General features: G+C 36.0%; 7 protein-coding genes and 5 pseudogenes across 10 annotated transcripts in view; 5 read left to right on the top strand and 7 right to left on the bottom strand.

Moving 5' to 3' along the window:
* Window positions 1-4,280, bottom strand: part of LOC114939431 (lipase 3-like) — a 19,413-nt pseudogene extending 15,133 nt beyond the window's left edge. Inside the window, exon 1 of the transcript XR_014924245.1 lies at window positions 4,152-4,280. The product of XR_014924245.1 is annotated as a lipase 3-like (transcript). The remainder of the gene's footprint in view (window positions 1-4,151) is intronic.
* Window positions 4,281-4,766: 486 nt separating this feature from the next.
* LOC114938109 (proto-oncogene tyrosine-protein kinase ROS-like) lies at window positions 4,767-16,696 on the top strand. 2 transcript variants are annotated; one of them, XM_085480627.1, is made up of 9 exons: window positions 4,767-4,932; window positions 7,354-7,462; window positions 10,064-10,172; window positions 12,331-12,981; window positions 13,223-14,646; window positions 15,260-15,373; window positions 15,544-15,761; window positions 15,942-16,412; window positions 16,631-16,696. In XM_085480627.1, the coding sequence occupies exons 1-8, from the start codon at window positions 4,828-4,830 to the stop codon at window positions 16,074-16,076; spliced, it is 2,865 nt and encodes a 954-aa protein (XP_085336753.1). In that variant the 5' UTR covers window positions 4,767-4,827; the 3' UTR covers window positions 16,077-16,412; window positions 16,631-16,696. The 2 variants fall into 2 exon arrangements, with proteins under 2 accessions (XP_085336753.1, XP_085336754.1); XM_085480628.1 differs by lacking the exons at window positions 15,544-15,761; window positions 16,631-16,696 and having other exon boundaries at window positions 15,942-16,031.
* A 1,771-nt stretch (window positions 16,697-18,467) lies between these two features.
* LOC146724024 (uncharacterized) lies at window positions 18,468-19,417 on the bottom strand. Its single transcript, XM_085480629.1, has one exon. It carries the CDS (start codon window positions 19,236-19,238, stop codon window positions 18,474-18,476), a length of 765 nt encoding a protein of 254 aa, XP_085336755.1. The 5' UTR covers window positions 19,239-19,417; the 3' UTR covers window positions 18,468-18,473.
* A 1,222-nt stretch (window positions 19,418-20,639) lies between these two features.
* LOC146724023 (uncharacterized) lies at window positions 20,640-23,539 on the top strand (annotated as a pseudogene). The gene is made up of 3 exons (XR_014924244.1): window positions 20,640-21,053; window positions 21,146-21,454; window positions 21,763-23,539. The product of XR_014924244.1 is annotated as an uncharacterized LOC146724023 (transcript).
* Window positions 23,540-42,069: 18,530 nt separating this feature from the next.
* On the bottom strand, window positions 42,070-44,450 carry LOC146724022 (uncharacterized). Its single transcript, XM_085480642.1, has 3 exons — window positions 43,309-44,450; window positions 42,957-43,205; window positions 42,070-42,089 (listed from the first exon to the last, which is right to left on the bottom strand). Exons 1-3 carry the CDS (start codon window positions 44,378-44,380, stop codon window positions 42,070-42,072), a joined length of 1,341 nt encoding a protein of 446 aa, XP_085336768.1. The 5' UTR covers window positions 44,381-44,450.
* A 1,143-nt stretch (window positions 44,451-45,593) lies between these two features.
* Window positions 45,594-50,868, top strand: LOC146724021 (uncharacterized; annotated as a pseudogene).
* A 1,702-nt stretch (window positions 50,869-52,570) lies between these two features.
* LOC146724020 (uncharacterized) lies at window positions 52,571-53,797 on the top strand (annotated as a pseudogene).
* Window positions 53,798-57,591: 3,794 nt separating this feature from the next.
* LOC146724019 (uncharacterized) lies at window positions 57,592-59,172 on the bottom strand. Its single transcript, XM_085480651.1, has one exon. The coding sequence runs from the start codon at window positions 58,992-58,994 to the stop codon at window positions 57,918-57,920; it is 1,077 nt and encodes a 358-aa protein (XP_085336777.1). The 5' UTR covers window positions 58,995-59,172; the 3' UTR covers window positions 57,592-57,917.
* A 1,366-nt stretch (window positions 59,173-60,538) lies between these two features.
* Window positions 60,539-62,081, top strand: LOC146724018 (uncharacterized). Its single transcript, XM_085480650.1, has one exon. The coding sequence runs from the start codon at window positions 60,717-60,719 to the stop codon at window positions 61,791-61,793; it is 1,077 nt and encodes a 358-aa protein (XP_085336776.1). The 5' UTR covers window positions 60,539-60,716; the 3' UTR covers window positions 61,794-62,081.
* Window positions 62,082-64,118: 2,037 nt separating this feature from the next.
* On the bottom strand, window positions 64,119-64,934 carry LOC146724017 (uncharacterized). The gene has a single exon (XM_085480649.1). The coding sequence runs from the start codon at window positions 64,899-64,901 to the stop codon at window positions 64,119-64,121; it is 783 nt and encodes a 260-aa protein (XP_085336775.1). The 5' UTR covers window positions 64,902-64,934.
* A 982-nt stretch (window positions 64,935-65,916) lies between these two features.
* LOC146724016 (uncharacterized) lies at window positions 65,917-66,704 on the bottom strand (annotated as a pseudogene).
* A 32-nt stretch (window positions 66,705-66,736) lies between these two features.
* On the bottom strand, window positions 66,737-67,828 carry LOC146724015 (uncharacterized). Its single transcript, XM_085480648.1, has one exon. It carries the CDS (start codon window positions 67,826-67,828, stop codon window positions 66,737-66,739), a length of 1,092 nt encoding a protein of 363 aa, XP_085336774.1.
* Window positions 67,829-72,089: the final 4,261 nt, after the last annotated feature.

The following is a 72,089-nucleotide window of genomic DNA, read 5'->3' as shown; positions in this document are numbered from 1 at the left end:
AGTAAGTATAAGACTTTGGCTTGAAATCTACTCGCCCCCTTGCCACGTAAAAATATAAAATTATAAAGCAAATCATAAAATAAAATAAAGAAAACACATAAAAAACAAAATAACAATTACCATACAAAATCAACTAAACTCTAACAGTGCTTAAGCTCGTATGTAAACAAACACAATGATAAATTATTAAATATTATTAGGCTCTGTGTAACGAGCACAAAAAATTTTTATTAGTTTTTAGAAAAATTTTTTTTAAATTTGACAAAACCAAACGTTTCGACCTGTACTAGGTCTTCTTCAGTGCGCAGTAATCGTTATGATACATAAATAAATATAAAAATAAAAATTCTAATACTAAGTCGCTATATAATGTCAAGTAAATTAAAAACTGATGTCAAAATTAAAAAGCGAAATACATTGACATTAAATTTAAATCATCAAGCATAGCTCGACACGAACAGTCCACACTGAGTGCAAAATCATATAACTAATCCGGTTAATCTATATTATTTTAAAATTATTATTAATAACTCAGAGTGGCGCTTCGAAATTGCTCTAAACCAACCGCTCTTCGTTGGTCGGCGAAAGGCTGTTAGTCCGGCAATGAACTTGTCCATCCTTTCCAAGTTTTTTAAGATGTTATGAACTGAATTTATAAAATTTTTTAAAATATAAAGTTAAAAATTGACTTATGTATGTGTAAAAAATTAAGAATTAAAAATTAAAAAATTAGCTAATTGTTGCTTACAGTTGTGTCCGAATAAAGAAATATGACCATGACTCCAATTTTTGCTGAATGTATTACTTGACTGATGTCGCGTCGTTTAAAAAGTTGAATATATAGGTGTCAAGTAAAAAAAAACATAAATATTATAATAAGTCTAACGATTTCCTATTTCTTCTAGAATGTCAAAATAAGCGTTGTTGAGCAATTCAGTGTCTGTATTATTATTTATACCAAGTTTTTGATCTTTTATGTGTATCATCTCCGAGATAAGTCTTTTGTGGTAGTTAAATTCAATATCAAGTATTTTGACGTTATCCCAATCAAAAGCATGCTTTTTATCGATAATATGTTCCGAAACCACTGAATGCTTAGAAGAATCAAATTTGATGTTACTTATATGCTCCTTTAATCTAGTACGTAATTTTCTTTTGGTTTGCCCAACGTATGAGGCTTCACAATCTTTACAATTAATTTTGTAGACGACATTATTATTGTTACTATGCGCATTTTTGTCCTTATGGACTCTGATGAATTTGTTAAGATTATTGAGACAACGGTACCCTACTCTAAAATCTGATTTCTTAATTGTCGATGCCATTGTTTCCGAGATGTTATTAATATAAGGAATGACAAAAAATTTTTTGTCATTTCCCTCTATAATTTCCTTTTTTCCATTGTTGTTAAACTTAAAATTATTTACTACTTTTATTCTCTTATTGATTTGTTTAAAAATTAAATTAATAGAGTAACCGTGTCAAATTAAAAAAAATTTTTTCTAAGAATTAATAAAAATTTTTTGTGCTCGTTACACAGGGCCTAATAATATTTAATAATTTATCATAAAAAACAAAATTTAAATAATAAAAAACATGAAAAATAAAGAAAAATCTTTAAAAAACTAACATATGTAGATTATTAGTTCAAATTTAAAAGTATTAATAGTATAAAAAAATAATATTGCAATTCTAAATAAATAAAAACATAAAAGCTTTAACATACTAAAAACGAAAGTATATTAAGAATAAATAAGCTATAAGAGCCAAACGTGGATGACGTTAATTACACCGAGAATTAATTTTTCGCTGTAACTAAATAATATGCGTCAACACAAATATTTTCTTAGCATACTACTAAGATTTATTTCAGGAAATGTATCTCAATCCGAAATTACTACCCGGGAAAAAGAATTAGCTACCATTGCTAAATTTTAGCTGTCCATATATAACAACCTGAATTTTAGTTATCGTGCCTAAATTGTAGCTGTGGTAATAAATATTTTTTAGCCATAGTTTAACGGAGAATGTTATATCTAAAAAATATTAATCGCCATAGCTAAAATTTAAGCATGATAACTAAATTTCATGTGTAATATATGGACAGCTAAAATTTAGTTATGGTAGCTAATTATTTTCTGTGTAAATTCACTTATTTCTTCCTAACCCTTCTGTAAAAAAAAAGACGAGAATAATGTTGGTCCGCAAGTCGTTGAATCAAAAATTAAACTCGAGTCTTTCGTATTTAAATTCGAATAATTTTTATTTACTCATCCTCATAAATCCGCAACTACATACCGAGTGCGCGCAGCGCGTAAGAAACAACTCAGTGAGAAATTCGTCGAATCAATGTCAAATTCGTCGAATCAATGACGATTCGATCAATCATTTCTCACTGGGAAGCGTCAGCTAACAATTTATAATCTATACAAATGATCAGTGCCGGATCGAGATATTTTCTCATCCGAGGCACTATTAGCAATTGACGCTTCCTTTCTCAACATACGCACAAACGCATGTCAAAATAACATACGCTTGGTAGGTACTTGAACTGCTACATGTTAATATTATTTTTGCATTTTTATAAAAAAACTTTTTTTAAAAAAATTGTTCAATTTATTGTTCATTTCTATGCCCTCTCATGTCTTTCATCCGAGACGAGTGCTTCGCGCGATCTAGATTCGACTCTGGAAGAAACATTGAAGGGATATTGATTTTATTAATATATTTAAATCATTGTGAGAAGATTCTATGGTATTTAATAGCGGTTGGTCACCAGTCATGAATGAAAGCCAATCGAGTGCAAACATCTATAAGAGGAGAAAACTTACTATGTTAAAAACAATAAAAATATTATGTGTTTTACTAAAAGTATTTATGCTAATGAGGACGGCTCTCACGTCCTCTTCGAAAGATCAAGAATATTGTATAACTCAGGTCAGTTTGCCAAAAATTTATTTTTTTATACACTCTGATTTACACTTAAAGAGTGCTTTACACGATGCTGTTTTTATTTTCATGTACATATATGTGTTAACGTATACTTTAAATGATAAATTGTATATCAATTGGAACATATAAAAACAATAGCTGCTGTGTATATTATTGGCCTTGCAACTGTTTGATTGAGAACGCAATTTATTGTACCGAACTCCTATTTCAATATTTAGTAGTTTTCTACGCATGCAATTTATCCTAAAAAGTTCTAATTTTCCATATTGATTACTTTAAATAATAAATAATTTACTTAAAAATTTTATACAAAAATTAATAAATATAAATATTTGAAAAAAGTTTTAGACATCACAAGAGAATAATGTGAGAATAAATGTATAAAAAATATGATATACATACATGTATGTTTATCAGGTAACAGAAGATATATGGAATGAATAACAAAATCATTAATATTAAAAATTATTATTTGTAACAAAATAATTAAATCAACATATGTTACGTTTGAGTTTAATTATTCATCCCAATTAAATTTAAATGTGTAACAATATAACATTAATCTTTTAATATATGACGTAAAATTAAACTTTACTTTTTTATATCATTAATTTTACATAAATAGTGACATGCAATATTAATATCACAAACAATTTATTGTCTGCAATATGTATAATATATAATTTAATCGCGGCGTTTAATAATAATAATATATAAAGCTCTCGTCAAGCGAATTAACTAAGCGACTAACAGCAGCATCAAAAAACGCTCCGTGTAAAGATGGTAGCGAATAAATAACCAGGCAAGTAACAAATAATTCGGCATCCTGCGCACATGCGAGAAAAATTTTTGCTCAAACGCTTGCGACTTTATTTTTCTTTATCAGCAAATGTGTAAATGATTTAACGGTAACGACTTCGTCAATCAAAAATTCGTATTGAATAAAAAACGAAAAGCTGGCGATAAAAAAAGCAAGCGACAAGCGTCAAATACAGCATCGTGTAGAGCATTCTTTACACGCCGCGATTTCACAATGTTAGACGATAGCGAATAAAAACCGAACATCTAGAAAAAATTTTTATTAGCGAATTCGCTGACGAATTCAAAAGCTTACTCAAAGCGAATAAAAGCAGCATCGTGTAAAACACCCTTAAGTATAGATCTGAGTGTATAAAAAAATTAATTTTCGGGAAACTGACCTGAGCTATACAATCCTCCTGATCCTTCGAAGAGGACGTAAATGCCGTCCTTATTAACATAAATACTTTTACTAAAACACATAATATTTTTAACGTTTTTAACATAGTAAGTTTTCTCCTCTTGTACATGTTTGTACTCGATTGGCTTTTGACTGGTGACCAACAGCTATTAAATACCATAGAATCTTCTCAATGATATAAATATATTAATCAAATCAATATCCCTTCAATGTTTCTCGCAGAGTCGGATCTAGAGCAAGCTAAGCACTCGTCTCGGATGAAAGACATGAGAGGGCATAAAAATGAACAATAAATTAAACAATTTTTTTAAAAAAAGTTTTTTTATAAAAATGCGAAAATGATATTAACATGTAGCAGTTCAAGTACCTACCAAGCGTATGTTATTTTGACATACGTTTGTGCGTATGTAGAGAAAGGGGGCGTAAATTGCTAATAGTGCCTCGGATGAGAAAATATCTCGATCCGGCACTGATCATTTGTATAGCTTATAAATTGTTGGCTGACGCTTCCCAATGAGAAATGATTGGTCGAATCGTCATCGATTCGACGAATTTTAAATTATTGAGAAGATTCTATGGTATTTAATAGCGGTTGGTCACCAGTCAAGAATGAAAGCCAATCGAGTGCAAACATCTATAAGAGGAGAAAACTTACTATGTTAAAAACGTTAAAAATATTATGTGTTTTACTAAAAGTATTTATGCTAATGAGGACGGCTCTCACGTCCTCTTCGAAAGATCAGGAAGATTGTATAACTCAGGTCAGTTTCCCGAAAATTCATTTTTTTATACACTCTGATCTATACTTAAAGTGTGCTTTACACGATGCTGCTTTTATTCGCTTTGAGCAATTTTCTTAATTTGTCAGCGAATTCGCTGATAAAAACTTTTTTCTATTGTAGATGCTTGTTTTTTATTTGCTAGCGTCTAAAATTGTGAAATCGCGGCGTGTAAAAAGTGCATTACATGATGCTGCTTTTATTTGCTTTGAGCCAGCTTTTTAATTCGCCAGCGTATTCGCTGATAAAAACTTTTTCTAGACCCACATTTTTTATTCGCTAGCGTCTAAAATTTTAAATTTGCGGCGTCTAATGTTCGCTGCGTCTGGCTGCGCTAAAGTTGAACATGTCCAACTTTAACGCTCTCGTCAAGCGAATAACTGGGCGACTTTAGCAGCAGCGACAAAATACGCTCCATGTAAAAATGGTAGCAAATGAATAACCAGGCGAGTAGCGAATAATTCGGTATCCTGTGCATGTGCGAAACAAACTTTTGTCAAAACGCTTGCAACTTTATAAGAGCATTCTTTAAGGGTGTTTTACACAATGCTGCTTTTGACGCTTGTCGCTGACTTTTTTTATCGCAAGCTTTTCGCTCTCGCAAAACGAATTTCTGGCTGACAAAATCGCTAGCGTTAAATCATTTACACGTTGCTGATAAAAAAAAAGTTGCAAGCGTTTTGGCAAAAATTTGTTTCGCACATGCGCATGATACTGAATTATTGGTTATTCGCTTAGTTATTCATTCGCTACCATCTTTACATGGAACGTTTTTTGATGCTGCTGCTAAAGTCGCTCAGTTATTCTCTTAACGAGAGCCTTAAAGTTGGACATGTTCAACTTTAGCGCAGCAAGACAGAACAAATATTAGATCCCGCGAATAAATTAAATGTTATATACACTTCAGACAATAGATTGTTTGTGATATTAATATTTTATACTCTGTCACTATTTATGAAAAATTAATGATATAATAAAAGTAAAGTTTAATTTTACGTCATATATTTAAAGATTGATGTTATTTTGTTACTAAATAAAGTAAATTTAATTGTGATGAATATTTAAACTTAAACGTAACATATGTTGATATAATTGTCTTGTTTATGAAAAAATATTTTTAATATTAATGATTTTGTTATTCATTCCATCCCACAGCACAAAACTCAACAGAAATGTTGCAGAAACGTTTCAACGTTTCAAGTAACACTGAAACATCATTATAACATCTAAGAAACATAACATAGAAAACGTAACATTTGAAACGTTTATACAATCTTTCATAAACATATTTGTGTAAAAATAGCGGACATTTTCACATGTTTAAGACGTATATAAAATATTTTTGAATAAATTCTGCGAAAGTCTCTGAAATGTTTTGTGCTGTATGAGATTCATCTTCTGTTAACATGACAAACATACGTATTTATATCATATTTTTTATGCACAGATACATTTTCACATTATTCTTTTGTGATTTCTAAAACTTTCTTTAAATATTTATATTTATTGATTTTTGTATAAAATTTTTAGTAAGTTATTTGTTATTTAAAGTAATCAATATAGAAAATTAGAATTTTTTAGTAAAATTATATTGCATGCGTACAAAACTACTAATTGTAAATGTTGAAATAGAAAATCGGTAAAATAAAATTCCATACAATAAATTGCGTTCTCAATCAAACAGTTTCGAAGCTAATAATATACACAACAGCTATTATTCTTTATATGTTCCAATTAATATACAATTTATCATTTAAAGTATATATATATACGTAAACATATGTACATAAACTCATATAAAAACCCAATTATTAGACAAAACTATTTTAACATTTAAAAAGAACCAGGCTTGTAAGACAAACTGTTATAAATTCTTTATAATTTTTATTAATCTAATCTTGCGTTCCTTAAGCAACTTTCTCTTTAATGCAAGAAAAATCTTTGATACTTAAAAAGATATTTTGATCAGAAACACAATAAAAACAGTTTCTATAAACGGTGTTTAACACAGTATTTTATATATTATACAGTATTTTATATATTGCACAGTAGTGTATATCTATTGTACATATGTATCTAGTTGGATATTTTATAATAATTTAATTTACCTTTATACATGTCATTTCTATAATTATAAAAAAATCGAAAACCGTCATCTCGAAAGAAAAGCAAAGGTTATTTCTACTTGTAATAAAGTTGAACATTGATTTGAAAGTTGGGACATTTATCACATATATATTAATTTAACTATTTGGAATTTTGCATTTATTACTACAATGACTTTTATTTATTAAATTATTTGCCAAATAAGTTTTAATCTAATCTCACATTATGTACTGTTTATCATGTGATTCAATGGAATAGTAGATTTTTATAAGTTATATGATGCATATTTATTACTAGGATAACCCATCCTTCAGATTCATCGATGTCCATGAGTACGTGTCATCAAATATCGGATCTGTTCAGTATTATTTTGAAAACGACACTGTGAGAAAAAGAAATGAAGTCGGTAAGAGTTCATTTGTAAAGTATAAGTATTTTTAAAAGCTCCTATTTGTAAATATTTCAAAATCTAATAAGTTTTAAAAAATATGCATATAAATGTATATAAAATGTTGTGTATGTACATTTATTTCAAATCATCAAAATTTATTATGAAATAATATAATCTAAGCATGCGTTAAAATATAAGTACTAATTATTAACTTTTATCGCTTATATTTGTTTAATATTTTTCTCTGAATAACGATTCATGAAAACAATGAGGTTTATACTTACAAAAAATGTTATAATGAGACATATATAAATACATCTAAATGAATTAAAACTTGTAATTTTTGAAGGAAAAATTATATTTTACATTCGGCATATGATTACGATTTTTACAGCGTTGATCATAATATGCGGTACATATTTAATTTTATTCCTTTTTTGACAGACTACGTATATGTCAATATATATATATATATATATATATATACATAAATATATATATATATATATATACAGGGTGTCCCATAATTTGCGAACCACTGCAAATGGGCAGATAGAGCGTGTTAAACTGAATAGAAAAGTCCTGTATCATTTTGCGATATTCGCATTAATTATTGAGTTATTTACCCAAATATCTAAACGAATGAGCGGGTCGAAAGCGGTACGTTGGACTCGGTGTGCATGTCGGATGACTTATTTGTTATATGCCGCTTAGTATCAAAATTATCATCTTACTTTTCGGCGTTACTACATTGGTCGCCGCTCGCTGCATGACGCCGCCTCTCGATCAAATAATGCTTTCTACCTGCTTATTCGTTTAGATATTTTAATAAATAACTCAATAATTATTGCGAATATCGCAAAATGATACAGGACTTTTCTATTCAGTTTAACACACTCTATCTGCCCATTTGCAGTGGTTCGCAAATTATGGGACACCCTGTATATATATATATATATATGTATATATATATATATATATATATATATATATATATATATATAGGACATTCTTTCTCAAAACGGCCACCCTCCTGCACATTTTATTTCTTGAGATAAATAGCTTTTAAAGTGCTTAAAATTTTCGTTAAACCTACTTTTAAATGCCGTGTGGCAAATGCGGAACTGCCAGATTCAAAATAACGAACAAAGCAAAAAAAGGATAATTGAGCTTCCGCAAAAATTGATTATTTTGGGTTTCGCGAATTTGGAATTGATTTGTTTACCAAATGATACTTTATGATAAGAAATTAATTATAATTGATTTTTAAGTTGAACCGACAATTGGTTTCAGAGATATGAGCGATCAAAGTAGTCAGAATTATGAATTTTGACTAATTTGATCGTCTATGATTACGAGCTGATTACGAGTTGAATACAAGCTATTTTTCTCCAGTAGTTATCCTAACTACTGTTTGCACTACATTAAAATCTCTTTACATCGATTTTCGATGGATCAGAATAATTTCAGTGGAACGGTTGCACAAAGCTGCGGGCGTAATGTGTTATCCTTCACGACGGCCGCGACAAAATAATATACGCGTTTACATGTCTCATAACCCACAAGCATTCAAAAGTACAAGGGACAACGAAAATTTCAGCACTTAAACATTTATTTATCTCAAGAAATAAAATGTGCAAGGAGGATGGCCTTTTTCACAAAGAACGCCCCATGGGAAGTGTTTTGATCATAGGTGATCAAATTAGTCAAAATTCATAATTTTGACTACTCCCATACAGCACCGATAGATTGCAAAAACATTACAACAATCTTTCACCGCAATATTGCAATATTGCAAATTCACTGCAAAATGTTGCTACATCATTGCTGTTGAATTGCAGCAATGTTAAAATGTCCGCTTTTTGGAAGATTGCAACAAAATATTACAACAATATTGCAATGTTATAAATTTGCAATAATGCATTGTTATTGCAACCATAAACTAATTTTGCATATACAGGTATATAAATGTAAATAAATCATTAATGAAAATACGTTGTAGTTAATTTATATATTGTATATTACAATATATAAATTATAGAATTTGGATTACATGCAATATTTCCGAAATATTAATGTCATGTTGCTACAAGTGTGCTGGAATTTTGTGCACCTATATTTCTGCAATGTCTTTATAATGTTGCATTGCAACTTGCAACATTGCAACGTTGCTGCAATACAATTGCAATAATCTGTGCTGTATGGGCTTTGATCGCTTATATCTCTGAAACCAATTTTTGGCTCAACTTAAAAATTAATTATGATTGATTTTTCATCATAAAGTATCATTTGGTAAACAAATCAATTCCAAATTCGAGATACTCAAAATAGTCAATTTTTGCGGAATCTCAATTTTCCGCTTTTTGTTTTGCCCGCCATTTTGAGTCTTGCAGTTTCGAATTTGCCACATGGCATTTAACAATAGAAAGTTTAATGAAAATTTTAAGCACTTCAAAACTTATTTATCTCACGAAATAAATTGTGCAAAGGGGTGACCGTTTTGAGAAAGGATGCCCCATATAAATATATATATATATATGCATGATTTTAAAAACTAGAACGATTTACATACATACTGGACCTTTGCATATAATAGAGTATGAATTTTGCTTCAAGGAGAAATTACACCATCTTCAGAAAACATTCCAAGCGAGCCAACATTTCCTAGAGCATTTGTGGAATTTAACGACAGACTAAATCAGAAAGACATTTTTGTGACATTCAGGTAAATAATAACTCTCAAGGTAAATAATGAATACTTGCTTTCTTAAATCAAGTACTTCTTATTGTTTTAAGTTTTATTGTATATAAAATACAATGTGTATATACAGTGTATATACAGGTGTTTCTCAAGTAGTGTTCAAAATTTAAGAAATGGATTCCTCATGTTTATAGAGAAGATAAAAAGTTTTCATATGAACATAGATCCGAAAAAGATTAGTTTTTTAGTTACTTAGATTTATATATGTAATAAAAAATTTATATCCTATTTCTCGTCTTGCAATTATAGAAAATGTTCAAAATGTCCACCTCCTGTAAACATAGGCCAGCTAACTTAAAAAATATCAAAGTGATAAATATAAGGCCAACTTATCGAGCTGAATATTCGAGATGTTCAGTCAACTACCATTTATTACATGTATAAATTATAAAACTACAGTCATTATATTAAAACTAACGCAAATTACAATCATTCTATAAACGTTTCGACCGCACGCGGTCTTCTTCAGTATAATTATTGAAATATAAATTCTTACAATTCACATGATATCGAAATTTAATTATAGTTATTCAGAATCGAGAGTTTTTGAGCAATTAACGCGTGTTTCAATCCGTCCTGTCCAACAATGTTCGCCTCGATATGATCTCTGATTTTGTTCAGATCTCGGATGGTTTCCTCGGTGAAAAATAAAAATTGTATGGTAGGGTATAGATGTCTCAACAAACTGGATAATATTATTAAAGCGCAGAAAGATAAAACTAAACATCCACGCAATTCGAATGTGGTTTATAAGATCAGTGCAATAATTGTAATGCATCTTATGTAGGCCAAATAAAGAGGCAATTGCAGACGCGAATAAAAGAACATAAAAATAATATTAGGTTGGACTCAACGAAACATTCAGTAATTTCTGAACACATAATAAATGAACATCATACTTTTAATTGGGACAATGTTAAGATCATGGACAACGAAAATAATTATTATAAAAGACTCATTTCTGAGATGCTACATATCAAGGAACAAAAAAATGGACTAAATTTAAACAAAGATACTGAGTTACTTAGCGAGTCGTATTTTGATATTTTGGATATATTAGCGAACAATAAATAATAATAGGACAAATAGGACATTAACGAGTAAAACATAGATATTAGATCATATATAAACACGCACGCTCTCCGATCAAGTAGAGTTTAAAATGAGCTGTCTTTCTGTATTGTTGGTTTGTTATGTGTCATCCTTAATAACTGTTAATAAGTAGCAAAATTGTCAAGAAGGACGATGATAGGTAAGCATACTACCAATTGTAGGGGATATATATTATAATTTGGACATACGTTGATCGGTAATTTTTTATTAATCGCAGCGCCTACGGAACGGGTTAATTTCTCGCATACTAACGATGAAACCATCCGAGATCTGAACAAAATCAGAGATCATATCGAGGCGAACATTGTTGGACAGGACGGATTGAAACACGCGTTAATTGCTCAAAAACTCTCGATTCTGAATAACTATAATTAAATTTCGATATCATGTGAATTGTAAGAATTTATATTTCAATAATTATACTGAAGAAGACCGCGTGCGGTCGAAACGTTTATAGAATGATTGTAATTTGCGTTAGTTTTAATATAATGACTGTAGTTTTATAATTTATACATGTAATAAATGGTAGTTGACTGAACATCTCGAATATTCAGCTCGATAAGTTGGCCTTATATTTATCACTTTGTTTTCAATATACGAGCGACAATTGGTATTAATTTATGTTTAAAAAATATCGTCAATACCTTTAAGCGAAGATTCCTAAAACGAAAAATGAGACAAAAATTATTTGTTACAAGAATTTTAAAACTCAAAAACTAATCATTTCCGGACCTTAAACGGACCTGAACTAATCATTTCCGAACTTATGGGTGTATAACATTTCTTTCTTCTCTATAAGCATGAGAAATCCATTCCTGAAAAGCGAATTATCTCGAAAATATATATTATCAGTTTGATTTTAGATAGCGTTTTTAAGATCATTTTAAGGTCAACCCGATTTTTTAAAATGAAACTTATCTATATGTCACGTGTAATAGATAATTATATGTAAATAGATTTCAGAAGTTGTTAAAAATAAAAAGATAAAATATTTTTATATTCTTTATAGATGGAACGAACCTAAATTTACAAATGGAGTGATACAAAAATATACAGTTCAATATTGGTTTTTTGAGAATCAAATAATTTATAGAATAGTTGTTATAATCTCAAATTTCACGATATTGCAACATAAAGCATACAATTTAAAACCTGATACAGTGTATTATTTTAAAGTACAAGCGCATAACAAATTTGGTGCTGGCTCTTATACTAAGTTCATCAACGTGTCGACCACGCATGAGAATCCAGTACCTTTATTACTCATCTATAATATAACAAGATTGCATGTACTGGATATAGATTTAAAGATCGGCTTTAAACGTGATATATATAAAAGGTGTACTGAAATCGTTTACTCAGCATTGGAACACAAGATTTATGGGATTACTGGCGCAGAAATAATAACATTGGAATTTAATCCAAATGCAATCGAAACAAATCAAAATTATACAATAATAGCAGAAATCGAGGACAATGCATATTCTCTGTGCATCGATTGGATTCGTGAAAATCTTTATTGGTTAGAAAATACTATTGACGGTACTTACATTATAAAACTGGACTTAATATTAGTACAACAAAAAGGCATCAAAACATACGAAAAAATCGCACTGGCTGAAGAGAATGCTTCATTTTTAACAGTATTACCATATAAGAGGTACATTAAATTTAATAATTTAACAAATTGAACAATATATTGTGTTTTTTTTAATTAAAGATTTGTGTTGTTCTATAACTTGTTAATTTAATATGCAAATTTTGTATTAAAGATCCATAAGTAATGCAATCATAAATTTACATAGAAACGTATAAGATATAAATAAACATATATTCGTTTGTGATAGATATGTAATTATAATAATGTTTTAATAAAAGTAAGCAATATAAATATTTTTCAGACATTTATATTGGACAGTAGATTCTTCAATAGTGCAAACGGATTTGAATGGTAGAAACAAATTATATATGGCAGACAATAAATGCTTCTGCCTCAAGACATTTCTAGGATTGCTACAAATTTATAACACTTTTATGACGATTGATACAACGAATATTGACGAGCCGCTAATATATTGGATAATAAACAATGAATATTTAATCGTCACGGATATTAATAGTTGTAATTGCAATATGATTTTAAGATTTCCAAATCAATTTACTTATCGTATTAATGATATAGTAATTGATAGTATTAATATTTACTTGATTACTTATGAAGAAATATATATTTTAAGAAAGGAAAATGCTCTTCTCGAAAGCAAAGAAAACATATTTCAATGTTTTCAAAAATTCCATTACGACTTTTTTGACTTGTTAGCTATTGCAAAAAATTTACAATTATATCCCCCGAAGATATGTCTAATACCTACGAAAGGTAATCGTGTTGAAGAAATGTTAATAACTGCAGACAGCATTAACGTGAACCTTCCGGAGCCGATTCTCAATGATGAATTTAAAAAGTACAACTTAGTTTTTATATATGACATTTCTGTGAGTTATTTCAAATGTTTAGACAATGATCTTAACAAATTCGAAGAATTTCATGTCCAAACGTACGAACAGCAGTACGAATTCCAAAATTTGACGCAATTGACAGAATACACGTTAAAACTGGCATTGAGCAATTTTTACATCTACAAGATATCGATGGATTTGCAATTCGGCCCAGATGTAAAACTGATAACTACGGGCAAGCTCTATGCACCGGATGATGTAGTAGTTCAAGTTGTAATGCCAAATCTGACGGTAATTGAATGGATGCCACCGAAAAAATTAAATTGCGTGGCAGTGAATTATGAGGTAAAATTGGTAGAATATCCAAATAACACTCAAGAAAATCAAAATTCGGTTCGCTCCATAAAAGTCTTCAATGAGCTAAAACGTAAGACAAATGGCAAGTTTTTCGCGGTAATTCCGTCACTGATACCAAAGCAAAAATACGAGATATACGTGAGTGTGTATCCAATCATTCGGACAGATGTCGTCACTGACAGTGTAATAAAAACAGTCTACATGTCCGAACCAAATAATTTAAGTTTGAATGGGATCGATACAAACAATATGAATATCTCGTGGATTCCAAGCGTTAAGCTGACGATTCCTACTGAATTCCTTATACTAGAATACAAAAATGCTGCGTCACGAAAGCAGATATGGGAAATTGCGAATAATGTTACGGGGAATAATGATAAAATAACATATTACATAGAAAATTTATTGCCGCAAACTAAGTACAAAGTTCGTTTGAACTTAAAATATACTCAGTATAATGCAAATTTCATATGGCCGTCTGATGGAATAGAATTTATTTTTGAAACGCTCGGTAAGCAAATGAAGACGTTATGAAAACATAGATTTACTTTAAGAATGTCTTAAAAGTTTTTTCGCATTAGAAATTGAATAATGAAGTTTTAAGTAAAATGTCTTAATAATAATTGATTATTATGTGCATGAAGAACCGCCAGATAGAATTAAAAAAAAATTAATAAACACCCGACCAACCTGGCAAAAATTTATTAATTCACTTCACAACGTTTAGACCATGATTTAAATCCTTAACAAGTGATTTGCGAAATGTAGTTTAAATTTTAAGAAGTAAGCAAGTGAGTACATTGTGTAAAACTGACATCATGTTTTTGACATTACTTAGCTTAATTTCTTAAATTTTAACTACATTTCACAAATCACTTGCTAAGGACCTAAATCATGATCAAAACGTTGTGAAGTAAATTAATAACTTTGCCAAATTGGTCGAGAGAAGAGTGTTAGTATTTTATTTTTGAGAAATATGTGTCGACCAACTGGCAATTTATTAATCTTATTACGTTTCAATCTTTCCTTGATGTCCATTTCAAGTAATGTAGTTCTTAGATATTATGATAAAATATCTTAAATAAAAAATCCGAAACGAAGAATTGTACTTTTATGTAACAAAGGTGATGCAAGAAAGATTCCTAGCGCAACTGGGACAGCTATGCAATATTATCTGCCATTAATATTATGTCTTATTGTAATCATTGTAATATACAATGTTTACTACTTTTATTGTAGTAAGTATATTTTATATAAATTTTGGATTTTTATTATAAATTGTTTAGATTTGGTATATAGATATACAAACATATAAAATTTGAAAAAGTCAGCATTATTTCTTAAAAAGAATTAAGATATTGCAATGCGGAGCATTATGTCGTGTATTAAAAGTTTTTTTATATGACAGCATACAGGCAACGCAAAAGAAGTAACGAAATAGTTTCGCCTCTAATAATGATCAATACGGAATTAGTACCTTTAAATGAAATATCTTTCGGGTGCACTCAACTAAATTTGCTGAACCCTCCTAGATTGCAATATAATTCAGACGAATTTGCGTTGACCATAATCGAAAAAAATCAAATTATCCAAACAAAGTTTTTAGGTAGCGGCGCATTTGGTAGTGTAGGTATCAATTTCTTATTACTTAAGTATATTTTTTAATCGTCCAAATTGATGGTCAAACATATTTTTAAATAAAAGTAATTGTTAAAATTAAAATTTCTCTGAAAAAAAGTCAAATAGGATAAACATTTTTAGCATACATTTTATCGATTTGTCTGTTAATTATGTAATATTTCACAGGTATATCAAGGAATCATAAAAAATGTTGAAGGGTTGGACACAACACCAGTTGCAATAAAAATGCTGAAAAGACAAGCTTCTTCGAAAGAAAAAAAGGAATTCTTGAAAGAGGCTAAACTTATGAGCCACTTTTGACATAAAAATGTGATAAGAATATTAGGCATTTGTTTGAACACGAATTCACCGTTACTTATATTGGAATTAATAGAACCTGGTGACTTATTGAATTATTTAAGAAATAATGGAACATTGCAATCGTCAGATTCGTGCGCGTTGCGTCTGAAAGACTTGCTCGCCATGTGCGAAGATGTTGCTCGAGGCTGTTGTTACTTAGAAAGGCAGCAATTTGTGCATAGGGATCTCGCGTGTCGAAATTGCTTATTATCCGTAAAAAATCATGAAAACCGTATTGTGAAAATCGGCGACTTTGGACTAGCTAGAGATATTTACAAGGATCACTATTACCGTATGGTAAATACAATTACTTGAGAAAGCTAAAATTTTTTTTCTATTTTTTCATAATAATACAATTTTAAGCTGATTATAACGGTAAAAATAAATTATTTTTATTTGTATACCTATGAAGAAGGGAAAATGAGAGTTGATTGTATGCGCATAACGCTTGTTTCTAAATTTCTGAAGGAAGTTCGATAAAAATAACTTAATTGTGTTATATAATTGTGTTTTAGAAAGGAGACCACCCGCTTCCTGTTCGCTGGATGGCACCGGAATCTTTAGTGTTTGGAATATTTACTTCACAAAGCGATGTTTGGGCTTTCGGAGTACTAATGTGGGAAATTATGTCATTGGGTGAACTTCCTTATCCTGGCAAAAATTATTCCGAAGTTATAGAATATGTGCGTGAGGGAGGCAAACTGCCAAAACCTCTCAACTGTCCACCGAAGTTGTATCAGTTGATGCTACATTGTTGGAAATCTGTAATCGGTAGACCAAACTTTACAAATTGTCTCAAAAATATCAAAATCTTAAGAGATAACATAGAAGATTCGATACTTATAATAAGTTCGTTGGATATTTTTGGACATGGAGAGACGAATCAATCGTAATTCTTTTTATGGGTATATATTTTTGTATAGAGTAATGAATTTTTGCGATTCTAGATAATATCTATTAAGAAATATTGCTTTTATTTACTTTTGCATACATTTTATAACATAGTGAATGTTACATTTAATCCTTTTTTTATTAATATTACAATTCAAGTTATGATCTTATTTACAATATGTAGAAATTTTACTATGTTTAATAAATTTTTTTAACTCACAGTTATATACAATACTGCAATCAAGTGGCATTTAAAATATAATTTGTAATTATTATAAATAATTTACGAAAAAAATGTTTTTTGCAAATTACATGTCAGAGATGTATACTAATAATATAAGTTTTTTTTTTCAATTATGACTTAATTATCTATACATTGTTTTCTTTTACGATTGATGCACTTATTCATTATTTATTCTTTTTTGTATATTAATAATTTATCACATGCGCATTTTACATAAAGAATTCAGCAATTCAACTAAATTTTTTAGATGTGATTATAGTTTTTCGTATTACACTCTTTTGCTGGTAAAATGAAGAAAGTATTTATATTTACAATTTTTACATGAAGCAAATAAAGAAAATACGGATAGTAGTAGTATAGTGGGCACTATGGCCCGTCATAACAAACCCCCACCACCGACCCGTCTGGCGCCGAGTCTTATCTTATCTTTCCCCCACCACCGGCGTCTGGTTTTTCCGAGTGTGGGTGTAGGGGGAGAGGGTGTTGGGGAAAAAAAAATGGCGACTGGCCCCGAAAGGTGGGGATGAGAATTTTTTTTATTTTTTTTTATTTTTCTGATTTCCTCTGAATTTGAACCTGGGGCCTTCGTGTTTTCGAGCAGGGTCCTAGTATGTTGAGCTAAACGAGATCTTACTAGTCTAAGGATTAGATGAGGTATTTAAGCTAAAGTTGCGTAGGGTACGGTATGGGGGTACGGGTATACGTATGGCAAGGATAGCTCGTCGAATCAAATGGTCGATATTGGATGGGGTGGGGTAAAAACAGTTAGGGTATACGTATGGCAAGGATAGCTCGTCGAATCAAATGGTCGATATTAGACGGGGTGGGGTAAAAACATTTTGACCAAGAAAAGCGTTATGCGGTCGACCGGGGATCGGTGGCAGGTAATAACTGACAATGCCGTAGGGTAATAAAAAAAGAACACGCAAATATTTGTACTGGCGAGCATTCCGACTCGTGTCACGATAAAAAAAATAATGCATCATCGTAGATTAGAAAGAATGCTTATTGTTGAAAAGATGTCGGATAAAATTTTATTTTAAAATAACTCGTTTCTTAATGAAGGTAAACAGAAACATGGATGTTGAGGAAATTTCTGGAAAGAGGAAGTGAAAGAAAATTGAACAATGGTTTTAAAAGTACAAATATGATTTATATTTAAAATATTTTTACAGAATAAAATTATTCACAAACATTTCAAGAAAATATTCGTCGAATAATTATTAAAATTTACGTTTTGATATAATTGTATGTACAATTTGTTCGAAATAAAGTGAAATTATTTCTAAAAATGTTATCTCAAAGTATACATCGAGAAATGTTAAATCTTTCAGTTGGGTACGTACATTACGTTCTATTTCCTTACTGTTACCTCTGATCGTGAGTTTCACGATACTGTTATTAATGCTACCGTTGACAGGAAGATTTAACTGTATTTCGTTAATTAAATATCGAGCACATTCGTTGACATTAGTTGAAATAAAATTTAGACGATTTAAATTAGCGTTCACACAATCAACTATATTTTCTACACCTTGAAAAGTCGTTCTCTGCATGACTATCGCAATGTTGTAAGTTTTACGTTTCTTCGCCTTCGGTCCGTTTTCGTTCGTATCCTCCACAGTCTCGGAAGAAAGATCTTCTTGCTCGTTTTCACGATATGTTATTAGTATGGCTCTAGCACCATATGCGGTAGTGAAATTTACAATTATCTTGTTAAAGATAATCGAACTCAAATTAATTTTATCACCGTTTAAGTAGCTCGACATCGTTTTCATGTTTTCTTGAAATTTTTGCCACGATTCCATGTCGAAGCAAATTCCTACAGCTCCGTGAGATGTTAATTTAACAACAGGCAGAAAATCCAGTTCGACGTTGTCTTCTGTCATAAGACCCACTTGAATTTTCTTCGTGTAGGATGAATTCAATCCGTATGTTGTTGACAGCAACATACGTGGTTGTTGCTCGATTTTCTTAAGATTGTTCATGGTAGTTGCTACCGCGTAGAAAATCAAAGATATAATAATCAAAGACACGCAAAAATCGAAAAATCGAGAACTTTTTACTAACAAACTTTTTTACTAACGAACTTGAAAGTCCGGACGATGAAAGACGAGTGAGCGAAGATTTTCAAGAAAATTTATAAGAAGGAAGATAAAATAGAAAAGTGGTAGGGAGAAAATGTATGCGTAGATAAATAAAAATTATGAGGAAGGGATTTTTTAAACAATATAAATAATATAATTTTTAATGTGGAAGGGGAATTTTTTAAACAATAAAGCGATAGGGAGAAAATGCATGCGTAGTATAATAAAAATTATGTGGGAGGGGAATTTTTTAAACAATATAAACGATATAATTATTAATGTGGAAGGGGAATTTTTTAAGCAATATAAATGATATAATTTTAAATCTGACTTCAGAGAAAATATAAAATTCCTATCGCTATCGAGAAAAGATACCTGAAAATTCCTCATCTTGATTTCTATAAACTTTTTGTAACTAAGTAAATAACGTCCTAGATTAAATATTTTTTGTATCTAAGTAAATATTACCATATATATATATATATATATATATATATATATATATATAGATATATAGATATATATATATAAAACATGGGTAAAAATACACGGCTATGAGAAAAAAAGATAAAAAAAAAGATAAAAAAGATAAAATAAAATCGAGAAAAGATACCTGAAAATTCCTCATCTTGATTTCTATAAACTTTTTGTAATTAAGTAAATATCGCCCTAGATTAAATATTTTCTGTATCTAAGTAAAGATTACCATATATATATATATATATATATATATATATATATATATAAAACATGGGTAAGAATACACGTCTATGAGAAAAAAGATAAAAAAGATAAAATAAATCGAAAAAGTTACCTGAAAATCCCCCATTTTGATTTCCATAAACGTATAAATACGGCTCTCGGAGTTAAGTTAGCTAGCTACATTTTTGAATTTCGTCTCTCGCGTACTCACGTATTCGACGCAAGTGTACTATTAAATTTCAAATAATGAGTTTGAAAAAAGTAATTGAAATTTGTCTATCACTAGCGCAGAGTTTATGCGGAAAAAATTTTTCCAAGTATATATATGAATTAACATGCGCGAGTGAAGACAAATGCTTCAATATTTTTGGAAAATTCGCGGGGGAATGTCCCAACGCTGTGCTAGCGGTATTATTCCGACTAGGACATTTTAGTGTTTTTCGCGAATTAGTGATTATCGCGGGTGAGGTGATCGAGTCGCGATACTATTTTGGTGGTGAGAAAGAAAACGACGCAGCAGGTCACATAGAATATCTCCTCCTACATTTTCATCGAGTTCTCCGGGGAGAAGATAATAATGGTAAGTTTTTATTTTTTTTTACACTTAATTATAAATAAAAATTAATTAAAACTACCCCAATTATTTAAATCGCTAAAACTTTAGCTTTCGTACGTCCTGTCGCACGCGTTACAGGAAACCGGTTGCGCGTACTAGAGAATCGCCCCGTATCACTTAGATTAAGGTTAAATAGAAGACGACGAGCAGATTCTTCGCCGGACCTTCGCGTAAGTTTTTAACATCATAAATTATATCGCGCTGCTAGAAAACATTATATTAAACAGGAAATTTTTTAATAAAAATAATATACGTTCCAGGCCGTGCACGCATCGTGTTAACGCCGGAGCTGGAACACCCGGTTATTGATTTAGCCGAAAGTGATAACGACGTGGAAGAGGTGCGGGTTCGCGAAGTAAGTCCGTTCGATGAGGCGGCCATATTTACTCCGCTTGAAAGTAAGTAAGAAAAATACTACAGTGCTATATATCAACACAAAAGATTTTTTAATTATGTGAAATACTAATAATATATGACCGATGAATATTAGATGACGCGGCGAATGAAAACGTGGTCGTAGAGGAGCGAGAACTGGGGGAGGAAATCGACGAGGAAATAAACACGATTTCGGAAGATGAAGAGGAGCTGGAGGAGGAAGTGGAGGAGGAGGAGGAGGAGGAGGAGGATGAAGAGTTGGAAGAAGAAGAAATAGAGCAAACGGAAGATGAAGAAGAAGAGCCGGAAGATCGAGAAGAACAAACGGGAGATGAAGAAGAAGTGGAAGATGAAAATAACAACGCCACGTTTTCTGTAGAAGAAGAAGAAGAAGAAGAAAATAGCGGGGGGATGGGCGAGGAAGGTAATAATTTCATATTTTATACTTAATCTTCTCCTACGTTTAAATTTTTTGTTTATTTTAATTAAAATAAAATTTTATTAGGAATTTCTTTCTCTCCTAACATCGCGCCCGAAATTTCATATTCACCGGAGTATTAACCCTCGCAGCGTGATACAAATACCCCGGTAAAAGAATATTAAAACGTAAGTGAACTTAACATAATTATTATTAATAACAACATTTTCACATTATTAATAAAAATTCAAACGTAAGAGAGTAATATTTTATTAAATATTTTATTTTGTTAATATAATTTTTATTTCTCACAGTACAGAGTGGTGGGGGAAGGAACGTCAGAATACAACAAGAAGATTCCCAAACCCGCTCCGCTGAGGAAACTTCCGACGAAGAGCGACATTTAGAGGCTGCTGGTGGACAAGAGGAAGAAGAAGAAGAAGAAGCGGAGGAAGAAATAGCGAATCAAGAGCCTGATGGTAATTTTAGATATTTAATAATGTTGGCGGAAAACGTGCGTCGCTTTAGAACTTTTGGTGTAGAAGGACGGGAAATTAGTTTCCGTATTCGTCCAATACCCGAAGGAGCAAACGTGTATGAGTGGTTAGAAAATGCGTTTCGCGAACTTCACGAGTACGCGTTGCATTCGTGCGAACCGAGGGATTACGTCGGCATATCTTTCGATTCCGCAAGTTTAACCCGCGGCCCCCGCAGGTATATCGTTCCGACCTTTGCGAGATTTGACTTACGAAAATATTTGGGAACTCGTAAGCTCGTTAGCGCAAAGCTGCGGAGGACACGATATAGCGCAAGAATTTAACATTCGGATTTTTAAAGTCACCCCTCCCATTGGTCGCGGCCGTAACAGGTTTACGCACGATGTTATTGCTAAACGCTCGATTTTAACAATTTCCAATTCCGATAATTTATGTCTTCCTCGCGCGCTTGTATCGGCTCTAATTTTTAACGAGCGTGGAAATTTACGCACGGGAGAGTTACACGCGAAATGGAATGCGGTGAGAAGACAAAACTCGGTGTTACAGCGCGAGTTTGCGTTGCAACTTACGAGGAATGCCGGTGTCACGATTCCGGAGGAAGGGTGTGGAATTGATGAAATCGAGCGTTTTCAGCAATATCTCGCGAGCGAAAATGTCGCGATAATAATATATAACGACGATACTTTTGGTCGAGGGGGTAATCCGCTATTCGATGGAAACGCATTTCTAACCACTTTGCAGCGGGAAATAAAAACTCGTCTAAATCTATTATACAGTTTAAATAATAACATTTCGATGTAATTTTAAATTTAAATGCAGCAGCAGGCGGCGGGGATATTGTATCCCGTGTAATTTAAGTTACCGCTCCGATGTGAGAGAGCATCGATGCTCTAATAAATGTCCGCGATGTAACGGAGAGCCGCCGTGCGAGCAATCATTCGCGGATCGTACTAGGTGCGATAATTGTAGACGTGAATTTTTCAATCATGCCTGCTTGGAGCGTCATCGCGCGGTAAAATCATACGATGGTAAATCACGTCGGAGTGTTTGTGAAACTATACGATTTTGCGAAGATTGCGGACGTTTGATTCAAAGAAATAATCAACACGAATGCGACACGGCTTATTGCGCTACGTGTCGTTCTCTTCAACCTTTGAATCATCTTTGTTACATGCTTCCCCTTCGTCGGCATGGCGATAATCGTCCCGATCCGAGCACTTCCGAACACGCGGATGGAAATAGCGAACAACAACAGCGGAGAAACGACGACGACGACGACGATGACGCCGAAGGTTCGATTAATCAGACTCGCGAACGCGTAGAAAGCCGGGTCGCATTCGTGTTTTATGACTTTGAGACGAGGCAAGACGAAACGCTCCAAGGTAGCACAAATGTAAAAATTCACGTACCTACGCTCTGCGTCACTCAACAAATTTGCGAGGAGTGTGCAGAAATAGATGAAATGTCGGTGCAAATGTCGCTGGTGTGGTATTCGCGAATTTATATTTTGTCGCAACCCTGTGCAGGAATTTGTAGATTTCGTAACGCGGGGCCGACAAAATATTTTAAAACAAATAATTTGCATCGCGCATAACGCGAAATTATTCGACGCGCAATTTATTTTGAAATATATCGTGGAAAATTATGTCTTAGAGCCTCGAGTCATTTTAAACGGTACGAAAATAGTTGTATTAACGCTAGGTCATACGAAATTTATCGATAGTATCAATTACATGCCGATGCGTTTATCCGAATTACCTAAAGCTTTAGACTGACAGAAGGTACGAATAAAGGCATTTTTCCACATTTATTCAATACTATCGATATCAGTCTTATGTCGGAGCGTTACCGGTGTTCAATATTATTCACCCGATTCTATGCAGATGAAAGAACGCGAAAAATTTCTCGCGTGGCACTCCGAGATGACGCGCGCGAACTATGTGTTTGATTTTCAACGTGAAATATTGCTTTATTGTCGTAACGATGTAGATATCCTTAGACGAGCGTGTATGGCTTTTAGAAAAATATTCTTAGAGCGTGGAAACGTGTGTCCATTCGAGGAATGCACAACCATCGCCTCAACGTGTATGCGAGTATTTAGAAAAAACTTTTTACGCGAAAGAGAGATCGGTATCATTCCAATGGGGGGATACAGACATGCGAATATTCACTCGCGTAAGCCCTGCAATGGTTGATATGGAAAGAGCGGGAGCTCGCTCATCATATTATCCATAGCGGTCGCGCTCGAGAATATCGATTACGCGATGGTACGCTAGTCGATGGATACTACGAGTCGGTAGAAAATAACGTAACGCAATATTACGTATTACAGTTTCACGGTTGTTTTGGCATGGTTGTCCAAGATGTTTTCGGGTAAATCGCGATAGACTGCTTTCGACAGATCGTACAGATACATGTGATCACTCACGCTACGAACACACCGTTGCAACGACATTTCGTCTTCGTAAGCGCGGATATAGGGTGATTGAGAAATGGGAATGCGACTTTGATCGCGAGATGAATGAAAATGTCGAGATGCGCGAATATCTACATCGACATCAAATGATAGACGTCAAAACCGCTCGATCCCGAGACTCATTTTACGGCGGACGCACAGGAAATATCGTAACGCGATACGAGATCACGGGTAGCAGAAAAGATACGTTACGTGGATGTATGTTCTCTGTATCCGTTTGTGTTGAAGACCGGTGATTTTCCGATTGGTCACCCGACAATATACGTAGGTGTAGGAATGCGAGGAATTAATCGGATTATCACCGGGATATAATTTCGATTCAGTCGAGGGGGTCGTGCGATGTAAAGTACTTCCCCCCGCGATCTCTTTCATCCGTATTACCCTATGCGTACAGGGTAATTATTATTTGCGTTATGTCGTAGTTGCTGCGAAACATTTTCTCAGATTGCGTGTACTCACGAAGCTCACGAACGCGAATTCGAAGGTACATGGATATCGTGCGAATTACGAAAAGCAATCGAGAAAGGATATTTTGTGACAGGGGGTTATTGAGATTTGGCAATATAACATCACTCGTTACAAAACCGGTACGCGACAAGGGGGTCTATTTACGGATACATCAATACATTTCTACAATTAAAGCAAGAAGCTAGCGGATGGCCGAGCAACTGTGTCGATAACGTTGCTAAAGAGCGTTACATCCTGAGTATGAGGAATTAGAAGGAATCGTTCTTGAAAAAAGATAACATTGCACACAATTCCGGTTTACGCTCGGTGCTAAATTATGCTTGAATTCTTTTGGGGTAAATTTGGTCAACGTGCAAACTTGCCGAATACCGTGATTGTCAAAACACAAGAACGATTAATGAGTTTGCTCACTAGCCCTCAACATGAAATAACCGATATTGCCTGTAAGAGAGGTGTTTAAATTTTTTCGTTTCGACACGAGAAAGGCAACGTACCTTCCCCTTTTACAAATTTTATAATACGGTTACACACGGCTCAAGCGCGAAAAAAATTGTATGATTTTTAGAAAATTAAAAAAGCGCGTTTTTATTACGACACGGATCCTTTTTTATGTAAGTCGCGGAGATCCGCAGGAATACGAACCGCTACGGGTAATTTTTTGGCAAGAGGGATGAACCCTAGCTACGAAAAGTATTTACATCGGTCTTCGTATCCGGTGGCCCCCAAAATTTTACGCTATGGTCCGTACACCCAAAGGCCCCTCACACCGAATTTTTCAAGAAAAGGGGTTAACCTTAAAATTTGAAATCGCGTTTTTTTAATTTTAATGTTTTAAAAGATTTTTGTTGCGTAAAGAAAGAGAAGAAAAGAAAAAGGGAACGGAAGAAAACGCTCGGAAAAACGGGTGAAAGGGCGATTCCTTGGAAATCGAAAATCTTCGTTTTAAACCCTTTGGGCGAACCGCTTTTCCGTATAATAACGCTGACGAAACAAAAATATCAAACCTGTTTTATTAAAACAAGATTTACAAAAACGATATTCTTTTCCTTACGGTTATTTTCAAAACAATGAAAAATTTGCTTCCCTCTTCCAAAAATCTTCTAATCTTGCGGGTACGCGGCCCTTTTTCCCCTTGCATAGAAATGCAAATATTAATTTAAAAGAAATATTGTAAAAAAGGAAAAGGGGGATTTCACAAAATTTATAAAAATTTATACTTTATACTATATTTTTTTAAACGGAGTTTTAAAAACCCTATTTTTAATTTTTTTTTTAATTAGAAAGGATAAAAAAGTTTAACTAAAGTTAAAGATGTAATTTTATAATAAAAAAAAAATTTTGTAAATTAATACAAAAAATTTTTTTAATAAAAAATTTTTTCAGTAAAAAAATTTTATTTTTAATAAAAAATATTTTTTCCCCCATCCTATTTTTAATAAAAAAAAAAATAAAAAAATTTTTAAATTTTTTAAAAAATTTTTTAAATATTTTTTTTTCCTTAAAAAATTTTCAAATATTTAAATTTTTAAAAATTTTTGTTTCGACAATTTTTTATATTAATATATTCTGCCCAAATCAATACGTCCGCTTCGCAAAACATACACACCAACAAACATTTGATTAAAAGCTGGCGCGCAACGTCGCTGTCAGCTGATCGGTAGCGGGCGTAAAACCGGTGCTCATCAGCTGATCGGTAGTTTTGAGCAACCAGGCCTCATCCTGTGCCTTCTCCTATCGGCGCTATTCGCTAGACACAATCGCCCCCCGGGGGGTTTGGGCCCCCGGGCCGAATAAGTTTTTTCCCCGCCCTAACTCTTTTAACTAGGATAAATTTTAAAATTTAAAAAACAGGACGCTCTTTTTTCGCTAATTTTTTTTTTAAAGCGCCGGATAGACTTTCTTTCATTTACAGATTTTCGTAAACCCGGGAAAATCGCGTTTTATTTTGGGGGAAAAGATGTCGCTGGAAATCCTTGGGCTCGACCCGCGGACCTAGGGATGTGGGGAAAAAAAAGTTTTGTGAAAAAATTTTTGTTTTTTTGCCCACGTGTCCGATACTCATTTGAGAGAAATTTTATTTTATTACGCCGATGGCAAAATCCTACAAACCCCAAAGCGATAAAAAGAAAGGGAAAAGAAGATTGGTAAAAAAAGAAGTAATGCAAATAGGGTTTCCCATAAACCCAAAAAAAATAATCGAATTTCCGGGGTTTTTCCCCGCCCGGGAAAAATTATTCTTCGATCCCTAAAACCCCAAATTAGTGATAAACGACGATCTATGAGGGCGTCATCGTGCGATGTTATGTAGTCTGTTTACTAAAAGGAAACCACATAAAAAATTCGTTTATTTTAAAAACCCAAATCTCTTCCATCGGGGCGCGGACAACGCGACTTCTCTCAATGCGAATTACATATGTTTTTTAAAATCCACGCGATCCCGCAAATTTGGCATTTTAGCGGTCAAATTACCGGGGCGTCCTAAGGTTATGGAAGAAGCGTACTTAAAGCTACCCCCCGAAACCTCACGGGGATTTATTGCTCGATTTTAAAAAAAAATGACCCCAAGAAAATCGATTTCGGGCTTATCTTTCCCAACATAAGCTGTTACGCACATTCCATGATCGATCAAAAAAGGCGGGGGCGTTAAAGATCGTTTTACACACCTTTCCCCCGTGCAATTCACTCGATTTAAAAAAAGAAAAAAAAACGCAACCCCATCATCGGTCGTCGCGGGAAGATCATCCGCGGCGCGGTAAAAATCGCTAGACGATTACGGCGAAAAAAAAAACGAATTTTTGAAAAATTTATGTTATCTAAAAAAAACAAAAAACCGTTTTTTTCGTTCCGTCGATAAATCTATTAATGTATTCAAGAGTGGTTTTCAATACCTTTAAAAATAACGTACCGCTTGCGAGATGAAAAGAAAAAGCCCTTTCTAGACTAAACGACCACGTCGTATTGCTGGAAAAAAGATAATTTTAAAAAAGAGAAAAATATTTTGGGGCAACGCGCGGATTCTTACCCTATCTTATTGCTCCTATACTCGAGCTATATTAATTTTTCCCCCGGAAAAAAAATTAAAAAAGGGGCGCTATTCTGTGTATATTGTTTTCGTAAATTGAAAAAGATAATATTTAAAACAAAATGGAAAAAGCAAAAAAAGGGTTTTTTTTCTCGGAAAATTCCCAAAAATGCACAAACCGGAAATTTCCCCCAACGCGTCGGCCGATAATTCATCGAATAAATTACCGAATATCGAATGGGAAAAAATACTATATCCGTAACCCCGGGGGAAATCCTTTTCACGGCCGTGCCGAATGTGGGGGTTTCTATCTCACCCTAGGTCAGCGGGAGAAAGATGGGAAAAATTTGGAGGTACTTCAGCGTTTTCTTCAATTTATTCGTGTGCAGAAAAAGTTTACGCAAAAACGTGCACCCAGCGATGAAAACGATGGAGAACGGACGAAGACACGAAAACAAAGGGATAAATTCGTGATACGAGAATTTGGAAACGCAAACTTTAATTACCAGCACGGTAAAATTAGCCCGCTAGTATAGTAAATTTCGAGAAAAAACGCGCTCAATCAGCGGAAATGATCAAAAAATCTTAATTTTTCCCAAAAATTTTTGATAAAGCACCTTGATTGAAACAAATGCTCCCACTCCGTCATCTAAAATTAACTGGATAGACCAAAAGGTCGTAACTATAAAGGGGACATTGGGAGGGGTTCGAATATGCGGAACTTATAAAGATCGGTACGCGAGAGAAAAAGGTAGAAACAACCGAAAAAATATTTGCTGATTACACGTGACATAGGTACTTTACCGGTCTTAGGAATCAAAAATTATTAAAAGTAGGCGCGCATCTCGCATAAATTTAAACCCCGTTTTCTGGGATCCCCCCCCTTTCCCTCACACTTCAAATCGTACGTACGGTTTTAAAAAGCGAGTGAAACCCAAAGATACGCATTTTATCCCCGCAGGAAGGGGACGACGACGACGGTACGACGTAGAAAATTACCACATAAGTATTTTTTCCGTCAAAGAGAAGAAGAGGTTTTTCTCGATTTGGGTATCTCAATTGAGGAATTCGAAAATTGTATTACGACCCCTCCTTATGCAGGCTACTCTCGGGGACAATTTTCGCGACCGTTTTAAAAAGAATTTTAAAGGTAAAAAGTCGTCGATGGGTTAAAACACAGGATCATACACGCTGCTCGACCGGTACGACGAAATTTTCCCCGTTACATTAACTAACAAAAATCGATGATTTTTGGGAAAGCCGATTTAATCGATCTTCGAACCAAGAGCTATATGACGGTTATTCTTACTATTAACGGTTATCGATGTGCTTATAAATTTTTTTGGGGGAGAAAATTTCGTACAAAAAAGCTACCCCGCGTAATAAAGGCCCTTTAAAAAAAAAATTTTCGAAAAAACGAGGTTTTACACCCGTATATTACAAACCGACAAAGGGAAAAAATTTTTCGCCCGCCCTTCAAATTTTTTAAAAAAAAAGCACCGTTTTCCGAACGCCAATCCCGAATTACGCGCTATATGGCGATTAAAGAACACTAAGGGCGGAGTGGGTTATTTAGCATAAAAAAACACTCGTTACTTTGAGTTTTCAAGATTTGTTACGCTTTCAATCATACCGCATTCCCCCCATCAAAATCAAAACCCGCTTCTTTACGCAGAAAATGCCCTCGTACCCGTGTAAAATAAAACGAAGATGGGGGAACGAAAAGAAAAGAAAAAAAACGTGGGCGTTAAAAAAAAGGCAAAAACCGCGTAACGATTCGTACGCGTCAGAAAGGGAAAAGTAAACCCCCGAGAAGGATACGAGGCAATGGACGAGGAATTTGAATTCATCGGTTCTCGAATGAGAAAACCCCGCGTATATAATTAAGTGTTTATGGGTGAAATTAAGACGGAATTTTTTTCGAAAAAAAGGGGACCGTTATTAAAGACTTTCGCGACAGGAATTTACGTCGATGTGTATAAAAAGAGAGGAACCGGTAACAATAAACAAATTATAGTTAGGCAAGGGTATCCCTTTTAAATTTAACCCTGGGTACCCCCCTTTAAATTTTTCTATCTTTGAAAAGAGGGTGGATCAATTTCTTTGGTTTTTTTTTCCCAAAAAATGCATATACGCTATTTCCCCCCCACAAAAAACCCTCGTTATTACGGAATTCCCATCGCTGCCTTTCACGGTGAGGGAGTCGCGTTGAGCGAAATCCCAATTTCCCCAAACCTTTTTTTCTGAAGGCGCGGAGAAAATTCGTTTCTCATAGACCCTCAAAATTAAAGGAAAAAAAAAGAAATAGGTTTTAAAATTCGAAGGAACCGTAATATCAAATGGCTTTATAATAAAATGGAAAAGTCGTTCCACGATTTAATTTTTGTCGTCAAAGAAGCCCGGGTTTCCCATTCGTTTTGGGAAGAAAATTTTACAGGCGGGGATTTTTTTTTCTTCCTCCGCTGCCGCGGTTGCAAAATTATTCTTATACATTTTTTTGATGACTTTTTCAAAAGAGTTTTTCTGTTTATTTATAAGCTCCTAAGGGGGGGAAAGCATATTGTTTTTTTGCCCGACATCTAAACTTTTCCCCAAAAAAAATCCTTCAATTTTTTTCAACTCGGGTTTTCTGACGAAAATGGAGTACGGTCGCGAAGGATTTTTAAGTTCGAACGTGAGTTTGGCGCGGGGTTTCCCGATAAACGTTCGTTTTTTGCGATTTGCGAACCTACATAAAGGCGATTGCAAACTCCCTTCTCCCCAATGTGCCCGTACGGGTGGGGCCCCATTAGAAATGAACAATCAAATGAAAATTTCTCACCTCGCTTATATCCGTGGGCTAACAAATTTCGAAGGTTTAAAATCGATTAAAAGACGATATGGAAAAATATACCCTTTGAATCCGGGACGTTAAAGGGGACTTTACATTTTAAACTTCGATTAGTTTTTTAAAAACTCTGAAGATTTTTTTTATAAGAAAGAAGGGTTTTGTTCATTAAATGGTTATTTTGGGAATATAACGGATTACAAAAAGGGGGGGAAAATCGCGGGGGGGGAATCCCGGTTTTTTTTCGTTTCAAACCCCATCAAAGGTCATGGGAAAGGTTTTTTTCGGAGGAATGTTCACCGTATTGCCTTTTTTAACGAGGGCTGGGGCCCGTGGGGAACAAAGGGGCCGCGCCGGGGGTTTAAAAAATGAGGTTTGAAAAAAAAATGCCCGTTTAAAGGGGCTGTCAACATCGTTTTGAAAAATCGCGTACACTTAAAAAAGCAGGGAAAAAAAAAAGTAGTCTAATTAAAGGTGGGGAATAAACGATGAAAAAAAATTTATTACGCTTTCCCTTTTGGCAGGCTTTGACTCACGTCGCTAAAACCCGGGAAAACCCCACGCGTAACGTCGAAACAAATAAAAAAAAAAGTTTTTCGAAAAACAAGTCGCCCCTGGGAAAAAAAAAAACAAAACAAAAAAAAATAAAATTCCCAGGGAAAAATCGCTCGACTGTAAAAAAACTCAAGTTGTCCCCGAAAAGGGCGTAAAAATAATAGCGGTAAAAAGCGTACAGTATCGATATTTTCATAATCGCCATTATTCTAATCGCTTGTTTTGTGACAATAATTGGAGAGAAGCGGTGAAAGAAAAAAAAAAGTCATTTCTTCACACACACTCGAGCGAGGTTTAAAAAAGCGAGCTCGATCTCTTCTCTTTACCGCCCACGCAAAAAATAGCTCGAAAATTCGATGGATTTTTTCAAACCCGGACCTCGCTTTTTGGGCGCTCCCCGCTGAATTCGTCATCCCGGTCAGGAGAAGAATATTAATCTCACACAAAACTTTTCTAGTCTTCGGGTACGTTAAAAAACCCAGCCGCTTAACCCCCCCTCGCCACCCGGGTCCGCCGAAAATGGGCCCGTAAAACATTTTTTTATTTCCCTCTTTAATCAAAAAGAGTGTATTTCAAACAAAAACTCGTGTCGCCTCCAAAAACGCTTTGCGTACCGCCGTACCGAAGCGTTTTTAATTATTTCACCCGCAAAAAATTCCCCCTAACTCGTGCTTTTGGGATGCGGATAACCCGGTCACTGGACGAACTAGGGGGAAGGGGAATACCGCTTTCGAACGAGCTCGTTCTACGCGGAGGGCCCGGGGCTAGATTTATGGTCACCTTTGCGACTTTTCAATCAGGCAAAATTTTTAATTAAAGGCGCGGGTCGGTTGAGCTGTGCGCCGAAGATCGTTTTTTTTTAAGAAACAATTTCCGTCGAAAATTGATACTCGATGCAAAACCCAATGGGGGAAAGAGCGAAAAAATTCCGGATTACTAGCCATCAGAAGTGAGCAAAATTTCGCCAATATCCGCTTACGAATTGAAATTAAACATTCACGATTCACGTGGGGTTTTGGGTTTTAATCGTTTAAAATGTAATACGGACAATAAACCCAAAAAATATGTAGTTTTCGTCGTAAAAAAGCGTTTTAAAGGGGACAAAAATTTTAATCCGTTTAATTTTCCAAAATTACGGGAAAAAATTTCTTCTCGCTATAAAAATCGACGGGACACAAATACCCGTAGACCTTACAACCGGTTTTCTCTCCGCGAACCCCTTTTTCTCGAAGTTATATACGCTCTTCTCAGGGAGGGGACCTTTTTTTTAAGAGGGCAATTCTAAAGTGAGATGATTATTTTCCGGGATATACTTATTTGTTTTGATCTTACACCCATCTATCGTAAATTTCGGGGGGTCTTTTGGGAAACCGTGAGACCCGGAAGTTTCGGTTAATGAGATTCGAGAAAAGGGCCCCCCAAACAAATTAAAGTATCTTTACGCCGGAATTCGTAATGTGTAGAAATCGCCATCGCGTCATTATCGTCGTTTTTCCGGTTAGCTTTTAAAAACTCGTTCACCAAAAAGTTTCAAAACAGTATGTATACCGATTAAAATTTTCCCCCCTCCTCTTTCCCTTTTGGAAATTCGTACCATTTTACGAATGGAACTTTTAACGCCTAAAAGATTTAGTTTTTTAGAGACACGAAAAAAAAACGCACCCTTTTGCTAAAAGTGTACCTCACCAACGAAAAACTCCCATATGGCAAGTCGTCGACAAAAAGGTTTCCCCGATGAAGCCAATAATTTTTTTGGAAAAGGAAAATCGCCCTTGTCGCAACGTGCTCGATTGTCGGGATTGGGTTATTCCACCAATCCGTTTTGGGAAAATTCCCCCCAAAGCAAAACGAGAAACCAAATTTGGTCTCACAAATTATCACGGTTATGGGTTTGGGCTCTTAATCTTTAAAAATTTTACCTCGCATCCCGCGAAATCGCAAAACACGCGCGCTGCGTTTACGTCAGAGGTAAAAAAAAAAACCTTGAGGAATTTTTTTCCAAATAAATAATTTTTGGGGGGTACCTCACCACATTTAAAAAACTCCGGATGAGGAGAAAAACGTACAAAATTTTCGGTCACACGGGATTCGAAAATTTGGAACCTTTCATTCGCTTATAAATGCTTATAAATTAAAAGCTGGCTAAGTGCGCAAAAAAATTGCGAGAAAGTTTGACCTCTCCGAAGCTCTTTTAGTTTACGAAAGTTGGGAAATTTCCCTTTGCGTCGGAGAAATACACGCCGCCGTTTTCTGCGTGTAAATGAGAATATAAATAAAATACAATGGGGGAAAAAACGCAAAACAAAGACAGCAGATAGAAAAGAAAAGAAGATTTGTGATTTCTGAACCCTCTCGCTTTCGGAAGAAAAAAGAACGAAAAAATTTTCCCCTGACCAAAAATCATGAAAACCCCTCAAAACAACTCAAAATGAAGAAAACGCATTGTCGAAAAAGTAAAAATGGGATTTTTCAAAAAAACCCTCCCCTGTTCGTATTCGGGACAAAAAAAAAGAAATCTCGGAAATTTACAAGCATTGGTCTCAGATGGGGCAGTTGGGTCATGCAGCCGAAGAGTTCCGAGGGGGGACGAGGTCGACGGCTATCGCGCTAAACCGACAAAACGATCGACCTGAGAACTTGGATCGCCTTCTCCTATGAAAACGGCACCCCGCCCACTTACTTCACAGTAGGGTTACCCCCCTTGTTTCCGGATTTTTCACGATTCGACGAAACCTTTTACCTCGTTGGGAAAATTTAACAATTACAAGAATTTTTTTTAAGCTTTGGGGGCAATACGTTGGATTTTTTATTTATTGTAGCGTTATCTTTTAAACAGTTTTGCTCTTTTTTTCCGAAGATTTCAATAAAGATCGTTTAAAACTCACTTATTTCTAAAATTTTTTCCCCAAAAAACCGAATCATAACATATTAATTAATTTTAGTATTATAAAAATTTTTTCTGTAAAAAAATTTTTAAAATAAATATTTGCTTTTAAAACCTTGTTCAATTTTTCTTCATTCCTCTTTCCCAAAAAGTTATTTTAAAAAAAAAATTTTATCCGCATCTTCAAAAATAACCTTCTTTTAACTACGAATGCAATCAAGACACGGAGTGTCTCGCGACCTTAAGGGGTAGCGGAGACACCCTGATCTAAACGCGATTTAAAATTTGGTCTTTATAAATTTTGAATCCCTCAATAAGGGGTGAACAATCGAGTTTTTACTAACTTAAACGATAGATTGAGTTCAATTTTAAAAATAAAAAAGGGCTTTTTTCTGTTACGTGATTGTAACCAGAGATATATAAATGCAAATCGAATTGAAAAATTTCTATAAGTTTTTACCCCACCCCCGTCTAATATCGACCATTTGATTCGACGAGCTATCCTTGCCATACGTATATCTGAACTGTTTTTACCCCACCCCGTCCAATATCGACCATTTGATTCGACGAGCTATCCTTGCCATACGTATACCCGAACCCCCATACCGTACCCTACGCAACTTTAGCTTAAATACCTCATCTAATCCTTAGACTAGTAAGATCTCGTTTAGCTCAACATACTAGGACCCTGCTCGGAAACACAAAGGCCCCAGGTTCAAATCCAGAGGAAATCAGAAAAAATAAAAAAAAATAAAAAAATTCTCATCCCCACCTTTCGGGGCCAGTCGCCATTTTTTTTCCCCAACACCCTCTCCCCCTACACCCACACTCGGAACAGACGCCGGTGGTGGGGGAAAGATAAGATAAAAGACGGCGCCAGACGGGTCGGTGGTGGGGGTTTGTTTTGACGGGCCATAGTGCCCACTATACTACTTCTATATAAAACGTGGGTAAGAATACTTTTGTAGAAGGAAAGTAAATATAATATTTCTTAGCAATTGTTCTACAATGAAACGTGTCAGCTATGAGAAAAAAGTTAAAAAAATAAATAAAATAAAATATAAAATAAAATTGTAAATTCCTGCTAGAATGCTCGTAAACTACTCGTAACTATTTTATATTACGTTAGAAAAAATCAGCCAATGTTTTGGGGAAAGAGGCGTTTTCATCCTTTTTTGTTTAATAAACTTAAACAATATAAAACTGAGAAATTTCCCTCTCCGTAAAGAGGTGTTTTTCAAACGTATAAATACGTCTCTCGGGGTTAAGTTAGTTAGTTACATTTTGAATTTCGTCTTTCGTGTATTCGCGTATTTGACGCAGGTGTACCATTAATGAGTTTGAAAAAAGTAGTTGAAATTTGTCTATCATTAGCGCAGAGTTTATGCGGGAAAAATTTTTCCAAGCATATATGTGAATTAGCATGTGCGAGTGAAGAAAAATATTTCAATATTTTTGGAAAATTTGCGGGGGAATGTCCCATCGCGGTGCTAGCGGTATTATTCCGACTAGGACATTTTAATGTTTTTTGCGAATTACTGATTATCGTGGGAGAGGTGATCGAGTCGCGATACTATTTTGGTAGTGAGAAGGAAAACGATACAGCAGGTCACATCAAATATCTCCTTCTACATTTTTATCGAGTTCTGCGGGGAGAAGATAATAATAGTGAGTTTCTATTTTTTATTACACTTAATTATAAATAAATTAATTAAAACTACCTCAATTATTTATTTATTTAAATCGCTAAAACTTTAGGTATCGCACGCGTCACAAAAAAAACCGGTCACATGTACTGGAGAACCGCCCCGTATCATTAAGATTAAGGCTAAATAGAAGACGACGAGCGGATTCTTCGTCGGAACCCAGACCTTCGCGCAAGTTTTAATATCATAAATTATATCGTGTTGATAGAAAACATAATATTAAACAAGAAATTTTTTAATAAAATGTCATACGTTCCAGATCGTGCACGTATCGTGTTAACGCCGGAGCTGGAACATCCGGTTAATGATTTAGCCGAAAGTGACAATGACGTGGAAGAAGTGCGGGTTCGCGAAGTAAGTCCGTTCGATGAGGCGGGCATATTTACTCCGCTTGAAAGTAAGTAAGAAAAATACTACAGTGATATATCAACACAAAAGATTTTTTAATTATGTGAAATACTAATAATATATGACTGATGAATATTAGATGACGTGGCGAATGAAAACGTGGTCGTAGAGGAGCGAGAACAAAAGGAGGAAATCGACGAGGAAATAAACTTGATTTCGGAAGATAAAGAGAATGTGGAGGTGGAGGAGGAGGTGGAGGAGGAGGAGGAGGAGGGGTGAAGAAGGTGGAGGAGGAGGAAGGAGATGAAAAGTTGGAAGAAAAAATAGAGCAAACGGAAGATGAAGAAGAAGAAGAAGAAGAAAAAGTGGGAGATGAAAATAACGCTACGTTTTTTGAAGAAGAAGAAGAAGAAAATAGCGGAGCGATGGCTGAGGAAGGTAATAATTGCATATTTTATACTTAATCTTCTCCTACGTTTAAATTTTTTGTTTATTTTAATTAAATAAAATTTTATTAGGAATTTCTTTCTCTCCTAACATTGTTCCCGAAGTTTCATATTCACCGGAATATTAACCCTCGCAGGATGATACAAATGGCCCGGTAAAAGAATATTAAAACGTAAGTGAACTTAGCATAATTATTAATAACAACAATTTTGCATTATTAATAAAAATTTAAACGTAATAGAGTAATATTTTATTAAATATTTTATTTTGTTAATATAATTTTTTATTTTTTACAGTACAGAGCGGCGGGGGAAGGAACGTCGAAATACAGCAAGGAGAAGATTCTCAAACCCGCTCCGGTGAGGAAACTCCCGCCAATGCTGAAGAGAGACATTTAGCGGCTGCAGGACAAGAGGAAGAAGAAGAAGAAGAAGAAGCGGAGGAAGAAGTAGCGAGACAGAATCAAGAGGTAGATGATAATTTTAGATATATAATAATATTAGCGGAAAACGTGCGTCGGTTTAGAACTTTTGGTGTAGAAGGGCGGGAAATTAGTTTTCGTATTCGGCCAATACCCGAAGGAGCAAACGCGTACGAGGGGTTAGAAAATGCGTTTCACGAACTCCACGAGTACGCGTTGCATTCGTGCGAACTGGGGGATTACGTTGGAATGTCTTTCGATTCCGCAAGTTTAACCCGCGGCCCCGCAGGTATATCGTTCCGACCATCGCGAGATTTGACTTACGAATATATTTGGGAACTCGTAAGCTCGTTAGCGTAAAGCTGCAGAGGACACAATATAGCGCAAGAATTTAACATTCGCATTAAGTCATGCCTTCCATTGGTCGCGGACGTAACGGGCTTACGCTTGATGTTACTGCTAAACGCTCGATTTTAACAATTTCCAATACCGATAATTTATGTCTTCCTCGTGCGCTTGTATCAGCTCTAATTTTTAACAAGCGTGGAAATTTACGCGAGGGAGAGTTACACGCGAAATGGAATGCGGTGAGAAGACAAAACTCGGTGTTACAGCGCGAGTTAGCGTTGTAACTTACGAGGAATACCAGTGTCGTGATTCCGGAGGAAGGAAGTGGAATTTTTGAAATCGAGCGTTTTCAGCAATATCTCGCAAGCGAAAATGTCGCGATAATAATATATAACGACGATACTTTTGGTCGGGGCGGTAAACCGCTATTCGATGGAAACGTATTTCTAAACATTCTGCAGCGGAAAATAAAAACTTGTCTAAATCTATTATACCGTTCAAATAATAAACATTTCGATGTAATTTTAAATTTAAATGCAGCAGCAGGCGGGCGGGGATATTGCATCCCGTGTAATTTAAGTTACCGCTCCGATGTGGGAGAGCATCGATGCTCTAATAAATGTCCGCGATGTAACGGAGAGCCGCCGTGTGAGCAATCATTCGCGGATCGTATTAGGTGCGATAATTGTAGACGTGAATTTTTCAATTATGCCTGCTTGGAGCGTCATCACACGGCAAAATCATACGATGGTAAATCACGTCGGAGTGTTTGTGAAATTGTGCGATTTTGTGAAGATTGCGAACGTTTGATTCAAAGAAATAAACAACACAAATGCGACACGACTTATTGCGTTGCGTGTCGTTCTCTTCAGCCTTTGAATCACCTTTGTTACATGCTCCCCCTTCGTCGACATGGCGATAATCGTCCCGATCCGCGCGCTTCCGAACTCACGGATGGAAATAGCGAGCAACAACAGCATCAACAGAGAAATGACGACGATGACGACGAAGGTTCGATTTATCAGGCTCGCGTGAACGCGAAGAAAGCCGTGTCGCATTCGTGTTTTATGACTTTGAGACGAGGCAAGACGAAACGCTCCAAGGTAGCACAAATGTAAAAATTCACGTACCTACGCTCTGCGTCGCTCAACAAATTTGCGAGGAGTGTGCAGGAATAGATGAAATGTCGGTGCGATGTCGTTGGTGCGGTATTCGCGAATTTATATTTCGTCGCAACCCCGTGCAGGAATTTGTAGATTTCGTAACGCGGCCGACAAAATATTTTAAACAAATAATTTGCATCGCGCATAACGCGAAATCATTCGACGCGCAATTTATTTTGAAATATATCGTGGAAAACCATGTCTTGAAGCCTCGAGTCATTTTAAGCGGTACGAAAATAGTTGTATTAACGCTAGATCATACGAAATTTATCAATAGTGTCAATTACATGCCGATGCGTTTATCCGAATTACCTAAAGCTTTTGGACTGACAGAAGGTACGAATAAAGGCATTTTTCCACATTTATTCAATACTATCGATAACCAGTCTTATGTCGGAGCGTTACCCGGTATAAAAAGAAAGCAGACATCATTAGCTATCCATCGTATTCAAATAGTGCGCGCATTGGCGGTCTTCTTCTTTTTACGTCATCATGACGTGTGATTCCAGATTGGGTGGAAGCGTTCACGTGAGTCCAACAGGTTATGGCTCGTGCATTTTGCACACATCCATGCCTACGACACGTGTTCCGTTTGTGAGAAAAGTAAGTAACTCGCGCGTAATTCTGTCCTAAAAGCCAATTTCACCAACCTCGGTTAACTTTAACATTCGGTTAAACTATATCTTCGTCTCTTTTTAAAGAACGTATCTGAAAAGAGACAAAGATATGTGTAGTTTAACCGGAAAATAAAGTTAACCGAGATTGGTGAAATTGACTCTAAGTCCTTAGTATAATTCTTTTTTCATGAAGTTCGCGTACGTATGTAACGTTGTTGTTCGTACATTTACAGTAAAATAGATGTTTATTTTAGCTAGGACCAGAGTTAACGAAAATTATATTTTGACCTATTTTTTCCAAATTATTATTCTTAAATACATATTCTAACATATTCTGTTTATTATCGCAACCATCTTAACAATTTTTGTCGTAATTACAGTAATTTAATCGTATTTCTTATGTCGTAATTTTGCCTTGTATGTTTGGATAGTATAATGTTATATGTTTTGAAAGATTTCGAGAAATATCAGGATGAAACCACACAACGTTTCATATTACTTTTTTTTATTCTACCTATATATTTTTACGATTTAATAACGATGAAAGAAACATGCGGTAGATGCTATTATACATTAGTGAATGTGTTTTAAATATTAAATTAAATAAAATTATACTTATATACTAAATTATATTTACATCGGATCTGTAGATAGATATGTTCAGCATTTTTATTTTTGAACAAATTGTTCATGTAATTTTTTATATAAAATCTCATTGTTGTTTAACTATATAAGTATTTTTCAATTACAGATAGACGTTATGCCTGGAAGAAAGAAAGATACTGCATTTATATATAAGTGCTACTCTGCGTAGCCTGGATGTTGTTCTTTAGCAGTTGTCTAAACTCTTGTTGTAATCAGCCTTGCTTGTGTAATATTTCTGAAGTAATTCGCCTTATTGAGGAGCAATATACTTTAAAGGTTTTCAAGAACTGGTATTGCTTTTCCCCTATTGGATGATACATTTTCTCCAACTGTTTCTCCATTACTGTATCAAATGTAAGTAATCTACACTGTGAGAAATATTACATTTACCCTTACATTGAATATTGAAACGTATAATTACATTACTAATGTAAATTTGACATTGTTGAAAGAAATACTGTTGATCAATTACATAGATTTTCTATATAAAAATGTTACTCATTTGTATAACTTTTCTGGAAACATATGTGATTAGATTATATCACGGCAATATATTTTTCTACTTGCTTATTGTGTCATCAATATTCATCAATACGTTTTATAATTAATTTTGCAATAATTTTAATTAAACAAATTATAAGGATTTATTTTTAATATGTCAGTAAATATTTGTGAATTATTTATTAGAAATATTTATTTTTATTTACTCTAAGTTTTATATAAGATTTTGAGATTTAATATGTATAATAGTTTTATGATTCTTATTCTTTAATGTGTATAAAGTTTGTATAAAATATTCACTTATTATTCTAATAAAATTAAAAATAGTTTTAAATAATTTTAGAAAACCAAACACAATGGGGCTGCCTTAAGCTTCCCAATGGAGGGTACACAGAAACTGCGGAGGAGACCCTACGGCACCTTATGGAAATCCATTTCCCAGGCTTTAGGGAGGACTCAGCAGGCAACAACAACAGGCAGAGACCCATGACCGTGCACAAATCAAGGGCATGGGGACTGGCAGCTGAAGTGGTCTATCCACAAGCAGTGGAATGGGCGGTCGGTTCCTTCGAGCCTTTAAAGGCTCCAGGACCTGATGGAATATACCCGATCCTGCTGCAGAAAGGGCTGAGCAGCTTGCTAGGCCCAATGACAAAAATCTACAGGGCAAGTATTGCCCTTAGACATGTCCCCCAGAAGTGGAGAGAAACCAAGGTGGTTTTTATACGTAAACCTGGCAAGAACGGTTACGTCAGGGCCAAGGACTATAGACCAATTAGCCTTATGTCCTTCGTATTGAAGACCTTAGAGAGACTGGTAGACAGATTTCTCAAGTCCAACTCTCTAATACAACAACCTCTAGCCGACTTTCAGTACGCTTACAGGGAGGGCAGGTCTACCGAAACCGCCCTACATCACCTGATAGGCAAAGTTGAGAGTCAGCTGGAGGCAAAGGGCTATGCGATCGGAATCTTCCTGGACATCGAGGGCGCTTTCGACAGCACTTCACACGAGGTGGTAGGGGAGGCACTGATCAGACATGGAGTACAAGAACCACTGGTGGACTGGATAGAAGACATGCTAGTGGACAGATGTTTGACGGTGGAGTGCCAAGATATCTCCATCAGAGGAAAACCAACGAGAGGCTGCCCACAGGGGGGAGTTTTATCTCCTCTGTTGTGGTGTCTAGTGATAGACGACCTGCTAAAGGAGCTACAGAGGAAAGGTTTCTCGACCTTTGGCTATGCTGATGACGTGGCCATTGTGGTTAAAGGACCATTTCTCAACACACTAAGGGACCAAGCAAAGGATACCTTAAGGATTGTGCAAAACTGGTGTGAGAACAGATGTCTAACGGTTAATCCGAGCAAGACAAATATTATGGTCTTCACCAGAAAATATAAACCTGAACCCATAGAGATGTTAAAACTCTGGGAAAAGGAAATACCGTTTACGAACTCGGTGAAATACTTGGGACTGATTCTAGATCCTAAGCTTAGCTGGGGAAAATATCTCATAGAGCAAAGGAAAAAGTTCTATGCATCCATGTGGATGTGCAGAAGAGCAATGAGCAAGTCGTGGGGCATCAGCGCTGGTGCAGCATTGTGGCTGTACAGGGCGGTCCTGCTGCCGCGGCTGCTATACGCGTCAGTCGTCTGGTGGACGAGAATAAATAAAGGGGAGGTGGAGAAACTACTTACAAGGGACATGTCACAACTGTCCGGAACCGATTTGATTCTCCTTGAAATATGTTGTTAAATACACAAATCTAAAAGACACGTATTTTTTTATACGTGCGCAATTTGAGTTTTAAGGGGTGAAACACCCCTTTAAAGAATAACGGTATTTTTCTTTAGGATCAAATATCTGCTAAACTATAAGAGATATAAAGAAAAAACGTACAACAAATTTTAATGGCTTGAAGAGTACTTTAAAGTTATATGAACAAAAATTTTTTTTTTTTTTTTTTTTTAAAAAACCCTCACCACCTAATTTTTTTTTTCAAAATTAAAAATTTTGTTTTACCTAATTTAAAGCTTATTTTTTTCCAAATTCAACCATGTGTAATAAAGTTATGTTACGAAATATCATTTTCGAAAATTAATTATAAACGCTCCCGTATATACGCTCATCCGTGCTATGTGCGTAAGTAATTACCGTCGAACAATAAAATATATAAAAAATGTTTTTGTATAATTCTTATTTATGTTTTCTATGTATTTATAACTGTGTATTGTGTATATTTAGATTTTTTTAAAAATGTATTTGCATTTTATATTATTCACTCATTATACACATTACAATAATGATATTCGACAAAAAAATGTTTCAAACATAATGACTTCTTGCACCAAGAACATCTTACTACAGCTATATTATTGCAACCTTCGATATCACATTTTGTTAAAGTTTCGTCTAAACTAAAGTGTACTGGATTTTCGAATTCGTCTGGTCTTTCATTCGTATAACCACTTTTAAACCACGAATATTTAAATAAGTTTTGATATCGTGGGGATGACAATTGATTATGTATCAAAGATTGCAATTTTATTATATTATTTCGTTCATGTAAGTTTATATTACTTTCCAACAGTAAAACCGCATCTGAAAATCTTTTAGCAAAATTTTTCCAAATTCTGAATCCATAAACATCTAATGGTTGTATTTTCCCTGTAGTTCCTTTCGGTATTATCATAGTAGTAATATGTGTTCCAGGAGGTGTTAAATCCGAAATCATATTGGGGCAATGTCCAGTCCATGAATCGATAAGAAGAACGCTATTAGGACCAACGTTTGCGAAATAAGCTTCTTCTAACCACATTTTAAAATGATCTGTACAAAATATAAATGTTAATTTAATAGTTTTTTTATGACTCTTATTAAATTGTTAAATAAAATAAGGTTGTTAAAAAAAGTAATTATAAAAGGAAAATACCTGATGTCATTTTACCAGATTTCGATGCTTTTACAATAACATTTTCTGCTTTAAATAAATTTTCTTGTACTCTTGGTCCAAATTTACCATTAGCTTCTTTTAATACAATAAATAAAGGGGACAACAAATTGCCATTACAGGATATTATTGGTTGTATCGTATATGAATGGGTTGTTGATGATATGGATTGCACGACACGTTCTACTTTCTTTTCTCCCTGGTTAGACAATGATCTTCCAGAGTGAAGTTCCAATTGGAAACCACTTTGATCTGAATTGTAAATATTTTCAGATCCAAACTGTTCAATAAGAGGTTTTACTGTTTCCAGAAAATCATCAGCTGATTTTTGCAAATCAGCAGAATCTTCTAATGTTCTTCTAGTGACAAACTTCGTAACTTTTCTTGAAACAATTCGGTGAGACTTCTTAAATCTTGCTATCCAACTGTGAGATGCTTTAAATATAGGATTTAAATTTCCTATTTCTTCTTGAGCTTGTAAAGCCCATCTTTTTAAATCAATATCATGAACCATGAATCCTGATTCGACAGCTGCAGTAAATTTATCATGTGTAAATTTGGAGATGTAAGATAATTTTTCTGTACGACTTCCACCTGATTGTATTTGTTCTTCCCATCGCCTTAACTGACGTTCAGATGAAACTCTTCTAAATTTATTTTGTACTACTCTTAGAGGACGATTCCTTTTTCTGTCATTACTGTTTTCATCAGTGTCCCGAAATCGCCAATACTCAACAGCTCGTCTTTTATAAGAACTATCAAAATTTGTATCATCATTTGAACAATGAGGATGAGAATTTAAACTATCTTCATGCCATGCTTCTTCGTCATCTTCAATTATTTCAAAACTATGTAATTTATAAGGTTCTTCATAATCGAGATATATTTCTTCCGTTACTTCCACCCCATTATAATGAAAAACGCTATCCAGTAATATTTTTTTAATGTTTTCCTTTAATTCCACTTCTGCTTCAGTTACTGGCGTTTCTGTTAAATATATTGAATTTATTGACACCAATAAAAGTCTAACAACGTTAAGCGGATTGATAATCATATTCAAAGATGTTATATTTTGCTTTCTATTGCAATAAAAGAACAGTTTACACAGATATTATTACAACGAAAAGACTACACCGACTGTGAGAATTATGCTGCTACATGAACAATTTATATTAACTTATCAGAAATACGTCATCACATAATCTTATTTTATTATTTATTTTAACGTATTAAAGATTTTATTGTAAAAATTATAACTTATCTGGAACACGTACACATAATCTTATCTTATGATTCATTTAACGTAAGATATAAAATTTGTTTATGCCAAATATTGCGACATTGGTATTCGCAAGATTCAATTAAAAAATAATTTTATTATAAAATATAATTGTTTTTAATTTTTATAGAAGAAATTAAATATTAAAGAAATAATAAGAAAGCAGGGGGTATATTTAAAAAATTCTTATTAATTATATTTAAAAATTTTTTTTAAATCTAAATATACACAATACGCAGTTATAAATACATAGAAAACATAAATAAGAATTATACAAAAACATTTTTTATATATTTTATTGTTCGACGGTAATTACTTACGCACATAGCACGGATGAGCGTATATACGGGAGCGTTTATAATTAATTTTCGAAAATGATATTTCGTAACATAACTTTATTACACATGGTTGAATTTGGAAAAAAATAAGCTTTAAATTAGGTAAAACAAAATTTTTAATTTTGAAAAAAAAAATTAGGTGGTGAGGGTTTTTTAAAAAAAAAAAAAAAAAAAAAAATTTTTGTTCATATAACTTTAAAGTACTCTTCAAGCCATTAAAATTTGTTGTACGTTTTTTCTTTATATCTCTTATAGTTTAGCAGATATTTGATCCTAAAGAAAAATACCGTTATTCTTTAAAGGGGTGTTTCACCCCTTAAAACTCAAATTGCGCACGTATAAAAAAATACGTGTCTTTTAGATTTGTGTATTTAACAACATATTTCAAGGAGAATCAAATCGGTTCCGGACAGTTGTGACATGTCCCTTGTTAGTCGTTATATTTTTGAAATAAATTGAATGGTGATGACATGTAATTATAGTTGGTATTATAGTATATTTTGCTTTAATATTCCAAGGATCTTTTAATTTCAGACAAATGCTTAAATTGTAATTATTACTGAAACAAGCAAGAATTTTTTATATCTTTTATATTTTTTCCTTCAGCTTTACTTAAAATATAACTATTTATTTTAATTATTATATTTAAGATGGATGAAATACGTGGAAAACAACCTGGTACCACTGTTTATGTGTACAAAAGTTATACTTATAACAAAGATTCTTGCAATAAGAATATTCTGCGATGTAGTACTCGTCGCTCTTCAAAATGTCCTGGCACTGTATATATTGATAAACATGATGAAATACAAATAATGCATAATCATAATCATGTTGAGACACAAGAAAAAATAGAACAGTATACCATGAAACAAGAGATGTTGAAGCTTTGTCGAGAGACACATTTATCTTCAAAAGAATTATTCGATAATGTTTGCAGAAAGTAAGTCTCAATATTATTATTTATTACAATTAAAATAATGAATAACAACTTTTATATATATGTATACAGGGTGTTCTAGACCTTGCACACCAACAGTTAGAGACGTCTTCCTTAGTTCATTTTAAGATGATTTTTCTTCAGCGAATATGTCGTGAGAGGTTATCATGTTTTAGAGACTTTCAATGTTTATCATTATGTATCTGTAAAAAGCTTAAATTAAAATTTTATTACACTAAATTTCACCTAAAATTAACTAAAAAATGTAAAATTAATCTTTTAGCTCCACAAAGTAAAGTTTCCGAAAAACTTTTTTTAAATAGCTTCTAACTCATATTGATGCCTCGACATTTTTGCTAATGAAAAATCGTTTTAAATGATCTCAAGAATATGCTCCTGACTGTTGGTGCGTGAATTCTGAGGCACTGTATATTCTTTGTACGTTATTTTGTATATACATGTCTATAGATACATATATATACAAGGTGTCTGACATAAGATATCCCACAAGAATATATAATTAGAGATCTCGCTAAACTAAGTTTAAAGTCCTATATTTTCAAATAATCGCGTAAAATTTCGAAATATTAATTAAAAAAGATCGGTCAATGAATGTATGATTCACGTGATTAGGCCGTCAGATATTCAATCTATATTTATATCGAAGATTTTGCTAATAGAAATTTGATATGTCAAGATCAGAAAGATCCAAAATGAATCGTGCACCTACTGGCTAATTTTTAAAAATGAATATATTGAAATATTTTGTAGTTTGCAAAATAATTTATATATATATGACTTTTTAAATCAGTTTAACGAGATCTACTTATATATTCTCGGTGGGACACCTTATATCATATACCCTGTATATATACATTCCGAAACAATTTGCGAATTAAAATATCATAGCAAGATAGTTTTCGAAAAAATAAATTAGCAATTTTTCATTGTAAACAGTATTTTTTAAGAGATATAAAGATTTTAAATTTACAATTTACTAATTACAGATTATGGTTAAACGGACGCTTGTCTGTGAGTCGCGCGTCAATTGTGTTAGTAATCTCTCACTTTAGGTGTCCGTTTAACCGTAATGTGTAATGATGAATTTTACAATCTTTATATCGCAAAAACTACCGTGAAATAAAAAATTTGTAAATACATTTTTAATTTATTTTCAACCTTTTTGCTATGGTATTTTGATTCGCGAAAATCGGGACACCGTATATATATGAACATATACATATATACAGGGTGTTCCAGAACTCACGCATCAACAGTTAGAGGCGTGTTTCTGAGATCATTTTAAAACAATATTTCCTCAGCGAAAATGTCGAAGATTATCATTTTTTGGAGACGTCCAATGTTTACTATTACATATACACCATTTATATATATATATATATATATATATATATATATATATATATATGTATATACCTACTACCCTCCACTTCTCTCTTCCTACCTCTAAATCCGCCATCATTATTCCCTCCGCCTTTTCTCCCATTCCTGATACTTTTATCCTTCCCCTCTCCTCCTTTACCCCCATGATCATTCCCCCCATCGGTCTTCCTTTCTTCTTTCTCTTCTTTGCTGCTTGCTTCTCCCATCTATATCCTTTCGGTAACCTCTTTTTAATCGCCTCCCACCCCTTTTCCTCTATCCATGTTTCCATCATCACCACTACCTCCCAATCCTCTATTTCCTTCCAGAATTTTTCTTCCTTGTTTTTCAACCCTGCCACATTCCAAAAACCTATCTTCCATTCCTCTCTTACTTCTCCTTTTTCCTTTCTCTCTTGCTCCTTTCTTCTTTCTATCTCCGTCTCCCTTTCTCCCTCCTCCTTTCTCTTCTTACTACTCTTCTTCCCTTCTCCTTTCCTTCCTTCTTCTCTTCTCCCCTCTTCTATCCCTTTTTTTCCTCCATTCTTGTCTTCATGCCCCCCTCTTCCACCTCCATTTTCTCCATTCCTTCTCTAATTTCTCCTTTCCAGTTCTTGAGCACTCTTTCTTCCTCTTCCCATTTCCACCAAACATCATTGATTTTTATCCTACCGTAGTTTGTCCGCACCTTGTTCCCTTTCCTCTTTTCTTCCTCCGCAATTTCCATTATTCTCCATTTCATCTTTCTTTCCTCCCATGTTAGGTCGTCCTCTATCCTCACCTTCTTTCCTCTTAACAGACTCTTTTTTTCCATTACCTGTCTCTTTTGTTCTCTGCTGCCTAGTCTTACAACCACCATTTCTCCTTCCTTTCCCTCCTTTCCTTTCAACCTTCTTATCCATTCTATTTCCGTTTTCGCTCCTATTTCTTTCATTATTTTCTCCACTCTTTCTTTTATATCTTCCTTCCCTTCTTCTATTCTTCTTATCACGATGTTATTCCTTCTTTCTTCTCTCTCTTTCCACTCTAACTTCTTTCCTATGTCTCTCATTTTCCCCATTATTGACTCACCTAACCCCTTACTCCCTCCTTCTCCCCCCTCTCTTTCTCTTTCTTCCTTTTTACTTCTCTTCTCTTTGTATAGATATCCTGAAACAGCCATACGATTGTCATACGCTTCATTAAAATCTACATTGTACCGTGAGAGAATCAAACTTCGGCCAAGTTTACCAAATAATATGGAAACTCTTGCTGCAAGTTTATCCACATATGCACCTCTTGAAGGATTTTATAAAGGAATTGTAACTTGCAGCGATGGAAAGAAAGCACTGATATTTACAAGTAATGAGCTGTTACAAGAATTGCAAAAGTCAACAGAACTTTATGTAGATGGCACAGTTAATGTAAGCTCATATAACAAGTAAATTTATTATTTAAATATATAGAAACTTTATATATCATTATTACAAAGTATATTATTGTTTTTATATATATAAATAAATAATTTATATATATTCAAATAAATACAATAATTAAATACAATACATTTATATTATGTTAATTGATTTTAGATTGTTCCACGTACACCACTAATGAGCCAAATGTATTCGATTCATACTCAATATATGAATGTCGTAGGTATCAAAATTACACTATAATAATATAGTACACTGTAATAATATGTATAATTGGTTTGTTTAAATATCATGTGCATGTTTTTTAATAAGTAACAAACAAAAATATATAAAAAAAATAATTGGAGCTTGCATTTTAAATTAAGTGTTTTCACAAAAGACAATTTAATTATAAACATTGATTTAAATTTTTTAATGTAAAGACAAAAATAATAGAAAAAGAAATAATTTATATGTACATTTAAAATAATTATAAAACAATTATTTGAAATAACAATATAATTATTCTTATCTTTTATATTGCTTTAATATAATAAAAATCAAATAATATACTAAATTCACATTTTACATTTTACATTTTATTTTTTATATTACACATTTTTTCAAACATGTAATATATTATTTTATAATAAATATATATTTTCTTATATAAATTAGATTTATTGTCGTATATATATTTTTAGTTGTATGTATTATATATATTTTTCACAGGGTATTGGTATGATTTTTATCTTATGTGAAAGTCGCTCTAGTAATATGTACACAGCTATTTGGAAAAAAATTATAGAATTAGTACCAAGTCTTCAACAAAATTTAAAGTTTATAATGAGCGATTATGAGACAGCTGCCATGAAAGTGATAAATGAATAATTTCCAGCAGCAGAGGCTCATGGATGCTGGTTTCATTTTAATAAATGATATTTTTAAAATTAAATATTAATAATTTTTTGAAACTTATTCCATATTATTTACTATAAATAAATTTAATGATAATACATAAAAATGTAATTATAATTATAATATACATAGAGAGATATATAGAATACTTATCAAGATAATACGTGTATTAATTGTATAATAACGTAGTCATTATTTTATTTATATAATAATCTAAAAAATAACGTTATTAAGTTGTTTCTTGCTTTGATAAAGTAAATTGCAATGGTTATGAACATTGACATTGATATTAATACATCTCAAAATATTTATCCACATAAATCTAAATAACATTAATATACTTATAGGCACTTTTGCGTAAATGGCAGCGATTAGGATTAATGGAAGCACCAAGAAATATTTTATCTATGACAATGACTATGGCATTAGTTCCATCTAATTGTTTTGAAGAAGCACTTTCTATCATACAACTTGAAGTTAATAAAATTTCTTCTAAATATCCTGCTGTCAATAATTTTTTAGCTTATGTACGTAAAACCTGGTTACCGTTGGCAGCAAAAGTTAGTGTTTATGATTGTCCTGCAAGAACAAATAACATAGTAGAAAGTTTCCATAACATAGCAGGAAAAAAATTTGGCAAAGCTCATGGAAACGTTTTGAATTTCTTAGGCAACATTGCTATACTTCTAATTTTTTGAATAAAATGAAATAAAAGCAAAACATTTTAATTGCAAAAAATTATTAATGTGAAATACTTTTGATTAACATTTTTTTTATTTTAAAAATAGTTAACAAATTATTGAGTGTTATAACAAATAATATATTCTTATAGATAATCTACGCAAATTGATAATTGACGAAGAGATAAAACTCAAACGTCTACAAACAATCAAAGTAGGCGAGTGGCGTGCAAGTATTAAAAATAAAAAACGGGATTATAAAATACTGGAAGCTCAAGCAGACTTAACGATTGGCAGGTTAGCTAATAATAAAAAACGTGTTTTATTTAATTATATTAATATTATCGTATGCTGCTAATAATTAAAATTTAATTATTATGGTATATATAGTCTGTTAATATTTCCATCTTATGTATCATATCTTACATGTAATAAAACTGTACTTTCTATTTCTCGTAGGTTAAATCTTGAACATTTCTTACGTATGTTCACCGATAGATGTGAAAACTTTGTGAAGGCTACATTTCTTTATAAAGGTATATTTTTTAATATAATATATTATTTTGAATTTTTTCATTGAAGTATATTCTATTAATATGGTTATAGTATAAGTAGAGATACTAGGAGAGTTCTAACTCAGGGGCAATGAGGGGGGTGCGGGGCGGGGGGGGGGGGATCGGGGGCGGGGGGGGGAATCGGGGGCGAGGGGGGTGACGTCACGCGGGGGGAGGGGGTCTTATCAGTAGATAAGCTTATCTTTTGTTTATAAACATATCAGATAACCTGATAAGGGGATCATGTTACCTGATATATTTATAAACAAGATAAGATAAGGGGATCATGTTACCTGATATGTTCATAAACAAGATAAGATAAGATAAGCGGCGTCTTTGAGCGGTATCAAAGTTTTCATAAATTTTCTCCGAAGATAAGATAAAAATTCTGCGAATGGCTGCCGCATTTCGAGCGCCGACAATCAAGGGGGTTGCGTTTCTTCCCCCATACGTTATCTGTATATTTCTAAGAAATATAATTAAATTCTAAGAAGGGCCGCTTGGATCCGAGCGCCAACAATCAGTTCTCTGAAAATCTAAGATAATCAAATTTTAAGAAGGGCCACCGCTTGGCATACGCCGACAATCAAGGAAGGGGGTTGATACATGATCTATACATTTATTTCTAAGAAATATCAGCGGGTAAAGTTTCAGGGCGAACGTGTCGCCGCTTGCGACCTCGCTGCCTGCAACCTCGCCGCTTGCGACCTCGCTGCCTGCAATCTCACCGCTTGCGACATGTTTTTGCATGGGATTGTATATCACCCTCGCGGTACCTCCCCAATAAGCGGCGGTTCTTTATTGTTTATCTTAGGAAGAAATACCAGCGCCGATAACCAGCGGCTGCAGGAATTTATAAACAAAACAAGCGCCGAAAATTTACGTCATCTAAATTTTTCTCGTTCGTACGTTGACGAACAAAGGGTTGATCGGGGATATATAATGAGGACCGATGCCGCTGCCGGGCCATAGTACCACTGGCGAGCGCATGCTTCATTCGAGGTGCAAGAAAAAAAGTTTAGTGTGCAAAGAAGTTTTTTTGTAATAAGTGTGAAAAAGTGAATTTTTTACAAAAATGGAGAACGTTGAGCGCGACCTGTTGGAGCGTTCCCGCCAAGTCGGCACCTTGGGCGAATATTTCGGATGGCTGCAAGAGTGTGAAGAATTTATCGAAGAGCTGGAAGAACGCAGCCGTGCCAAGCGTCCACGTCTCTCGATTGGACATAGACAATCTCTGGTGGCGAGAATAGCGCGACTCGAGGGTGCGAAGGTGCGCTTGCAGAGACAATATGTCGGTGAATCCATGTTTAGTGGTGGCGGCGGCGGCAATAACGCGCAAAGACTAGTTTGGCGCGAAATCGATACGGCGTTCGATAGCCGTATACTGACCGGTGCGGTAATTAACGCAGACTATATCGAACCGCGTCAATTTTTGGAAAATGCCAAAGACATTATAGTCGAGAACGTGGAGAATGTGCTGCAAAGACACATCAGTGTAAAAGTAAACACTGTTTTCAACGGTGAATTTGTGTCCGGTGACAAGCGTGCCAATAAAAGTATTAATACGAGAAACTTTGAACTCTTTCGCACGTGCGAGTGGTACGAGCGCCGCGTAATCGAGCCCACGCTAGCATCGCTAGAAGAGTTCCAGGAACGCGATAGCGGCTGGGCATTGTCGCGGATAATAGATTTGACAGTGAATGTAAATAAGTACAATCCAATGCGCGCGGGATGTCATGTCAAATTACCGCAAAAAATTATGGCAAAGAGAGCGGTGGTTAATGTGCAATCAGCGGACAATGCGTGTTTCGCATGGTCGGTGGTGGCCGCTCTTTACCCTGCTGAAATAAACACGGGTCGAGAATCCTCTTATCCACATTACACAACAGTGCTGAATCTCCAAAACATTGAGTTTCCAGTGACTGTGAATCAAATTAAAAAGTTTGAACTTGCAAACGACATCTCTGTGAATGTGTACATCATCGAGAACGAGAACATCGTCCCGTTGCGTCTTTCGGAAAAAAAGAAGGACAGGCACGTCAATCTGCTGTACGTGGAGGACGAACACGGGCATTTCGCGTGCATAAAAAATCTGTCTCGTCTCGTGAGCTCGCAACTGAGCAAACACACTGGTCAAAAATTTATTTGCGATCGGTAAGTATATAGTAAACTTAAATTATATTTAAAATATTTCTAATTAAATTTTTTATTTTTTATTTTTTTACAGATGCCTACATTATTTCAGAGCGGTGGATAAATTGCAGGCGCATATGGAAGATTGCGGGAAACTGAACGACTGCGCTATTCGGTTGCCGAGCGAGAATGACAAGTGGCTCAGCTTCGACAATTACACGAGGAAGGAGCGGCTGCCGTTTGTAGTGTACGCCGATCTCGAGTGTGTTTTGGCAAAGACCGAAGATGCCAAAAATCATCAACACCATCAAGTGTTCAGCATCGCGTATTACGTACAGTGTTCGTACGACAGTTCGTTGTCCGCGTACAATTCCCGCCGTAGTGTCGATTGCGTCGCGTGGTTCGCCGAACAGCTTAAAAATTTAGCAATCCGCGTAAAAAATATTTTAACGACCAATGTCCCCATGTTAAATTTAACGCCTGACGAGTGGTTAAAATTTCGCACCGCGACGCATTGTCACATTTGTGAAAAACCGTTTGACGAAGACGATACACGCGTCCGCGATCATTGCCACCTCACCGGGCGGTACAGAGGTCCCGCGCACTCAAATTGTAACTTAAATTACAAAGAATCATTTTGTATCCCTATAGTCTTTCACAATCTGTCCGGCTACGACGCACATTTTATTATCGAGGACATAGCCACAGCGTTCGAAGGGGAAATGGAATTACTGCCGATAACAAAGGAAAAGTACATTTCATTCTCGAAGACTGTTAGATTGACACAAGATAATAATTCGAAAAATTATATTAAATTACGGTTTATCGATTCGTACAAGTTTCTCAGCGTTAGTCTCGACAAATTAGCGTCATTTTTGGATAAAGAAAAACTAAAAATTTTACATTCGGAATATCAAAATTTAACTAGTGAAAAATTCAATTTATTGACACGGAAGGGCGTCTTTCCGTACGAATACATTGACTGCGTGGACAGATTACAAGACACACGTTTACCGCCGCGCGACTCATTTTACAGTTCCTTAACCGGCGACACAGTATCCGAGAGTGATTACGCGCACGCCGAGACCGTCTGGAGCCGATTCTCCCTTCGAACGCTAGGCGAATATAGCGATTTATATTTAAAAATTGATGTCTTGTTATTGGCCGATATATTTGAGAATTTTCGCGATAGTTGTATAAAAAATTACGGACTCGATCCCGCGTATTATTATACTCTCCCCGGATATACATGGGACGCCATGTTAAAACATACGAATATAAAATTTGAATTATTAACAGACATTGACATGGTAATGTTTGTCGAACGGGGTATACGCGGCGGCCTTAGTCAATGTTCAGGCCGATACGCACAGGCAAATAACAAGTACATGCAATCGTACGACCCATCGAAACCCTCATCTTATCTCATGTATTTCGATGTAAATAATTTGTACGGATGGGCAATGTGTCAACCATTGCCGTATACCGATTTTCGGTGGGTCGACGATATATCGAATTTTGACGTATCATCTATCGCGTTCGATTCGCCTATAGGCTATGTTCTCGAAGTAGATTTAGAGTATCCGCGGCATCTTCATGACGCGCACATTGACCTACCGTTTTGCCCGACGCGCGATAAGCCGCCCGGCAAGCGGGAGTATAAACTCCTCGCAACGCTTTACGATAAGAAGCGCTACGTAATACACTATCGTAATCTACAGCAGTGCACGCGCCACGGGCTACGCATAACAAAAATATATCGCATACTACAATTCACACAGTCAGCGTGGCTTCAAAAATACATCGAACTCAACACGTAGTTTAGAACACATGCGAAAAACGATTTTGAAAAAAATTTATATAAATTGATGAATAATGCGGTATTTGGCAAGACGATGGAAAATGTGCGCAATCATGTTGATGTAAAATTATTAACAAAATGGGACGGACGGTACGGTGCGGAGGCAATGATCGCGAAACCAAATTTTCATAGTACTAGCGTATTTTCGGAAAAATTAGTTGCAATTGAATTACGCAAACTTGAAGTTAAAATCTACAAACCAATCTACGTCGGCATGTGCATACTCGACATATCAAAAGTATGTCTTTATGAATTTCATCACAAATACATGTCACCGCTCTATCGTGACAATTGTAGAGTAATGTACACCGACACGGACAGTTTAATATATCAAATTAAATGTCAGGATGTCTATGAAAATTTGAAACGCAATATCGCTCGATCCGATACCAGCGATTACGCCGCAAATAATGCGTACGGTATACCGCTCGCGAATAAAAAGGTGCCGGGTCTAATGAAAGATGAGAATAACGGTGCGATAATGACCGAATTCGTCGAGCTTAAAGCAAAAATGTATGCTTTGCGGGTGGACGGTAAAAAGGACACTAAAAAGGCAAAAAGTGTCAAAAGTAACGTCGTAGCACGTAGTATAACATTCGACGATTATACGCGTTGCCTTAATGAAGAAATTGAAATGACGCGTCAACAGTCATGTATAAGATCAAAATTGCATAAAGTGTATATCATCAGCAAGACAAAAATTGCTTTAAGTCTCTACGACGACAAGCGGTATGTCGTACCTCATTCAACCGACACCTTGCCGTGGGGACATTATCGAATACCGTTGTAAATTGTAAGGACGTATTAATGAGAATTATATATATTTTGTTATATATTTCATATATTTCATATGTTATACAATATATATTGTTATACAATGATTGAATAAAATACATTAAATAACATTGTTTTTATGTATCCAAGAGTTGTGCGAACTGTCGAATCCCAGCCATTTCACATAAACCTCGTCACCCCTCCTGCGCAGTATTTTCTCCACGAGGTACACATCCGGATAATTTGCACGATGCAGCTCATGCTCGTAAAACGCTCCAGCGATAGATGTCTTGCGATAATCCTCGAGTAGATATGTTACGGGATTAGTATGCTGCACTTTAACAATCTTAAACACCTCGGTTGTCCAATTTGGCGTGTATCCCTTCTCGAAAAGTTGTTTGTACTTGCTGACACGTACCTGATCACCTACTTTGAACTTTGCCGGGCCCGCGATTTTTACACGATTGTACACGGTAGCCAAGAGTCTTTCGGCGATCGCGGGGGTAACGTCGGCGGGTCGCATACCAATCGTTCGATGCTTGCGTCCGTTGTAATCTGATACGAGATGTGGCAGCATGTCGAACCACTTGTAAGTACCATTCAGCGTAAACATCTTCCACATATCGTTCTTTAGTGTGCGATTGAATCGCTCGACGACCGACGCCTTCAATATCGAATATGTAGAATAGTGATTAATGTCATGTCTTCGCATAAGTCGTTGCACATCGGCGTTGTAAAATTCCTTTCCGTTATCGGTTTGCATGTTTTTCGGGCATCTCTTGCTGTCTCGAATTATCTCAGCGATTGCGTCAGCTGTCTCGCTTCCTCCTTTACTCTTGAGTGGTACAGCCCACGCATACTTGCTCAACACATCGATGACAGTGAGTATGTAGTGGTAACCTCTGTTGAAACGGGAGTATGGACGCATCTCGACAATGTCGGCTTGCCACAAATCATCGTATCCTCGCACTATGACATGTCTTCGAGGGAAATTTTTTCTCGCTGACGCGTGCAACTCGTTTACCAACTGCCGTCTCTCCAAACTATGTTGCTCGTTGTTATTTTCACTATTCATTCTCGTTCTTTTGCGTTCTTTCGGGTTCGTTGTTTCGGGTTAAATTCCCGTTCTTTTGCGTTCTTTTGGGTTAGATTCTCGTTGTTTCGGGTTCGTGCCTCGTTGTTTCGGGTTCGCGCCTCGTTCTTTTGCGTTCTTTCGGGTTTTTTTTGGGTTAGATTCTCGTTCTTTCGGGTTCGTGCCTCGTTGTTTTGGGTTCTTTCGGGTTCTTTCGGGTTTGTGCCTTGTTCTTTTGGGTTAGATTCTCGTTCTTTCGGGTTCGTGCCTCGTTGTTTTGGGTTCTTTCGGGTTCTTTCGGGTTTGTGCCTTGTTCTTTTGGGTTAGATTCTCGTTCTTTCGGGTTCGTGCCTCGTTGTTTCGGGTTCGTGCCTCGTTGTTTCGGTGTTTTTTCACGTTCGTATCACGTTGTTTCGGGTTCTTTCACGTTCGTTTACTCACGTCCTTGGCCCATTCGAAAATCGTTCCTGACTCGATCACAGCCTCGTCCCAAGTCGTTTCTGATACGTTCGTAGCCCGCCTTGGCCCGTTCGCAGCCGTCCCTGACCTGTTCGCAACCCTTACTGAGTTGTTGATAGCCTTTTATGTAACCTTTAAGGACTTGTTCGTAGCCTCGTTCGCAACCCTGTTTGACATGATCGTAACCTCGATCGTAGCGGTCGCGTTCACCACCGTTTCCAGGTCGTTCACTGCTGCTTCCGGGTCGTTCACTGCTGCTTCCAGGTCGGTCACTGATGCCACTCATTGTTGTTTGGTAGCACGCTAATAATCCTTCGTAGCTGTTCAACAATTGTTTGCAACCACTCGAGAATCCTTTCTAGACGTTTCACAACTGTTTGATAGACGTTTCTGAGCCAACCGCTCATTAGATGTCTGAGGTAGTGTTTGGCGCACGCAAAAGTTCTTTTATCGCAGTTTCCAACGCTTGTACATCCTTCTCTAACGCAGCCAGCTTCTCATCTGACTCTTTCTGTTGGATCATCAATGTTTTAAAGCACTCTTCCAGGTACAATTTGTTGACGACATCGGTATCCGCCTCAGGTTGCGCTACACGGCGAATCTTGCGCGATCTCGCGTCATAATCTGCAGCGACGCGATGCAGAGCGTTTTTGCGCACGCATTTTCTAATCAATCTATACCATTGATCGTTTGTGCCAGGGGTTGCATCATTTCTCCTCTCGAATAATCCAAATTTATTGATAGACATTTTTTCAATGCTTTGTAAAGTGTCACACGATGAACTGAATAGATTGTCGGGAACCTTGTTTAATTTATAATAATGCCCGCTTCCCGCAGTTCCTCGATAATCGACAAGATCTCGTTGTCATGCGCGTTGTTGCCAGCTTGGTGCGAAGCATCGAGCAATCGTAGGCGATCCACTAGCTCGTTGGGGTCGTCCCAGTGCACGTAATCAATCTTATTGTTGGTTAGCGTCATAGCGCGAGGCATTCCCATGCCAGATTTTGGGTCGTCCGATTCCACCCGCGTCAACGGTGCGATTATATATTTGTACTTGTCCCCCTTGCTACTCTTCACACGGCCTTGCACATCAAAATTGCGTTTATGCGCATTTGTCGCCAATAATATGCGCTTGTATTTTTGCAAATCATCCTCCTGGTAATCAGGTCTTTTCTTGAAGATCAACTCGTACAATCCGGGCGTTCCAATATACCGCGTGTCGCCTATGATTATATTGTCATCTTTGTCAATCGCGATTCGCTTGCTGCCGAGCCGCATTTCATTTTCGCCGAAGTAGACTCCGTATACATTATCAATTTCTTTCTTCTCATCAGCACCGAGGAGAGCGTCCATATACTTTTGTCCTAATGGCCCCCAATCCTTTCGCATCATTTGTCGACCTTCCAACGATCTTAACCAGTGTCGAAAGGATATTTCGGGCGGGTTACGCGTGGTTTCGAAAACATTTTCGTCTACGAGTGTTTTGGGTATCACAGGTTGTGCGTTTTTCGGTGTAGATGTTGTCGGCAATGAAACGTCCAATGGCTTCAAAATATCATATTTTCTTTTTTTCAATGTCTCCTCCTCCTCTTCTTTATATCGCTTGATGGTTTTATGTTTACTCTTTTTCGGTGTTTCCCCCTCATACCGTGTTTCGATCTTCACATTGTCGTCGTCGTCGGTGTTAGGCTCGTTTTTCACCGAAATCGTCGCGTTGTCGACAATCTTTTGTAGCGGCTCGATAATAGGTTTAAAGTGAGTCTTGACGGCGATATCATCATCGATCTTTCCGGTCTTCAGAGCGCGATGTTTCTTGCGGATCGATTCGGCCGTCTTCGCAATCTCCTTGGCAACCTTTTCACGCTCGCGAATATTATCAGCCATCCTAAACTCTAGAGAGTGCTGTCGACGACTAATGGCTCTGCGGTATCGCGAACTCGTTAAATCCTTTTCTGTATCGCCCGTTCGTAAGCGAGCTGTCCTTGTCTATCACTAAAAATCCATACTTTTGTTGCCAACATGTATGACATAACTCCCCGAAATCCTCATACGACATGTCGGTATTCACGTGATCGTTGTACACGTGCTTCAAATTGGTGGCGTCCTGTTTAAACAGGATTAGCAGGTTCGCGTTGTCGCGTATAAGATGTTTCGGTATTCTCGCGTATGTCTGACAGAGATAGAAGCAGTCGATGTTCGAGTGGCGCCCCATTGAGAAGTACTCTCTTATCGTATCTTGCTTGTCGCATGCCACGTCATCAAAGACAAAAATTGAATTTGGATAAGCCGCGCTCGGTAAAATGACGTCACTGTTATTTGAGAATGTAAAGTAGCCGATTTCGTCAATCGGCGTCAATAAATCTTCCAAATAGCGATATTTCGGCTGTTGCAGCGATTTAGAGTACACGTACACGTTCTCGAAACGCACACCGTGCGGACTTTCCAGCAGGCTTATCAACACGTTGGTTTTACCGCAGTTTGAGGGGCCGCAAACGATCGCGCGTATAGTTGTCGGTAGCATCGTACCGTGTTTGCGCACACCTTCGTTCACGCTGCAGCGTACTCTGTCGTCGTAATTCATTACTCGTATCGTCAGAGGTTGTCGCACGAATTTCATTTTCTCACTCCCGATTTGACCTCCAACGTCCGCCTATTTATAGCTGCGCGGACTCGCGCTTTGCTCAGTATTGTCTAGAGATTGCAACGGATGTCAACGAAAATAGGCACAGGAAGAGAAAATCGTGCGATAAACGCACTTCCGGTCGAGCTTCATTTTCCCGGCTATCAATTTTGCGGCCCGGGAACTCGTTTGGAAAAGCGATTGGCCTTCATCGCTGTCCAGACAACTGTGGCCGCGGCTCTCTCACCGAGACTCGAGTCTTTCGCGACGATGCGAGTTTTCGCTTTCTCGGCGAGTACCTTATCCGCCGCGTGTCTCTCGGCGAGTTCGCTGCTCCGAGAGTACGCTATATCGTGTTCACGGCACGCCGCGTCCAATGGGTTGACACCTTGATCACCTCTAGCCAATCGCTTTTCCAAACGAGTTCCCGGGCCGCAAAATTGATAGCCGGGAATGTGTGTACGTGTACTCTAAATCGCTGCAACAGCCGAAATATCGCTATTTGGAAGATTTATTGACGCCGATTGACGAAATCGGCTACTTTACATTCTCAAATAACAGTGACGTCATTTTACCGAGCGCGGCTTATCCAAATTCAATTTTTGTCTTTGATGACGTGGCATGCGACAAGCAAGATACGATAAGAGAGTACTTCTCAATGGGGCGCCACTCGAACATCGACTGCTTCTATCTCTGTCAGACATACGCGAGAATACCGAAACATCTTATACGCGACAACGCGAACCTGCTAATCCTGTTTAAACAGGACGCCACCAATTTGAAGCACGTGTACAACGATCACGTGAATACCGACATGTCGTATGAGGATTTCGGGGAGTTATGTCATACATGTTGGCAACAAAAGTATGGATTTTTAGTGATAGACAAGGACAGCTCGCTTACGAACGGGCGATACAGAAAAGGATTTAACGAGTTCGCGATACCGCAGAGCCATTAGTCGTCGACAGCACTCTCTAGAGTTTAGGATGGCTGATAATATTCGCGAGCGTGAAAAGGTTGCCAAGGAGATTGCGAAGACGGCCGAATCGATCCGCAAGAAACATCGCGCTCTGAAGACCGGAAAGATCGATGATGATATCGCCGTCAAGACTCACTTTAAACCTATTATCGAGCCGCTACAAAAGATTGTCGACAACGCGACGATTTCGGTGAAAAACGAGCCTAACACCGACGACGACGACAATGTGAAGATCGAAACACGGTATGAGGGGGAAACACCGAAAAAGAGTAAACATAAAACCATCAAGCGATATAAAGAAGAGGAGGAGGAGACATTGAAAAAAAGAAAATATGATATTTTGAAGCCATTGGACGCTTCATTGCCGACAACATCTACACCGAAAAACGCACAACCTGTGATACCCAAAACACTCGTAGACGAAAATGTTTTCGAAACCACGCGTAACCCGCCCGAAATATCCTTTCGACACTGGTTAAGATCGTTGGAAGGTCGACAAATGATGCGAAAGGATTGGGGGCCATTAGGACAAAAGTATATGGACGCTCTCCTCGGTGCTGATGAGAAGAAAGAAATTGATAATGTATACGGAGTCTACTTCGGCGAAAATGAAATGCGGCTCGGCAGCAAGCGAATCGCGATTGACAAAGATGACAATATAATCATAGGCGACACGCGGTATATTGGAACGCCCGGATTGTACGAGTTGATCTTCAAGAAAAGACCTGATTACCAGGAGGATGATTTGCAAAAATACAAGCGCATATTATTGGCGACAAATGCGCATAAACGCAATTTTGATGTGCAAGGCCGTGTGAAGAGTAGCAAGGGGGACAAGTACAAATATATAATCGCACCGTTGACGCGGGTGGAATCGGACGACCCAAAATCTGGCATGGGAATGCCTCGCGCTATGACGCTAACCAACAATAAGATTGATTACGTGCACTGGGACGACCCCAACGAGCTAGTGGATCGCCTACGATTGCTCGATGCTTCGCACCAAGCTGGCAACAACGCGCATGACAACGAGATCTTGTCGATTATCGAGGAACTGCGGGAAGCGGGCATTATTATAAATTAAACAAGGTTCCCGACAATCTATTCAGTTCATCGTGTGACACTTTACAAAGCATTGAAAAAATGTCTATCAATAAATTTGGATTATTCGAGAGGAGAAATGATGCAACCCCTGGCACAAACGATCAATGGTATAGATTGATTAGAAAATGCGTGCGCAAAAACGCTCTGCATCGCGTCGCTGCAGATTATGACGCGAGATCGCGCAAGATTCGCCGTGTAGCGCAACCTGAGGCGGATACCGATGTCGTCAACAAATTGTACCTGGAAGAGTGCTTTAAAACATTGATGATCCAACAGAAAGAGTTAGATGAGAAGCTGGCTGCGTTAGAGAAGGATGTACGAGCGTTGGAGACTGCGATAAAAGAACTTTTGCGTGCACCAAACACTACCTCAGACATCTAACGAGCGGTTGGCTCAGAAACGTCTATCAAACAGTTGTGAAACGTCTAGAAAGGATTCTCGAGTGGTTGCAAACAATTGTTGAACAGCTACGAAGGATTATTAGCGTGCTACCAAACAACAATGAGTGGCATCAGTGACCGACCCGGAAGCAGCAGTGACCGACCCGGAAGCAGCAGCTGTGAACGACCTGGAAACGGTGGTGAACGCGACCGCTACGATCGAGGTTACGATCATGTCAAACAGGGTTGCGAACGAGGCTACGAACAAGTCCTTAAAGGTTACATACAAGGCTATCACCAACTCAGTAAGGGTTGCGAACAGGTCAGGGACGGCTGCGAACGGGCCAAGGCGGGCTACGAACGTATCAGAAACGACTTGGGACGAGGCTGTGATCGAGTCAGGAACGATTTTCGAATGGGCCAAGGACGTGAGTAAACGAACGTGAAAGAACCCGAAACAACGTGATACGAACGTGAAAAAACACCGAAACAACGAGGCACGAACCCGAAACAACGAGGCACGAACCCGAAAGAACGAGAATCTAACCCAAAAGAACAAGGCACAAACCCGAAAGAACCCGAAAGAACCCAAAACAACGAGGCACGAACCCGAAAGAACGAGAATCTAACCCAAAAGAACAAGGCACAAACCCGAAAGAACCCGAAAGAACCCAAAACAACGAGGCACGAACCCGAAAGAACGAGAATCTAACCCAAAAAAAACCCGAAAGAACGCAAAAGAACGAGGCGCGAACCCGAAACAACGAGGCACGAACCCGAAACAACGAGAATCTAACCCAAAAGAACGCAAAAGAACGGGAATTTAACCCGAAACAACGAACCCGAAAGAACGCAAAAGAACGAGAATGAATAGTGAAAATAACAACGAGCAACATAGTTTGGAGAGACGGCAGTTGGTAAACGAGTTGCACGCGTCAGCGAGAAAAAATTTCCCTCGAAGACATGTCATAGTGCGAGGATACGATGATTTGTGGCAAGCCGACATTGTCGAGATGCGTCCATACTCCCGTTTCAACAGAGGTTACCACTACATACTCACTGTCATCGATGTGTTGAGCAAGTATGCGTGGGCTGTACCACTCAAGAGTAAAGGAGGAAGCGAGACAGCTGACGCAATCGCTGAGATAATTCGAGACAGCAAGAGATGCCCGAAAAACATGCAAACCGATAACGGAAAGGAATTTTACAACGCCGATGTGCAACGACTTATGCGAAGACATGACATTAATCACTATTCTACATATTCGATATTGAAGGCGTCGGTCGTCGAGCGATTCAATCGCACACTAAAGAACGATATGTGGAAGATGTTTACGCTGAATGGTACTTACAAGTGGTTCGACATGCTGCCACATCTCGTATCAGATTACAACGGACGCAAGCATCGAACGATTGGTATGCGACCCGCCGACGTTACCCCCGCGATCGCCGAAAGACTCTTGGCTACCGTGTACAATCGTGTAAAAATCGCGGGCCCGGCAAAGTTCAAAGTAGGTGATCAGGTACGTGTCAGCAAGTACAAACAACTTTTCGAGAAGGGATACACGCCAAATTGGACAACCGAGGTGTTTAAGATTGTTAAAGTGCAGCATACTAATCCCGTAACATATCTACTCGAGGATTATCGCAAGACATCTATCGCTGGAGCGTTTTACGAGCATGAGCTGCATCGTGCAAATTATCCGGATGTGTACCTCGTGGAGAAAATACTGCGCAGGAGGGGTGACGAGGTTTATGTGAAATGGCTGGGATTCGACAGTTCGCACAACTCTTGGATACATAAAAACAATGTTATTTAATGTATTTTATTCAATCATTGTATAACAATATATATTGTATAACATATGAAATATATGAAATATATAACAAAATATATATAATTCTCATTAATACGTCCTTACAATTTACAATGGTATTCGATAATGTCCCCACGGCAAGGTGTCGGTCGAATCAGGTACGACATACCGCTTGTCGTCGTAGGGACTTAGAGCAATTTTTGTCTCGCTGATGGTATACACTTTATGCAATTTCGATCTTATACATGACTGTTGACGCGTCATTTCAATCTCGTCATTAAGGCAACGCGTATAATCGTCGAATGTTATACTACGCGCTACGACGTTACTTTTGACACCTTTTGCCTTTTTAGTGTCCTTTTTACCATCCACTCGCAAAGCATACATTTTTGCTCTAAGCCCGACGAATTCGGTCATTATCGCGCCGTTATTCTCATCTTTCATCAGACCCGGCACCTTTTTATTCGCGAGTGGTATACCGTACGCATTATTCGCGGCGTAGTCGCTGGTATCGAATCGAGCGATATCGCGTTTCAAATTTTCATAGACATCCTGACATTTAATTTGATATATTAAACTGTCCGTGTCGGTGTACATTACTCTACAATTGTCACGATAGAGCGGTGACATGTATTCGTGATGAAATTCATAAAGACATACTTTTGATATGTCGAGTATGCACATGCCGACGTAGATTGGTTTGTAGATTTTAACTTCAAGTTTGCGTAATTCAATTGCAACTAATTTTTCCGAAAATACGCTAGTACTATGAAAATTTGGTTTCGCGATCATTGCCTCCGCACCGTACCGTCCGTCCCATTTTGTTAATAATTTTACATCAACATGATTGCGCACATTTTCCATCGTCTTGCCAAATACCGCATTATTCATCAATTTATATAAATTTTTTTCAAAATCGTTTTTCGCATGTGTTCTAAACTACGTGTTGAGTTCGATGTATTTTTGAAGCCACGCTGACTGTGTGAATTGTAGTATGCGATATATTTTTGTTATGCGTAGCCCGTGGCGCGTGCACTGCTGTAGATTACGATAGTGTATTACGTAGCGCTTCTTATCGTAAAGCGTTGCGAGGAGTTTATACTCCCGCTTGCCGGGCGGCTTATCGCGCGTCGGGCAAAACGGTAGGTCAATGTGCGCGTCATGAAGATGCCGCGGATACTCTAAATCTACTTCGAGAACATAGCCTATAGGCGAATCGAACGCGATAGATGATACGTCAAAATTCGATATATCGTCGACCCACCGAAAATCGGTATACGGCAATGGTTGACACATTGCCCATCCGTACAAATTATTTACATCGAAATACATGAGATAAGATGAGGGTTTCGATGGGTCGTACGATTGCATGTACTTGTTATTTGCCTGTGCGTATCGGCCTGAACATTGACTAAGGCCGCCGCGTATACCCCGTTCGACAAACATTACCATGTCAATGTCTGTTAATAATTCAAATTTTATATTCGTATGTTTTAACATGGCGTCCCATGTATATCCGGGGAGAGTATAATAATACGCGGGATCGAGTCCGTAATTTTTTATACAACTATCGCGAAAATTCTCAAATATATCGGCCAATAACAAGACATCAATTTTTAAATATAAATCGCTATATTCGCCTAGCGTTCGAAGGGAGAATCGGCTCCAGACGGTCTCGGCGTGCGCGTAATCACTCTCGGATACTGTGTCGCCGGTTAAGGAACTGTAAAATGAGTCGCGCGGCGGTAAACGTGTGTCTTGTAATCTGTCCACGCAGTCAATGTATTCGTACGGAAAGACGCCCTTCCGTGTCAATAAATTGAATTTTTCACTAGTTAAATTTTGATATTCCGAATGTAAAATTTTTAGTTTTTCTTTATCCAAAAATGACGCTAATTTGTCGAGACTAACGCTGAGAAACTTGTACGAATCGATAAACCGTAATTTAATATAATTTTTCGAATTATTATCTTGTGTCAATCTAACAGTCTTCGAGAATGAAATGTACTTTTCCTTTGTTATCGGCAGTAATTCCATTTCCCCTTCGAACGCTGTGGCTATGTCCTCGATAATAAAATGTGCGTCGTAGCCGGACAGATTGTGAAAGACTATAGGGATACAAAATGATTCTTTGTAATTTAAGTTACAATTTGAGTGCGCGGGACCTCTGTACCGCCCGGTGAGGTGGCAATGATCGCGGACGCGTGTATCGTCTTCGTCAAACGGTTTTTCACAAATGTGACAATGCGTCGCGGTGCGAAATTTTAACCACTCGTCAGGCGTTAAATTTAACATGGGGACATTGGTCGTTAAAATATTTTTTACGCGGATTGCTAAATTTTTAAGCTGTTCGGCGAACCACGCGACGCAATCGACACTACGGCGGGAATTGTACGCGGACAACGAACTGTCGTACGAACACTGTACGTAATACGCGATGCTGAACACTTGATGGTGTTGATGATTTTTGGCATCTTCGGTCTTTGCCAAAACACACTCGAGATCGGCGTACACTACAAACGGCAGCCGCTCCTTCCTCGTGTAATTGTCGAAGCTGAGCCACTTGTCATTCTCGCTCGGCAACCGAATAGCGCAGTCGTTCAGTTTCCCGCAATCTTCCGTATGCGCTTGCAATTTATCCGCCGCTCCGAAATAATGTAAACATCTGTAAAAAATAAAAAATTTAATTAGAAATATTTTAAATATAATTTAAGTTAACTATATACTTACCGATCGCAAATAAATTTTTGACCAGTGTGTTTGCTCAGTTGCGAGCTCACGAGACGAGACAGATTTTTTATGCACGCGAAATGCCCGTGTTCGTCCTCCACGTACAGCAGATTGACGTGCCTGTCCTTCTTTTTTTCCGAAAGACGCAACGGGACGATGTTCTCGTTCTCGATGATGTACACATTCACAGAGATGTCGTTTGCAAGTTCAAACTTTTTAATTTGATTCACAGTCACTGGAAACTCAATGTTTTGGAGATTCAGCACTGTTGTGTAATGTGGATAAGAGGATTCTCGACCCGTGTTTATTTCAGCAGGGTAAAGAGCGGCCACCACCGACCATGCGAAACACGCATTGTCCGCTGATTGCACATTAACCACCGCTCTCTTTGCCATAATTTTTTGCGGTAATTTGACATGACATCCCGCGCGCATTGGATTGTACTTATTTACATTCACTGTCAAATCTATTATCCGCGACAATGCCCAGCCGCTATCGCGTTCCTGGAACTCTTCTAGCGATGCTAGCGTGGGCTCGATTACGCGGCGCTCGTACCACTCGCGTACATCGGACGTGCGAAAGAGTTCAAAGTTTCTCGTATTAATACTTTTATTGGCACGCTTGTCACCGGACACAAATTCACCGTTGAAAACAGTGTTCACTTTTACACTGATGTGTCTTTGCAGCACATTCTCCACGTTCTCGACTATAATGTCTTTGGCATTTTCCAAAAATTGACGCGGTTCGATATAGTCTGCGTTAATTACCGCACCGGTCAGTATACGGCTATCGAACGCCGTATCGATTTCGCGCCAAACTAGTCTTTGCGCGTTATTGCCGCCGCCGCCACCACTAAACATGGATTCACCGACATATTGTCTCTGCAAGCGCACCTTCGCACCCTCGAGTCGCGCTATTCTCGCCACCAGAGATTGTCTATGTCCAATCGAGAGACGTGGACGCTTGGCACGGCTGCGTTCTTCCAGCTCTTCGATAAATTCTTCACACTCTTGCAGCCATCCGAAATATTCGCCCAAGGTGCCGACTTGGCGGGAACGCTCCAACAGGTCGCGCTCAACGTTCTCCATTTTTGTAAAAATTCACTTTTTCACACTTATTACAAAAAAACTTCTTTGCACACTAAACTTTTTTTCTTGCACCTCGAATGAAGCATGCGCTCGCCAGTGGTACTATGGCCCGGCAGCGGCATCGGTCCTCATTATATATCCCCGATCAACCCTTTGTTCGTCAACGTACGAACGAGAAAAATTTAGATGACGTAAATTTTCGGCGCTTGTTTTGTTTATAAATTCCTGCAGCCGCTGGTTATCGGCGCTGGTATTTCTTCCTAAGATAAACAATAAAGAACCGCCGCTTATTGGGGAGGTACCGCGAGGGTGATATACAATCCCATGCAAAAACATGTCGCAAGCGGTGAGATTGCAGGCAGCGAGGTCGCAAGCGGCGAGGTTGCAGGCAGCGAGGTCGCAAGCGGCGACACGTTCGCCCTGAAACTTTACCCGCTGATATTTCTTAGAAATAAATGTATAGATCATGTATCAACCCCCTTGATTGTCGGCGTATGCCAAGCGGTGGCCCTTCTTAAAATTTGATTATCTTAGATTTTCAGAGAACTGATTGTTGGCGCTCGGATCCAAGCGGCCCTTCTTAGAATTTAATTATATTTCTTAGAAATATACAGATAACGTATGGGGGAAGAAACGCAACCCCCTTGATTGTCGGCGCTCGAAATGCGGCAGCCATTCGCAGAATTTTTATCTTATCTTCGGAGAAAATTTATGAAAACTTTGATACCGCTCAAAGACGCCGCTTATCTTATCTTATCTTGTTTATGAACATATCAGGTAACATGATCCCCTTATCTTATCTTGTTTATAAATATATCAGGTAACATGATCCCCTTATCTTATCTTGTTTATAAATATATCAGGTAACATGATCCCCTTATCAGGTTATCTGATATGTTTATAAACAAAAGATAAGCTTATCTACTGATAAGACCCCCTCCCCCCGCGTGACGTCACCCCCCTCGCCCCCGATCCCCCCCCCCGCCCCCGATCCCCCCCCCCGCCCCGCACCCCCCTCATTGCCCCTGAGTTAGAACTCTCCTAGTATCTCTACTAGTATATTCTATTAATATGGTTATAGTATATTCTACTAATTTGCTCTTTATTATTCAGAATATTAATATTGCATTTTTTTTTGTTGCAGAAAATAACAATTATGAACATAACTTGACATCTGACAAAAAAGATGCTCTGTGTGCGCCTTATACAACAAAAAACATATCACATAATATTGAAACTGAAAGAGAAAAGAAAAAAACAATAATGCCATTACAAGAATTACCCGTTCATGAAGAAAGCAATAGTTCATGCATGACACGTCTAAAGAGAAAGCTGTTAAACACTAATAAGGGTATGCAAATTTCTGTTATGATAATTGTCAAGTTCTTTTAATTAATTATATTAAATAATAATTAAGTTTCGTATTTGATTTGTGATATTTTAATGTACGTTTATTAAAGCTTACAATAAATTATAAAACTAATTATACAATATTCATTTTGAAAAATATATTTGCATATAATTTTCTAATTTATATTTCACTTTTCTTTTAAATCATTATTACTGTTTCTTGAATATTTTTTACTAACTATTGCTTTGTATTTATTGACAGAAAATTCCTACGAAGACGACTTACACAAAAAAAATATTAATTTTACTAAGTTAAAAGAATTATCTGTGGTTTTACACAAAATTGATGAACCAATAAAAAACATCACAGAATTTAATTTGTACAAGGTAAGTTTAATACAGTAGTTTATATGTATATGCTTACTTTATAATTAAATAATAGTTAAGAGTATACGCCTGGAAGATAGAAAAAATAAAAAATTGTTAATGGATTTTATTATAATATTAAAAATTTATTACTATACGTTAAGTTATTTATTTATCTAAGAGTGTGTTTAGATGGAAATTACTGTAACTTTGTTAATATTAATAATTTTTTAAAAGTTCGTTATATATATATAACACGTATGTGCAGAACATATCTGTAAAATTAATTATAATATCCTTCTTTTTTTTTTTATAAATGATACGTTGCTTTAAAAAATATTTTAACATATTTGCAAGATAATTTTACTAAAGATAATACACAGGAAGATAAATAAACAAATATTAAATTTTTCCCACAAACACAGATGAGAGCAATGCATCTGTAAATGTTCCATATCATGCTGTGGACTGGACGCTGCAGGATAGTTAAGATGCAGCTAAAAAAAATCTTCCTCGGACTCTTGTATTCTGTGTTATAATGACGAACGAACACACGTTTTCATACTACGTGGTCATCTTGCTTGTTGTTTCCAATGTATTAAACGTTTAGAAGCTAATCGGTGTCTGATATGTAATGTAAATTTTCAAAGTTATGTTCGAGTTATAATATTATAAGATTGATTCCAAGCAATACTTAGTAAAAAGACTTTTCTATAAATTATATCTTTAAACACGCAATATTACTACATAAGCTGTCGCCAAAAATAGTTTTGATTACATTTTCTTAAAATATTACTGTGATAGTATTGCATCTCTGTGATAAAATTGCGAATGTCTTGTCCGACTATGAGTTTAAGTTGTTTAAATACATAAGATAGCAATATTACACAAATTTACTGTTATTGTTATAAAATAATTGCCTTGCTAAAATGTGACGCGTATTATGAAACGCAATATTACTACATAAGTTTAAATAATTTTGTGTTACAGTCAAAATGACACTTGTACAACATACTGTATTACTAGTATATTTTATTTTCTACATTAATCAGGATTTTAAAAAATTTAAGTTTGATTACAGAAGTACAAGTTTTCTTGTAGTAAATTTTTTTCCATCAATATATTTAATATGTTTTTACATCCATATTTTATTTTCAAGCAATATATGTAATGCCAAAGAGGTATTTGACTACCTCTTCTTATAATACGTTGTAATAATATTGCATTTATGGTGAAATTGCGAATTGTGTTTCTCAAATTTGAGTTTAAGTTGTTAAGATAGCAATATTACAAAAATTTACTGTTTTTGTTAAAATAATTGCCTTGTTAAAATATGACGCACCATTATATTGTAAGATCGTCCTTGTGACAGGGGTATTCTTGATAGGTTGGTGTCAGGAAAAAGCGTGGAAATGGTTCTCAAAGGATTAGGCGTAGTGATCACTCGGTAATAGGAACAATCAGAAATTTATTGCCAGGGCCGAGTACTTCGTGCGAGTCGTGGAAAAAGACTGCGTATTAACAATTGCTCTCGCGCGTCTTCCGGTGTCGCCGGCCTCGCTGGCCAATCACCGAAGCGCTAGGTCACATGTCGCTAGGTAATCAGATCAACACGGTAAATCGCCAATGAACAGGGAAGTAGCCGCGGCGCGCGCAGCATAACGCGGTATATACAAAGCGGCTTAAACAAAATCGCAAACCCTTACAATATAATCATTAGCATTTGAAGGACGTTCGATTACGGAAGTACAAGTTCTCATAGTGAATTATCAATCAGTATACATAATTTGTTTTTACGTACAGATTTTATTTTCTAGAAATGTATTTAACACTAAAAATGGATTTTGACAACTTTTTCTTATAACATTATCTTTACCCACACGGAACAAACATCCAATGGACGTCCATATAACCTCCATACCTCCATGCGACCTCTACCTCCACGGTGGCAACAGGGTTTTTAAAAGATATCCAATATCCCAAAGAATCTTTTAAAAATTTAAGGGTACTTTTTAAAACCTTTATGGATATATGATAGATTTATACACCCCCAAAAAAAATAAAAAATTTAAATTTTTTTTTAAAAATTTTATTTGAAAGAAAAAAAGAAAAAGGGAAATTTTAAATATTTATTAAATTTTTAATTTAATAGAACAATTAAAACAGTTTTTTAAAAATAACTTTAAAATACAATAGTAATAGAAGTTTTAAAAATGGAGAATCAAAATTTTTGATTAAAAATGAATATTTTTAAAATTTATTTTAAAAAAAAAAATTTTTTTAATTTTTTAATTAAAAAAAAAAGTTTGAATTGAAAGACTTTTAAACTTGCAAAAAAACATTTGCTAGTTTTTAATAAAATTACTTTTACAAGTCGAAAAAAAAATATGATTAAAAAATTCAACAAATTTTGAAATTTTTTCGATAAATAAATATTCCCAATAATTAATAAAATTAAGTAGAAAATTTTTTTAATGAATAATTTTTATTGATAAGTTTAAAAAAAAATTTAAAAATAAACAATATGTTAATATAAAATTTCTAA

The sequence above is a fragment of the Nylanderia fulva genome, unplaced genomic scaffold, assembly GCF_048542155.1.
Source record: "Nylanderia fulva isolate GAGA-0341 unplaced genomic scaffold, ASM4854215v1 Scaffold154, whole genome shotgun sequence".
NCBI classification, from domain to species: domain Eukaryota; kingdom Metazoa; phylum Arthropoda; class Insecta; order Hymenoptera; family Formicidae; genus Nylanderia; species Nylanderia fulva.
Note: the sequence above shows the minus strand (reverse complement) of the source record. Positions and strands in the feature narration are given on the sequence as shown.

Excerpts from the sequence above, each read along its gene's own strand:
- LOC146724015 (XM_085480648.1), bottom strand. The coding sequence starts at position 67,828 with ATGGAGAACGTTGAGCGCGACCTGTTGGAGCGTTCCCGCCAAGTCGGC.
- LOC146724022 (XM_085480642.1), bottom strand. The coding sequence starts at position 44,380 with ATGATTATCAATCCGCTTAACGTTGTTAGACTTTTATTGGTGTCAATA. Across the intron at positions 43,206-43,308 it reads ATCTGGTAAAATGACATCAG|ATCATTTTAAAATGTGGTTA; the intron begins GTATTTTCCTTT and ends TATTTTGTACAG. Across the intron at positions 42,090-42,956 it reads TGCGGTTTTACTGTTGGAAA|TTGTGACATGTCCCTTGTAA; the intron begins GTAATATAAACT and ends GGTTCCGGACAG.
- LOC114938109 (XM_085480627.1), top strand. The coding sequence starts at position 4,828 with ATGTTAAAAACGTTAAAAATATTATGTGTTTTACTAAAAGTATTTATG. Across the intron at positions 7,463-10,063 it reads GAGAAAAAGAAATGAAGTCG|GAGAAATTACACCATCTTCA; the intron begins GTAAGAGTTCAT and ends TTTTGCTTCAAG. Across the intron at positions 15,762-15,941 it reads GTAGCGGCGCATTTGGTAGT|GTATATCAAGGAATCATAAA; the intron begins GTAGGTATCAAT and ends AATATTTCACAG.
- LOC146724019 (XM_085480651.1), bottom strand. The coding sequence starts at position 58,994 with ATGGCTGATAATATTCGCGAGCGTGAAAAGGTTGCCAAGGAGATTGCG.
- LOC146724024 (XM_085480629.1), bottom strand. The coding sequence starts at position 19,238 with ATGAACAATCTTAAGAAAATCGAGCAACAACCACGTATGTTGCTGTCA.
- LOC146724017 (XM_085480649.1), bottom strand. The coding sequence starts at position 64,901 with ATGAATAATGCGGTATTTGGCAAGACGATGGAAAATGTGCGCAATCAT.
- LOC146724018 (XM_085480650.1), top strand. The coding sequence starts at position 60,717 with ATGGCTGATAATATTCGCGAGCGTGAAAAGGTTGCCAAGGAGATTGCG.